We start from the raw sequence: 72,089 nt of genomic DNA, 5'->3' as shown, positions 1-72,089 counted from the left end.
CACTTATCAAAGAGCAATGACAACCATATTCCATGATATGATGCACACATTTATGGAAGACTATGTGGATGATTTACTAGCAAAATCCTTCACCAGAGCTGAACATCTCGACATCTTAACAAAGATCTTTGATCGATTGCAAAAATTTCAAGTCCGACTCAACCCTAAGAAGTGTGTCTTCGGGGTTACATCAGGCAAGTTACTAGGCTACATAGTATCAGCTAAAGGTATTGAAGTTGATCCAGCAAAGGTACAAGCCATCATGGACATGCCACCACCAAAGAATATCAGTCAACTTAGATCTCTACAAGGACGACTTCAATCAATCAGGCGATTCATCGCTCAACTAGCAGATAAAAGTCTGCCATTTAACCACTTGCTATACAAAAATGTACTGTTCAGATGGGAGACTAAGTGTGCAGAATCTTTTTACCAAATTAAATAGTACCTGATGAATCCACCGGTTCTAGTACCACCAGTTGCCGGAAAGCCTCTTATACTATATAGCTCAACAACAGATATTTCACTAGGGGCACTATTGGCACAAGAAGATCAACAGGGAAAGGAACGTGCCATATACTACATCAGTAGAACATTGAATGGCTATGAGCTCAACTATACATTCATTGAAAAAGCTTGCCTAATAGTAGTCTTTGCATCTCAGAAATTCCGACATTACATGCTAGCACACACCATAAAGCTAGTGGCAAAAATTGATCCTCTCAAATATCTACTCAGCAAAGCTGCTCTTATAGGCCGATTGGCTAAATGGGTCATGATTCTCAGTGAATTTGACATCCACTACATAGAAAGACGAGCCATCAAAGGACAAGCAATTGCAGATCAGTTGGCCAAAGCACCGCTACCAGGCAAACAAACCATGGAGGTTGAATTTCCAGATAGGGATGTACTCGCTCTTTCTACTAAACAATGGACCCTATACTTTGACGGATCCTATACTCAACATGGTTCAGGTGCCGGCATTCTGTTCATCACTCCTGAAGGACACACTATCCCAAAATCATACAGACTTATGTTTCCATGCACAAATAATGTGGCTGAATATGAAGCACTGGTCATAGGCATCAAAATGGCCGTAGAATGGAAAATCACAGAGTTAAAAGTCTATGGAGACTCACAACTGGTCATTAATCAAATTAATAACAACTATCAAACAAAGGACGACAAGCTACTGCCTTACAAACGAATGGTGGATGACTTCAAATAGTATTTTGTGCACATCACCTTCGAGCAAATACCAAGGTTGAACAACAAAGCAGCCGATGCAATGGCTACAATCGCTTCGCTACTACAAATTCCTGAGCAACAAAGTTGTTATGAGTTCCTGGTAGAGCAACTGTTCTCCCCCGCCTATGACCACTCTGAATCCCATGTTATCTATGCCTTAACTGGTTCAGATTCTCCGCTATATGGACCAATATACGACTACCTCAAGCATAATATCTTACCCATTGACCAATCCCGTAGCCAAAAACGTAACTTTATCTGACAAGCTGCCCGTTACACCCTTACCGCTGATACTCTATATCGTCGAGGTCTCGATGGTACTCTTCTTCGTTGTCTTGATTGTAATGATTCCGATTTGGCTTTACACGAGCTTCATGAAGGTATTTGTGGCACACATTCAAGTGGCACTACTCTTGCTAAAAAGCTTCTAAGGATGGGATACTACTGGCCTACAATGGAGAAAGATTCATATCACTTTACCAAGAAATGTCCTAAATGCCAAATCCATGGTAATCTGATACATGCACCAACATAGGAACTGCAGCCCTTTACAACATCCTGGCCCTTTTGTCAGTGGGGACTGGACCTAATTGGCAAAATTCATCCGTCCTCTTCAAATAGACACAAGTTCATTATAACAGCAACATAATACTTTACCAAATGGATCAAAGTAGTTCCCATGACCACAGTGACCGGGAAACAAATTGCCTCTTTTATCCTAAATTATCTAATCTGTAGATATGGTATTCCAAGTTCAATCGTCACAGATAATGGACGGCCCTTCAAAAATCAAGATGTCCAAGAACTATGTGAAAAATTCAAAATCCAACATCGGTTTTCTACACCATACTACCCACAGGGAAATGGTCAAGCAGAAGCATCTAACAAGACAATCCTAAAAATCCTCAAGAAAATAGTAAATGATGCAGGCAAAGATTGGCATGTACAACTCAATCCAGCACTTTGGGCATACAGGACCAGCATTCGCACACCTATAGGAGCAACACCATATTCATTGGTATATGGATTAGAGGCTATTTTACCCTTAGAGGTAGAAATTTCATCTCTTAGAGTCTCTTTGAAAGGTTTAATCCCTGATGAAGAGTATTGAGTTAACCGACTGCCAGAATTGGAACTATTAGATGAAAGACGCCAACATGCTTATACTCATCTCAAAGCATATCAACAACGCATGTGCAGGAGCTACAATCACAAGGTCATTCCTCGCAACTTCAAGGTTGGTGATCTAGTCCTCAAAGAAAATCCAAGAAATCAGCAAGATCGAGAAAAGAAAGGGAAATTTGAACCTAACTGGTTGGGTCCCTATGTCATCATATCAATCTATGGATCAGGTGCCTATCAGCTAACAAATTCTGAAGGAGATGTGCTCGATGATCCAATTAACAGCATTCATATGAAGAAGTACTATACTTAAGGTAGCCTAGTGCACGGAAAAAGCCAAAAAAAAAAAAAAAAAAAAATCTAGAAAAAGCAAAAATACAAAGTACAATAAAAACAAACGGTGAAAACCTGGTAAATAGGCACCCTTGTGAAAGACTGGCTTCTCTATCTATATCCATGCCATTTTATCCATCAAAACACTATCGGCCATTGTCCGACACTTAACATATCTCCATTCAGGACATACTTAGCATAGTCACTATCCTGGGTTATCCATCTGTATCTATTCTCTTATCGCATACCACCATGACTTGGAATCACTATATGTATTCACAATCAAGAGGCCCACTCAGCTAGGGGCATGTAAATCATATCAATCTTGCAAACATTCAAAGACATCAAGACTAGATGCAAAACTCGACAGCATGACATCCAACAAGCACAACTACGCTTCATCACAACAACCAAAACACAAACAATACACAAGAATCTCAAGGATGGATGATTTTCTGAAGTACTAAATGTTCCATTATAGCATCAATGTCTTAATTATTTTGCATTTTGAACTTTTTAAATTATTGGAATCTTCTCCTTATCTCATAAAAAGCTTCAAAGCTAGAGATCATGAGGAACTTCCAATATTTTCTTAGTCTTCTGTCTAGGAGGCGATCACTTGTACTGTGTGAATACATGCCTCGCGATGTGATCCATCGAATATCACTGAAGGCTTGATTCCACTTCACGCATACAAATGATCAAATCTTGTCTGTTTACGCAATACGCACTCAGGTCCTCCTGGTTCAATTATACCTTGACGCTTGTGCTATCTTGCAAAATCAAATATCATGTAAATTTTTCTCAGGTCATTATGGTTCAATTATACCATTATGCTTGTATAAATTTTCAATATATCCAAAAATCAATAAAAGCTCCATGATGATATTTACAAAGAAAGCAAATAAATGGTTATATCGGATGGCAAATACAGAATGAGAGATGCTACCAAAAACATAGTTGCATATCATTTTACAATTAGTGGCATATCATTTTACAATTAGTTACATATCATTCTTATCTCATTACATATCATTTTGCGTCATTATTACATTTTTTTTTACATCATATCATATTACAATTAGTCGCATATTAAATCATACATCTCATTTTCAAGATACATCTCCCAGCATATCAAAGCATACATCCTGCATCATACATTACATCATCTATGTAAACATTACATCATCATATGACAAAAAACTAGCACACATAAACATGCATCCATCTACACATCACATGATCAAAAATGGTGCCATCCATATATCTCAAAAATGATCCAAAATGTACAAAATATGTCAAAACTGTGTCCAGTACAAAGAGTACAATGCTCAAAAATACAATAGAGACCATGTCTCTCAAGTATGACTATCTCCTGACGGAGATGGTCTAGCTCTAGATGCACCCGCCCCTGGATCTCCAGGAGGGTCCTGTCTTGCTCCCGATACACTCGCCCCTGGATCTATAGGAGGGTCCTATCTCGCCGGCCCCGTAACTCCTCGGCTCTCAGATCGGGTACCAGTGGTTCGAGATCGACTCGATCTCGACTGTGCAAAGCTCTCCACTCGTCGCTCTCAAGGTACTGCCACCTCATAATGCCGCCTGTAATACTCAACCTCCTGTACTCTCCATGTCAGCTCTCTCAGGGTGTCTCTCAATGGACCACCTGCCGCTGCTCTCTATACACTCGCCAAGGCCTCCTCCGCTCGTCCTCGCCGCTCTATCTCAGTATCTCTCTCAGTAGTCAACTGAGAAATTTGTCGCTGATAGGTCAAAATCTGTGCCTGTAGCTGCTGAACGGTAATCTGCAGGGTCCGGATCTGTGCATCCTTCACATGACCTGGCACTCGAACCCGCAGTGGTCCCTGTGCTGGAGGAACCCCTCCCACTCGCCCTGTCCTTAGTACTGGAGGTGGGAGTATATCTACCCTCCTCCTCTGAGCTGGTCTCACCATCTCCTCCTCACCCCCCACTGCCGCCAAAACCTCCGTCACTCTCCCCTCTCTCCCGGCTCTGATAGCCAATCCTCCTCTCCCCCTCTCAATCCTCCCATGCCGTACCGCTCTCTCCAAACCTCTACCTCGCCACCTCCCTCTAGCTCCTCTAGCTCCTCCATCCTCTCCATCATCTCCATCATCCCCCCCGTCTCCCTCCTCCCCATCTGAATCAAACGCTGGCCTCATCTCCTCTAGATCTGAGATCCTCACCACTGCCCACGCAGTAAACAAACGAGCGAATTCCTCTGTCATCCCGACATCCTGTATCTCTGGGGCATAGTCCCAGACCTGCCCAGCTAACCCTGTAAACTCCTCTATCACCACCACACTGTCAATAGTCGGCCCCCAATCAACCACATCCTACTGCCTCCGTGCATAAAGACACGCTCCTTGATGAATCCCCTGCTGGCACCCGAACTGCCGCAAAACTCGGGTCACCAAAAACCGCTCAATGACGAACGGAGTCCTCCCAATCAGATACCTCGTCATGAATACAAAAGGCATCTCTATCCCATCCTTTTCCCATACCTCACAATTTGTATATGGTCTCCAGGTGACCGTATCAATATCATCAAAAACCCTCCTCCAATGCTCTATTTTGCCTAGCTTACGCTGGACAACTAGACCTCTATATCTGTAGGCGTATGCTGCACCTACAGGCCTATCTCTATCCGCCAATGGCCTCGCTGCTGGAATGTGCTCCCAGCACCATACCTATAATAATGTCATGCCAGCTGATAAACTGCCGTAACCAAGGTATACTACCTCATGAAGGCTCCTGTAAAGAAGCGCCAGCATTGCTGACCCCCATGAAAATCTCCGCCCCTGCATCACCATCTGCTCCAAAACCAGCCCCCATCCCACTGAAAATCCCTTTGACCTGTGATCAGGACAAAAGAATCCCCTAATGAATCTTGCCAATACAGATGGCAGCGGTGCATAATCCAGATCCAAAAACTCCTGCCAGGGGATCTCATATCCACAGACAGTCTCATCATGAAATATGCGGCGCAGTGCCTCTGTGCCGCCCTCCTCTGACTGCTTGTAGGGTAGCAGTGCCCCTACCACAGGAATGCGCAAAATCCGGTAGCAATCCTCCGGTGTCACTGTCATCTCTCCAGTGGCGAAATGAAAGGTGTTCGTGTCGCTATGCCACCTCTCTGCCAACGCTGTCAAAAGTCCCCGGTTCACAGTGAACCAAGGCATATCTAGAAGAGAGGACAATCCACATCTCTCTATAATGTCCAAATCTGCCTAGGATAGACGTGGTATCAACGTCCATGGTCTTAGGAATCTCTCCCTTGACTGCACAATACCCAATCGCTCCTGTCGACAAACAAAAACAAATCCAATATCAGTTTCCACATCAATACAAAGATATCAAAAATCAAACTTACATCAACAACATGAAACAATTTGCTCATCTACAATCAAAGTTCAAAATCATATCATTTCATATCAACTTGTAACACAACTCAAGTTCTTCAAAAACCATATCAAAACTTGTAAAACAACTCAAGTACCAAAATCACATAAACTTGTAAAACAACTCAAGTTTCCCACCCATATCAAAACTTGTAAAACAACTCAAGTTGCCAACCCATATCGGCTTGTAAAACAACTCAGGCTTTCCCACACATTGAACTTGAAACAGACCAACGCAAATACATCATATTCTGATCAAAACAACAGCTTGATATCTATACATAACTTGGAAAATTGCACATCGAAACAAGTTATACAAATACTCATCTTGGGTAAATTCATCAAAAACACGACAGGCACACAAAACACATTTTCAACTAGGCCAAAACTGCAAAATTTTTCTGATGCGCTAAAACAGATCTTCAATGCACTAAAACACCCCCACGCGCTAGGCTATTTTTCCTACGCGCCACTCTTTTCCTCCACTGCGCTACCTAATATGTCATATGTGCTAGACTCTGTCTACGTGCTAATATATCTCTCCTAGGTGCTACCCGTTTAGCCCTATGCGCTAGTTTATCCCTACGCGCTAAATCCCCTTCCCTAAGCACTACCATTTTAGCCCTATGCGCTAGGTTATTCCTACACGCTAAATCCCCTTTCCTATGCGAACCCCAGCGGCTCTTGTGCGCTAGGTTAGTCCTACGCACTAACCTGTGGATGTGACGCGCTACCCGACACTGTACATGCGTTGTCCTACGTGCACGCGCTAACCTAAAAATCCTATGTGCTAACCAACATTTTCGGATGCGACCCCTAAAATTTAAGTTGATGCGCTACTCTACACTGCGTATGCGCTATAACAGACTTTAAACGCACTAAAACGAAATATCCAAACTTTGAAAATTAAAAAATGCCTAAAATGACAAAACAAAAAGTCAAAAAGAGGTAAAAAACGTTGACTTACTGGTGGTTCACGCGCTACAGGCCTCTGGTACCTCCGAATGTGCTCGAAATAGTGTCTGTGATAGGGAATCGACATTTTCTCTCCAAAGCAAATTCTCTTTCTTCACAATCAACAAAGCACAAATGAACCTAAATCAACCCCTAAATCCCTTTTATAGGAAGAAAATGAAATTAGGGTTAGCCAACTAGCCCTGTAATAATGGTCGCGGTCTCCCCTATACCAAAACAGCTATAACTTACTGGGAGATGAATCAATTTACACACTTTTTACATACACGAAATCCTACACATCATACGAATTTCATCAAAATAAATCAAAAATTTTCAAAATTGATTCATCTCCCGATGGGGCATCACACATCAAATATCAAATCTGGGGCATCACACATCGAATGTGGGGCACGACTTACAAATCATAAGAGCGACACAACAAAAATTGCATTTGATCATAAAATCACAAAAACACATCATTTTCTTTGAAATAACATGTGCACACACGTCACTTCAAAGAGGGGCAAAATGTAGACGTATAAAAATGACCATATTCCTAAATGAATATTTTATGTTTATTTCTCTATTTAATTAAATCCAATTTAATTAAATTATCCACATTCTTCTATTTTATTAAGTAAATTACTCAATTTATTTAAATAAAATTCACTATATCCATTTAATGAATAAATCATTTTATTCAATTAAATCCCCCCTATCCACTTTTAATCAAATTCAAATTTAATTAAATAGTTATCCTAAATTGAATAAATCTAATTTATTTAATTTCCCAAACTTCAACCAAATTGAATGAAATTATTTAATTCAATTAAATCCTATTATCCCCCCATCCACTTGCAAAATCCCAAACCCCTTCCTAATCCCTTCTAGAATCTTCTAATCGCTTCTAATTAACCTAACCCTCCTCTAAACTTTGTCACATCCCTAAGCAAAGGGAAGTCATTTCTCAAAAACCTTAAAGTCTTTGATAACCATTGAAGGTTTTCAACCTTCAACCACTAAAACCCTTAAAGTCTTTGAAAACCATTAAAAGCTTCCAACCTTCAACCACTTAATCCCTAAAGTCTCCAATAACCATTAATGGTTAATTCAAACCTTCCCACATGGTTAAAACATTTGTTTTGACTCAACCTCTATCCAACCCAAGGGTCTCATCAGGTCATTAATGCTTTGACCATGATTATCTCTTAATCATTTTGTAGCGTCCTAAAATTGCGACACTTGCAATTTCGACTGCATTTCGGTCTTCACGATGGCGACGCAACACGCAACCTGAATGGAGACCCCAAAACTATCTCACGACACTGAAAACTGCATTTTTCAAGCACCATTGGCCTGAACCTCCTTGCACCCCGCTGTCCTGGAGGTGGGACCAGAGCGCCCAGTGCCCTGGTCCCTCAGGACGAAGGCGCCCAGGGCCCTGGTCCCTGGGTCCTATTTTGGGCCCGGTTTCCTAAGTGATATCGGGTCTTTTTGATTGCAATTTGGAAATGTACTTCCCTAGTCGGCCTAAGGTCGGGAAAATCAGTCTATCAGCCCTAATTGACAAGTATATAAACTACATTTTTCTCTCTCATTTGGCATGAGAAGGACATATGTGAAAAGCGTGGAAACTATACTCAAGCATTCAAGCATTCAAGCAATTGATCATTCCAAGTCTCCATTCAAGGCTAAGTGTTGCATTCAAGTCAAGGATTCTACCATTGAAGAGGAGATCACTTATTACATGCCACATACTACAACATACAACATCTAAACCTTTGCACATAAGGATACAAACATCCTTAGAACAAGGTATTAGTACTTGTTTTACAGTCATTTACATTTACAGCTCTTGCTCATTTCTTGGTTAATTCCAAAACCGGGGTTTGACTTAAAGGCAAACCCCTAATCCCTAACCCCCCAATCGTCTTCGCTTTTCTGTGTGTAGGTTGCAGGTACGTGGCTGAAATTGAAGATCTGGAATCCTTGTGCAGAGACGAACAGATCCCCCTTCGTTTCGCGGATTTTTCGGAGGACCGTGGTGCCGGGCGCCATCGTCCTGACAACTTTTGCTCAAATTTGCAGGACAGCGCCGTATCGACATTTTACTGCTAATTCCAGGTCCGCAGCTTCATCCTATAACCCGAACTCAGTTTATAAGCGAATCTTTATGACTTTCTATGCATCCTTAGCTTAATTTCCTTAATCAACATTCTTTACAAAAGAGGGTAGCTTTGCTTTCCAAACCCTTGAAATTCATTTAGCATCCAATCTTACATTGTGTGGGATTGAATCTTATGAGTTTCAACCCCTCTTTTGAATGTAAAGTCTTCCTCCTAAGTGAAAACCCATCGAATCCTAGCGAACCTCCCTTCTCTCTCCTCGGAGTTAGAAGAGGGGAGACCAACTAGGGTTCGACCGCAATTTTCCGCTTTACATTTTGGTGAACCCGACGTGAACATCCTTTCTGATTATTCATGATTAGATCTGAAAATTGATTCCTTGATTACATTTCCATGTTTGATCTTTTGCAAAATTTTAGAGGTGATTGCATAAAAACCCTAAATTTTCTTTTTTTTTGAACATTGAACTTGCGAAATGTTTAATTATTAATGCTTGCTTCAGATCTGCTTTTCTATTATAAATTATCAATTCATATCTGTACTTTAATTTTGAAAATTAAGTGGTTAAATGTCAAAACCCTAATTTTTGAAACCCTCTTAATTCAACCTTTGTTTGACAATTTGACCGATCAAAACATCTCCAAATCATCTGTAACTTTGGATTCTGTAATAAAATCACAATATCTTTCATCCCTGAAAATTTGGAAAAAAGTTGCGAGGACCGTGTTGCACTTCGAGCGCCATCGTCCCCGACATTTTTTCCAAAATTTCGGGAGCGAGATCTTGCTGTATTTTCCTGCTAAAATCCAGAATTTTGGCTGATTTTGTCAGTTATAACACTTTCAAAATTACAGTCAAAGTTGGTCTTGTGATTGCTTGGTTTAAGGCTCCTAATCATTCAAAAATTGTTGAAATTGAAATTTTGTGTCAAAATTGTGTTCTTACTGTCCTAAATCTGAAAATTGTGTTTGCATTCATTCAAAATTTCAGTGCTTTATTCAAATTCTTGCATTTTTGTGACTTTTGAAATTAAGTGCTTAATTACAACAACCTTGATTTCCGCTTTCAAAATTGAATTTTGCGTGAAATTGAATCAATTTTTAAATTTCAAAACTTGCACTGCTTTTGACATTCCCTCTAAAATCATAAAATTCAAAATTTCAGTTTCCCTCTCTTTTTCAAAATTCAAATTTTGCATTTTTCGACAATCTTGATAGGGTTCAATTTTGAGATTGCAACTTTAATTTGGCCTATCTACAGATCGTAAAATCACTCAATTTTTTCAGATTAGCTCTAAAACCATCATACCTTTCATCCCTGCAAATTTCGAAAAAAGTTGCAAGGACCGTGTTGCACTCCGAGCGCCACGGTCCTGGACATTTTTTCTGAAATTTCGGGAGACTGTCGTGATTGCATTTAACAGCTTAAATCTGGAAGATTGGCTGGTTTTATTGAAAATTGCTACCTCTAAATTCAAAATCTTTTCTCTCTCTCTAGTGCTTGAGTTTTACAACAACAAGCCCTACTTACACTATTCCCGTTAGACGAAGCCGTAGAATTAAGTCCTTCCGAGTTTTAACTACTGAGGAGATGGAACCTAATTTGAGTAGCCTTTTTAACGAGGACATGGGTAATTCCTCTAATCCTCCGAATGATGAAGAAGCTCTCCATGAAGTTTCCGTTGAACAACTTTCCAAATTGGATAACCAATTTGACGATTTTCACCAATGGATGTCTCATGAGTATCCCGATAGTCAAGCTCTTCCTTTAATTGAGGGTCTAAAATGCATGCTTCAAAGTGATAAGAATGGAATTGATATTTTGCGTGGTATTTCACACATTGTGGATTCAAATGTGATGCCTATGAAGAGTTGTGCTGAATCTTTAGGTTATACACAGCCTCCTACACAAGTCAATCATTCTATTCCTTTGACCACTTCTATTGCTAACATACCTACCTTTACATCAAACATAATGGCTACTTCTATACAAGACATTCCTCCTGTGATCACTAGTCATGGGGGCAATCCTCCTTCTTCAATTAACCCTATTCCTTCATTCAATCCGACTTCTTCATTCATTCCTTCAATAAGTGTTCCTATTACATCTTCACAAATGAACATGACATAAGGGGGCAATTAATTTAACCATTCCATTCCTCCTTGTAGTGTTCCTCCTATCCAATCATCCCCTATGGTTGACTATCATAGGGTCCCACCACCTTACTCTTTACCTTCTTTCAATAACATAACACCTCCATCTCAATCTAACACACCTAATATGAACTCTTCGACTGAAGCTACCATTAATAATCTTGCACAAACTGTCTCTTCTTTACAGCAACAAATTGCCTCTATGAATCAATCTAAGTTTAGTGTGCCCACATTTGATGTTGCGAGCCCACTTTCTCTTGATATTGTTCGAGCTATTCCTCCTAAACATGTTGAAATCCCGCATTTGGAGCTTTATAATGGTAAAGGAGATCCTCTAACACATGTTAAGACTTTTCAAACAATATGTACTGATTTTGCTTATGACCAAAGGTTGCTTGCAAAACTATTCACCAGAACATTAAGAGACAAAGCCCTACAATGGTATTGCTCGTTGCCTTCTTATTCTATTACTTCTTTCGAACAACTTGCAAATGCTTTCATTCAACAATTTCAAAACAATATAAGTCCTAAAGTTACTTTGATTGATTTAATGCATTGTAAACAAGGTGTTAAAGAAAAAGTGACTCATTTCATTGGTAGATATAAGCATTTGTATGCTCAAATTTCTTTTCCAGTGCCTGATAATGATATTCAAAGAATCTTTATTTCTAATTTGCAAAAAGATATTCGAGACAAACTTCTGTTTTCTGAGTTTACTTCTTTCCAACAGTTGTGTGCCACTCTTCACAATTATCAACTGACTGTGAGTCAAATGGAACAATCACATCCTATGGCTTCGAGTGATAAGGGTGATAGCAGTCAACAACCATTTGGGAAGTTTAAACCAAACAGAGATTCCATCAAATTCAATGAAAACATCATCAACAACAATGTGAATGCAGCATCAGGTGTGCCTCCTATTTCTAAATTTTTCAGGAAAGAAAGAAAGTATACTCCTTTGAATGAATCATTGCATGATATTATGAATAAGTTATTGGGACAAAATGTGATTACCCTTCCTCCTATACGACAAATTGATCCTGCAAAGATTACTTCACCTTATTTTGATCACAAAGCTTTTTGTCACTTTCATCGTCAGCCTGGTCATGATACTGAAAAATGTTTTTCTTTAAAGGGTAAAATTCAAGATTTGATTGATAATAATACTATTTCTGTTTCTGGAGTGAATGATAAAGGCAACACATCTGTAGCTCCTCCTAACCAAAATCTTCAGATTTTCACTGATCCATTGCCTTCTCATACCTCTAATGCGATTGAGGCCAATGATTCCTCTTTCTCATCTGATGGTCTTGTGTCTATGACTCTGAATGTGATTAACTTTGTAGAGCAGCAAGAAATCCCTAAAGAACCTTCCATCACATTTGATTCTAGTGAAACCATTAGAGCACCTGATGGTCCTTTATACGTAGTTGCAAAAGTCAAAAATACACCTTGCCGTGGAGTGCTTATTGATCCTTCGTGCATGGTTAATGTTATTACTGAAGAATTTCTTTTTACTTTGCAATTGAATCAAGTGATCTATGACAAAATAGATGTGATTGTGAAACTATTTGATGCATTTTCTTCTCCTGCAATTGGTTCTATTACATTGCCTATTGAGGTTCATAATAAATCTCTTGATGTGAACTTTGCTATTATTCCATCTTCCGAACAATTTCGTGTGAAGCTTGGCTATCCTTGGCTATCTTCCATGAAAACTATTGCTTCTCCTATTCATAAGTGTTTGAAATTTCCCCATAATGATGAAGTTGTTACTGTCAATCATAGTCTCTTTAAACCAGCTGAAAGAACCTCTAGTGTTCCTATTGATTACTTTTGGCTCAAACAATTCCAATCTCTTCCTCCGCGAAGTGATCATCTTTTTAAATCTTATCAAAAGTGGAAAACAGATATGATCCTATCTCTAAGTGAACCTAGAACACCTAAACTTGACATTCCTATCATTCTTGAGAAGGAAATTCTTCCTTTGAAAGACAAAACTAATGTCTTTCCTCAAGAAGATTCCCAACCCGTCCCCATGGATGTGACTATGTCTATGCCTAATAAATCTTCTAAAAGTAGACCTATACCTCCTCGTCATGATGGACTTGGTCTTCTTCCTAAACCAAAAATTCTTCCTTTATATGGAGCAGTTCCTCCTCCTGCCTTTTATAGAGAGAAGAGACCGTCTTCTTCTCCTATTATCCAGCCTAAGAGACCACAACCTAAACATCCAAGTGATAAGGATGAGAACATTCCTCCTCCTCTATCTTCTACACTTCCTACTAAGACTAGACGTAATCGTTCTGCATGGGAACGCCGACGAAAGCGTCGTCTTAGGGCTCAAGCAGCTGCTTCTCAAACTTCACAATCTCCAAAAACACCTTCAACAAGCATTATTCCATTTTCTCCTCAGCCGGATATTGAGCCTAAATCTCCTAAACATAAGATGCATGATGGTCTTGATCCTGTGCGAGTTAAAGATCCTATTTTTATAAATCTTGATGATGATATAGATGAAAATGTTATGCATGATGAAAATGTTACTCCTCTTGCTTCTGATAGCGAATATGAACTTGTTGATGTTGATAACCATTTATCTAATGAATTTTCTAAAGCACTTATCCTAGCTCCTAGACAAGAACAATGTGGCTTGGAACATGAACATAGCCCTTATTTGGATCTTGTGATAGCTCCATCTGCTGTGTTGGATGTTCCTCCTCTAGCGTGTTCCCTGCCTTCCCGAAACATTGATCAGCAAGATCGGGGGGTAGATGACGTGCTAGACTAGTTACATTAGCACAGCAGATTCTCTCCCCCTCCCTTTTGTTACTTCTTCTATATGTTATTCTCATTCTTCTATTTGTTGTCCTTAGTGTTGTCTACTTGAGGACGATGCAAAGCATTGAGATCTCTTTGGTCTCTCTCATGTTGACTCAAAAGACACATGTGTTCCCTTCTTCTAGGTGACCTTCCTTGATTGGGGAATGAAGAACAATTATGCATACATACATATGATATATACATGACTTATCATACAGCATACTGACCCCGAGGAAAGCGAAGTCACCTCGTGCTTTGTGTTTTGTGTCTATTATCCTTGGGTTTATCTCACACTTGGGGGCTAAATCTTTGCGATAACGTGCTCCTTTTCCTTTCTCATTTCTTATGTGTATCACTACGTTAAAACAATCACCCCCATTGAGGCGTGTGCGATCGCTTTAACGTAGGGGGGCATACACCCTGTCTATCCTTTCAAAGATAATTGAAAATTTCTTGGCAAACTTAGCTTTGTCTTGAAGATTTTTGGTATTTCTTTTGCATGACTCATAGTGAGGGAACCTTACTACTGACAGTCATGGTTCTCCCTCATGATCTTCCCTTTTACTTTGTCAATCGAAGTCGTAAGATCCTTAGTCCGCTGGGGGCTTGGTGTGTCTTACCTCCTTGACGTGGTGAAAGTCTTTCAATGTTGTTTCCTTGTACTTTACCGGAAGTATGAGCATACATACTCCCGCTAAACTGGGGGCTAAATGTAGCGTCCTAAAATTGCGACACTTGCAATTTCGACTGCATTTCGGTCTTCACGATGGTGACGCAACACGCAACCTGAATGGAGACCCCAAAACTTGCTCACGACACTGAAAACTGCATTTTTCAAGCACCATTGGCCTGAACCTCCTTGCACCCCGCTGTCCCGGAGGTGGGACCAGAGCGCCTAGCGCCCTGGTCCCTCAGGACCAGGGCGCCCAGCGCCCTGGTCCCTGGGTCCTATTTTGGGCCCAGTTTCCTAAGTGATATCGGGTCTTTTTGATTGCAATTTGGAAATATACTTCCCTGGTCGGCCTAAGGTCGGGAAAATCAGTCTATCAGCCCTAATTGACAAGTATATAAACTACATTTTTCTCTCTCATTTGGCATGAGAAGGACATATGTGAAAAGCGTGGAAACTATACTCAAGCATTCAAGCATTCAAGCAATTGATCATTCCAAGTCTCCATTCAAAGCTAAGTGTTGCATTCAAGTCAAGGATTCTACCATTGAAGAGGAGATCACTTATTACATGCCACATACTACAACATACAACATCTAAACCTTTGCACATAAGGATACAAACATCCTTAGAACAAGGTATTAGTACTTGTTTTACAGTCATTTACATTTACAGCTCTTGCTCATTTCTTGGTTAATTCCAAAACCGGGGTTTGACCTAAAGGCAAACCCCTAATCCCTAACCCCCCAATCGTCTTTGCTTTTCTGTGTGTAGGTTGCAGGTACGCGGCTTAAATTGAAGATCTGGAATCCTTGTGCAAAGACGAACAGATCCCCCTTCGTTTCGCGGATTTTTCGGAGGACCGTGGCGCCGGGTGCCATCGTCCTGACAACTTTTGCTCAAATTTGCAGGACAGCGCCGTATCGACATTTTACTGCTAATTCCAGGTCCACAGCTTCATCCTATAACCCGAACTCAGTTTATAAGCGAATCTGTATGACTTTCTATGCATCCTTAGCTTAATTTCCTTAATCAACATTCTTTACAAAAGAGGGTAGCTTTGCTTTCCAAACCCTTGAAATTCATTTAGCATCCAATCTTACATTGTGTGGGATTGAATCTTATGAGTTTCAACCCCTCTTTTGAATGTAAAGTCTTCCTCCTAAGTGAAAACCCATCGAATCCTAGCGAACCTCCCTTCTCTCTCCTCGGAGTTAGAAGAGGGGAGACCAACTAGGGTTCGACCGCGATTTTTCGCTTTACACATTTACACAAAGGTTCATCTTTGGATTAACTCTTAATCCAGTGGGTAAGCCTAACTTAGACTTGACCCTTAGCCTTTAGATAACCATGAGGTCTTCTCAGGCCTTTAATGCCTCCAACCGCTTCTCTCAACCCAATCCTATGTTGACACTTGTCACCATTTCATTGGTACAAATTGTGCACATGGATCCCCAACTTTCAAACCTGGCCCTTGATTAAACCTTTCAATCCTGACCATCCATTGCCCTGTTTGTGCTATAAATAGAGCCCTCATTCCTCCATTCTTAACAATCATCTTTCAAATTTGAAGCATTATACTTATGCTCAAATACTTTCAAGCTTTTTCATCATCTTTATGCTCTTCATTTAGCCTCTTTTAGATCAAATATGCATGCTTAGATTACTTTCTTTATCATTTTAGTTCAATCATAGACTAAATATAGTATGCTAGGATAGTATTCATACTAATCTTGTCATCTTATCATTTAGTTTATTGCATTTTTAGCATCATACATAGCTTCATATCTATTTCATACTAAATCAATCAAAAGCATCTCTCGTTCTCATAATTGCCATCCCTAAACCATTTTGCTCAGTGATCTGAGAGCAAAAACATTGGTTTAAGGGTCATTGTGAGATACAGAACCATGGGACCCTCCTTGGGAAGATGAGTAACACTACGTTACTCCATAGCTTGCATCAAGAAGTCCTGTGTGTGTGTGTGGACTAGTATTTAATAAATTTTCACATATTAAGTTTTATTCGCCCACTTTTCCACCATACACTAATCATTGATGATTATTCTAGAATGTGTTGGGTTACTTTTCTCAGGGAGAAATCAGAAGCTTTTGGGAAATTCAAACTATCCAAGGTAATGGTAGAGAATGAAACAGGTAAGAAAATCAAATGTCTGAGATCAGATCAAGGAGGTGAATTCACATATAAGGAATTTAATACATTTTGTGAAGTGAATGGAATCAGAAGACAATTATCAGCACCTCAAACACCCCAACAAAATGGAGTTGTGGAAAGGAAGAACAAAACTATTTTGGATGCAGCTAGAAGCATGATATCATAAGCAAACCTACCTCATGTGTATTGGAGAGAAGCAATCAATACAACTATTTATACATTCAATAGAGTTCACATCAAAGGTGAAACCGATAAGACCCCTCATGAACTATGGTTTGATAATACTCCTACTCTTAAATATTTTAGAATATTTGGAAGCAAATGTTATATTAGGAGAGATGATTATATTGGAAAATTTGATCTTAGAAGTGATGAAGGAATATTTCTTGGTTAATTATCTAAGAGCAAGGCATATAGATGTTTTAACAAGAAATTGCAGAAAATCATTGAGAGTGCAAATGTGAAGATTGATGAACAATTTAGAAGGTCTATGGACTCTAAAACGACAATTGAGATAATAAAAAATGAACCTACAATGAGTACATCGGTACAGAATGTTGATCCAGTCACATCGATATCATCTGAGAATTCCACAGTGACTGAAGACTAGAAGCAAGTGAATACACCCAGGTATGTAAGATTGAATCACTCTGAAAGTCAGATAGTTGGGAATAAGTATCAAGGTGTTATGACTAGAGGAAGACTAGAAAATGAAGAGGTATGTCTAATTTCTCAAATTGAACCAGCAACTATTAATGAGGCATGAGAAGATAATATTGGATTAAGGCTATGGAAGATGAATTAGAACAAATTGAAAAGAATAACACATGGACATTGGTTCCCTGGCCTAAAAACAAAAATGTAATTGAAATTAAATGGGTATTCAAAAATTAAATTAATGAAGATGGTAAAGTAATTAGAAACAAATCAAGATTAGTGTGTAGGGGATATTCATAGAAAGAAGGAATTGATTACAATGAAACCTTTGCATCGGTAGCTAGAATTGAGGCAATCAGATTATTCTTATCTTTTCCAGCACACAAGAACTATAAAGTATATCATATGGATGTTAAATGTGCATTTCTGAATGGTGATCTTGAAGAGGAAGTTTACATTGAACAACTTGATGGATTTTCTTTGACGGATGACAAAGATACAGTTTGCAGGTTATGGAAAGCTTTATATGGATTGAAGCAAGCTCCTAGAGCTTGGTATGCTAGATTGGACAAATATCTTTTGTGTTAGGTCCCAGAGACAACTGAGAGGGGGGGGTGAATCAATTGTCTAATAAATTCAAACCAAAACTAATTAACCATCTTAATGCTTAATACTGGTAAACCAGTTAAGTATGCCGGTAGACAGTGTTAACAGTAAATTGCTATACCAGTAAGGATTAATGCATGAAACATAAACATAAAGTCATCCACAACACATAACACCAATATTTGTACGTGGAAACCCTGTAAGGGGAAAAACCATGGTGGGAATCCTTACCCACAATCAGATGATACTACTGCAGATAGTAAGTGTACATAATGGGGTCTACACATGCAGAAAGGCCAACAGCCTATAGCTCACTGCTCAATCACAAAATGGGAGTCACACTGACTATAGTTGGATGGTTAAATCCAATAAGAATGTACTGCACAAAATAGCATCTTCATATGTTGGATTCAGTACCGGTGTAATGCTGATATGCTTCTACAAAAACCTAACTTCACCTTCAAATGATGTCTTCGTGTATACCTCTGCTTGATCTCGCATATACCTTCACTCAATTCTTTTTCGCATTCCACACTTGATCTTACAAATAAGATCTTACATATATACCATACCCTAAGACCAATTTTAGTAGGTCGGCTCTACAAGATATTACAATAAAATCATTTTACAAACAATATAATATCCGATGCAATAATCGATTGAACATGTCGGCTTAATGCATTTACATCAATAATAAATCATCTCCATAGCATGCCATGCTGATCTGGAAAAGATAAACCTGACGGTGTAACCCTAGATAACCTGGACCTATTTGCCGGTAAAAGCAAATATGCAAATATGAATATACCAATGATTAATTCTTCAAAACAAAGTGTCCACAAGATGTCTTCAACATTATCAAGTGTCTTCCATATCATTTCAGGTTCCAATGAACATTATATCCTATCGGTGAACCATATACCAGTAACTGTTGCACAGTTTACTTGCTTGCCGGTGAATGTTGCTGGATCTCCAAAGTTCTTGTTTTCAGTAGGTGTTGACATCAATGACAAAACCATACCAAAATACCAACATTTTGAAGCTTGGTTACACTAAAGGTAATGTTGACAACAACTTACTACAAAGTGACCAGGGAGATAAAAACTTTTTTAGGATTGCAGATTTCACAGACTGATAAAGGTATATTCATAAATCAATCAAAGTACTTGAAGGAATTACTTAAGAAATTTGGCATGGAAAACTCTAAACCGGTAAGTACACCTATGACTACAACTGATAAACTATCATTGAAGGATGAATCAACACCTGTTAATCCGACAAGATATAAATCTATGATTGGAGGTTTACTATATTTGACACAAACAAGACCTAATATTATGAATGCAGTATGTATTGTTTCAAGATTTTAGAGTAATCCTAAGGAAAATCATGAATTAGCAGTAAAAAGGATTTTCTGGTACCTACAAGGCACAACAAATCTTGGTTTATAGTATCCTAAAGATGAAAATTTTGATTTATGTGCATACACATATGAAAATTGGGCAGGAGATGTAGATGACAAAAATAGCACCACCGATGGAGCATTTTTTCTTAGGAGCAGACTAATTTCATGGTTGAGCAAGAAACAAGGTTTTACATCACGATCAACAGCAGAATCAGAATATGTTGCAGTAGCAACTAATTGTACACATGTATTATGGATTAAGCAAATATTGAAGGACATAAAGGTAAAATGCAAAGAACCTATAATCATTTACTATGATAATATGGCAGCAATTGATATATCTAAGCATCCAGTATTTCACTCTAAAACCAAACATGTTTCTATCAAATTCAATTTTCTAAAAGAGAATGTTGAAGCAAAAGAAGTGAAATTGGTTTATGTGAATACTAAAGAGCAGATTGCAGATATCTTTACTAAACCTTTGCCTAAGGAAACTTTTGAATATCTAAGAGAGCAGCTTGGAGTTATACCCTCACCGGTAGAAACTTTGACAGTTGGAGCATGGCATCAGACCGACAAAATTAACAGAGAAATCTTTTTTCGGTTTTGATGAAGGAGAGCTACTTCTCAGGAGGAGTAGATTGAATAAATTTGGTTATAACAATTGGCATTTGTAATAAGTTCTATGAACTGATTGTATTTGGTTTTGTATTGCTTTGGCATTTGATGTCAAAGGGGGAGAGATATACATAGAAAAACATATTAACACATTATCTTTTGGGGAGAGTTTATTCATTGGGGGAGAAATTGTTACTCTCTGTATTTGTATTTTGATTTCTGGTTAATGATCTCTTTGGGAGATTGTTGGTTTTTGGTTTTTGGCATTTCTACTTTGGCACTTAGATAGTTTTTCTATCTTGTATTGCCATCAATGCCAAAGGGGGAGATTATTGGTATTATGGATGTGTTGCATTGGTTTTGTCATTGATGTCAACACTTATCCTTGTGGAGATCTTTGGTTGTGTTCACCGGCATATTCAGTGACTTATGCACAGTCACCGGTATCTGGTTCATCGACAGGTTATATTGTTCACCGACACTGAGGATGATCTGTTATCATCTAGAGATTACTTGGTTATGTCAAAGATATTGTTTGGACACTTGGTTTTGGTGATTTGGTTATTGGTCTAATCCAGTTTTCATATTTGTTGTTACTGACAAATAGGTCTAGGTTATGGACCGGCAAGCGTTATCTATTCCAGATCAGCATGACACATTATGGAGATGTTTTATTGATTGGTTATTATTGTAAATGCATTGAGATGACATCATGCATCGCATATTGATTCATTTGTAATTGATTTAATTACAATATTCTTAGTGAGCTGACCTACACATTTGGTCTTAGGTTTTGGTATATATGTAAGATCTCATTTGTGAGATTAAGTAAGGAAGAAGATGTGGTAAAGGATTGTAATAAGGTATATGTGAATATAAGCAGAGCTATACACACAAATATAATTTGAAGATTCAAGGAAAGTATGAAGAAGACAATTAGAGCTTAATCGGTACTTAATCCAGCATATGAAGATGCTATTTTGAGCAGTACATTATCATTGGATTTAACCATCCAATTGTAGTCAGTGTGACTCCCATTTTGTGATTGAGCAATGAGCTCTAGGCAGTTGGCCTTTTTGCATGTGTAGACCCCATTTGTACACACATACTATCTGCAGTAGTATCATCTGATTGTGGGTAAGGTTTCCCACCATGGTTTTTCCCCTTATAGGGTTTCCACGTACAAATATTTGTAATATGTGTTGTCGATGTTATTTGTCTTTCTGTTTCATGCATTAAACTTTACCGGTACTGTTATTAACTATTAAACTGTCTACCAGCATTAAGTTTGGTTTACCGGTATTATGCACTAAGTTTGGTTAAGTTATATTTGGGTTGAAATTAATAGACAACTGATTCACCCCCCATGTCAGTTGCCTCTGGGTCCTAACATGTTGGCATTTTGATGATCTTGTGATTGTCATTGATGGACACACACTTGTTTTGGGATCACTTTCTTTATGTATGAGTTATTCTCAACCGGTAATTATTCCAACCGGTATTATGTATTATAGTCTTTAGACTATTGGTGTTTTGCAAAAGGTGTTTACCAGTCACAAACTGACTGAAGACCTAAAGCGGTATGAAGACCTCAAGTGGTTCAAGGAACTCAAGCAGTACGAAGGAACAAAGCGGTAGTTAACATTTTTCTAGTCTTCATTTTGACAACTGGTAATCGGTAAAATGTATGAACTGGTATTACTCTGTGATGAGTTACCAATTGGTATTTCTATGATGAGTTATCATCCACCGACACTTTGACAGTGATTTTGTGTCGTGTTACCAAATGTGTCTAGATGCACTGAACCTAGGAACTTGTAATGTAATCCTATTGGACCGACATGAAATCAGACTCCTTTATAAGGACATCGTCTCTAGGGTTTTAGTTGATGAGGGTTTTGTATGTGTGATTATAGAAGAAAAGATTAGGTCTGTGTGAAGAAACAGAGTGTGGAGATATTGAAGACTGAAGTAATGCTAAATGTACATTAACAATGAGATATCAAGGATCTAACCAAGCATACTGTGATAGTATCTAGATCATATACTTGTTGATTACCTATATCTTCGACAAGTCTGAAACCCTTAACCGGGTAGGCCCAGCAAAGCCTTTGTAAATCCTCTAACAAGGTGGTTCACAACTGTGAATCTGAAATCCTCTCACAAGGTAGTCTTTAACAAGACTTATCTCCTAACAAAGATCTAGATTCCTAATAGGATCTATTCTAGTAAAGAACATTGTATGACCTTAACCGGTCTGGTTTCTATTATGTAGATAGTTACTTGTGAGTTTCTGCTCACCGTGGTTTTTCCCATTTGGGTTTCCACATAAAAACTTCTTGTGTTATGGTGATTGTGCTCTTGTGGGTGAATGCTTTGTTTTCTATTTGGTTTGCATTTATCCTAACCGGTTTATTTGTAAATCTGTCATACCGGTGATCTGCTAAACTGTTTAAGTGTTTGAGTTTAGTGTTTTTTGGTATACTAATTCACCCCCCCTCTTAGTATTCATTAATTTGTATCAAAGCCAACCTTTCTATAAGTCTAACACTTGGAAGGAGATATGGGGGAATACACTGTGAGGGAACTTACTCATCAGCTCACTCAGACTAAGAAAGCCTATGATGAACTCAAAGTCAAATATAAAGCCTCTCTAGCAAAAAGAAGAGAGCATGCTGAGAAACTGATGGAGCTTACTGAAAATAGTTCTTCTGATGAAGCAGACATGGAGGCCCCAGTTGAAGAAGTTGAAAAAATGAATGAATCGAATGCCAACCTGAGAAGGGAATTGGAAGGACTGACTATCAGAATGTGTCAAGATCTTGAGAACTGAAGGAAAGCTGAAGGTCTGGTAAAAGACAAAGATCATGAGATCTCCAAGATGAAATCTATGCCCTTACCGCTCATCTCCAAGAGAGTAAAGTGGAAAAAGAAGAAATGCAAGGTGAACTAAACATGGCTATTTCTGAGAATGCAACCTTGAAGGAATCCAATATTTCTATTACCAAAGAACTCACTGAGACAAAGGAGATACTTTCCAAATTCAATAAGAGTACTGCCAAGCTAGAGCAAAAGCTTGAATCAACAAAACCGGTAAAGAATACCACTGGACTTGGCTTTCCGGTTATGAGGAAGGTGAGACCTCTAGAACAAAAGATGTAGCATCAAAGAAGCAACCAACATCAAAGGATAAAGGTAAGCAAAAGTTTAAACCTATTTGCTTTAATTGTCTCAAAGAAGGACACACTGCTAATGTGTGTAGAAATAAGGCCTATTATAACTTTCCTTATTTTCTAAACAATAAGCCTAGATCCAATAGATTCAATGGAAACTGTTATGCATGCAACAAGTTTGGGCATAGAGAATTTTAATGCAAGTCTGTTATGCACAACACTGGGAGATACCCTCAAAGGTCTCAAGGAGTTTTTCCTAAATCCTCTGTGAATCGGAATCCAAACTGGTATAGTCCCTATGACCATTAGTCAGGTAGTGGTGGCTATCAAGCAGTAACCAGTTGGAGAGAAACCTATTTGATTTGTCATGGTAGCGGTCACACTGCTACAATATGCAGAAGGAAGAATGGTAGAATGAACAATGGACCATGGAGAACACTCAAATTGCTATGCTATCATTGCAACAAATCGAAACACCCTGCCATAACCTACAAAATGAGAAAGAACCTATCAGATGATATACCGATCACTCCAGAAGGGAAGATTGATGTTGAAACTATTCAAGTGGGAATGAATAAAACATGGAAAATGAAACCTGAAGAAGTGTCACAAGATGAACCGGTTTCTACACCTAGTGTGGAAGTCCCTGAATTGGTAAATTGAGCTTTAGAAAAGCTTAGGGAGAGCATATCAATGAAATATTTGAACCCCCATTTTATATCAGTAAAGACCTAAAACTAATATATGTTAGTTGTCAATCGACAGAAGATTGTGAAGTGGTAAAAGGCAAAATTAGGGTTTATACCCTAGTGGTGGAGCATTTATTATGGTAGGTGAAGAATTCGTTTAAAAGGAATTTTCAAAGTCATTTTCACTTATAAGTTTTCGAGCGAAGAATTTTTCAAGTGCAGAGCGATAAAGTGCGATTCGACTTGCGATTCAAAGAGATTTCAAATCTTGCAAAAGAATCCAGAGATATTGTCAAAAAATCAAGTGAAGAACACCAAACAGTAATCCAGCAAACAAAGTGGTGTGTTGCAAAGCTGCATTTGCAAACTCTAAATTTCAAAATTTTTAAGGTATTTCTCAAAATTCTTGTTTATCAGTTAATCATGGCTTCTGCATCGCACTCTAGTTCTAGTGTACCTGTGGACTCAACTAAATTTATTCAAAGGAAAATGAAATACAATGCCTTGTCCCAAATACCTGTTGGAGTTATTGTTGAAGAAGATATTTTAGGGTACATTGACTATAAATTGGAAGACCTAGGATCCCTAGCGATTCACTCCCAGCTAGGTCTATTCTGTGGGGATGACAAGAAAATCAAACCAGAATACAACATCTTAGAAAGGAAGAAACTACATAATGTTGTTTATTTTCTTGAAGAGTTCATAGAAGATCACATCTGCATCATCTTGAGCAGAGTACATGGTGATAAGATGTATCTCAAGAGGATGCATGACATAACACCAGAAGCAATTCATGTAGTCACCAGTTTCTGCAACATTGGTGAGGTGCCAACCCTTCGGAAAGTCATCAAGACTGAAATGACAAAGCTCACTGGTTCTCTGAGTGACCAAAGGGGAATGACTATCAATCCCATCAAGGATGACTTGGTTAAGTATGAATGTATGGTGATCGACTACAGAGTGTTTTATGCTAGCTGAATAAACTTTGTCCCTGGTGTTGCAGTGAATGCCACCCACAAAATGATCAAGGAGGACGCCTCATTTGATCTATGCACCTGTTTGCACAAGCAACTTCTATTAAACCTAAAGTCCATCAAATAGGACAATGCCTTAAGATTCAGATTTGGACAACTTTTGGTAGGTCTATTTTTCTACTTTCAAGGCTATTTCTCGGGAGTCGGTGATATTCAATGGTTTGCTGACCAACCGGTCACCAAACAAATTAGGGAAAGTCTCCAAGCAGTGGGAACCAGATATCCTGAAGTCTTGAATAAATACTTTGATGAATTCAAGCGAAAGATGCGCCAAAGGATGAGGATATCTGGGGATATTGTTAAGAAATATGAAGAGGACATCTGCTTTACCGTTAAAGTAGATGAGTGCATAATGGAAGCGGTAGAGCCCAGAAAGGAAGAAGTAGAACCTATGGGATATGAGGTGATGTATGACATATTGGATGGGTATGCCTCTACCCTGATTGCCTCTCCTTTACATACAAAGAAAAAGAGAATCGACACCTACTTGGAAAGGGTAACACCGGTTAAAGAACCTTCAGTGAAAAAGGGAAAGACAGTGCCATCGGTATCGACACCGGTTACCTCAACAAGTCCTAAAGTGACCAAGCGATCACCTGCTAAGAAGAAACTGGAAGTTACACCCGCTAAAGTATTTGAAAGGAAGTGGAAAACCAAAAGCAACTCATCAGAGTCTGAGGATACAGAACCATAAGTGCAACCTAAGAAGACCAGGCAAACAAGGAAGAAGGCAAATACTATCGGCAATGCACCTGCATCATCAGCACTGGTAAATATTGATGTCTCTTCTTATAAGCCAATGACACATTGTCAGAGGACTATTAAGAATATTAAAAGAAAATTTCTTAGTGATTTGAAGGAGTATTTTGATGATTTTGCCGATAGTGAGAAAGAAGAAGTAGAGTGGGAAATCATTAATTATTTATGTGTTTATGACTAGTTGCCATCAGAAATTAGATCTGAGACACTTGATTCTTTATACAATTCTTTAGATAATAAATGGCACATTGCCATCAAGAGAAAACAGGAGATCAGAGAAAAGATTTTTGCAGAATACTTCCCTGATGCTTCAAACTCGGAATTGTTTAAAATCATGGACCAGTACAAAGGTCTCTTCTTCATGAGAAGAAGAAGACTCTTGCTACTGGAAGGCAAAGCCTTTGAAGTGGTGAAAGACACACACTACCATACTAATGTTGTTGTGAAAATGCATCAAGTTGCTCAAGCAAATAGAGAAGATGAACAGGAAATGGAAACCGGAAAACCGGATGAGGCATTTGATGGCAAAGGAGAACCAGCTATAGAAAAGGTTGACACTATTGATGTGGACACATTAGATGGTGAAGATGTCACTCTAGACACAGAGAAGGAGAAACAAGATAAAGAAAAAGCAGAGAAGCAGAAGTTGGACAAGGAAAAGGCTGACAAAGAGAAAGCAGAGAAAGAGGAAGAGAAAAAGAAAGAGGAAGAGAAGAGGAAACAAGAGGAAGAGAAGAGGAAACAAGATGAAGAGAAGAGGAAACAAGAAGAAGAGAAGAAGAAAGAAGAGGAGAAGAGGAAAGAAGAGGAGAAGATGAAAGAAGAGGAGGAAAAGAAGGAAGAGGAGAAGCGGAAAGATGAGGAGAAGAAGAAAAAAGAAGAGGAGAAGCGAAAAGAAGAAGAAAGAAAGAAGGAGAAAGAGAAGAAAAAGCATGAAGCAGAGCAAAGGGAGAAAGAAAAGGAAAAGAAAAGAGTGGAAGAGAAGAAGGAAGCAGAAAAGAACAAACAAGCAGAGATTCCAAAGGCAACCGGTGGTCAAGCCAAATCGGCTGACATCACCAGTCCTATTGACCTCCAATCTATAGATGAATCAAAGCTTCTACAAGGCATAAAGCTAGCACAAGAAAGACTGGAAACATTGAGGAGGAAAAAGGAGCAAGATGTCATTCACATTGCAATTGACACCCTTACCAGTTTGATTCTAGGTACCAACCTCCCTAGTACCAATTCCTCTTTGGCCAAAATAAAACTTCTATGTACAGTTGTAGAGGACCAGGTACAATGCTTGGAAGAAGTTATTGAAGCTAATGCACAGAAGAAGCATCAAAAGGCACTAAACATTGCCCTAGTAAAGAAACTGAATGAGCTCCGGTCTCAACTTCAGAAATAGCAGAAGGATATAAGAGATGCTATGGATGAGGCAAAACTACTATTGAGCAAAATAAGACAACCCCATCTATTTTGTGATTATGTGCTTGCACAAAAGGATAAACTACAATCTGATTTGCAGGCATACATAAGAAACTTTAAGATGCCATATGATTCTTTCACTACATATGGGCAAACTATTCACCGGTATCAGCTTCAGTCTACCAGGATAGAATTGGAGATTAGCAATCGGACAAGAGATTTGCAGGAGCTTCAACTGGTTTTATTACCCAAACTGCAAATTCTTCAAAAGTGCTTTCTCAATCTAGAAGCTTTAATGGTAACTCAAGAGATGAGTACAATTGATGCCATGGAAGAATAGATATTGCAGATGTAGACGGAAAGTGAAGTTGCTACGTCATTACTTGAGTCATGGTCATTAGCCATGAAGACTTTTATGCAAGATTTTAAATTTGTTTTTGATAAGTTTCACTCATTATTATCATAAACATTTACTCATTTTAATGTTAATGAGAAACAGGGGTTATTCTGCATTTCTTTGTCATTGTTGGCAAAGGGGGAGTAGTATTTCAAATTTTGGTGAATGTTATGTATACTTTTATGTTACCTTTTTTAAGGAAATAGTATACATTGTCATTTCTGCAAAAGGGATAGTGTATATGGTTAGGGGGAGTAATTTTGATTATGGCATATTTTTGTTGTAAAAACACTTACATGTCAAAATTTTCCTAAGTGTTGCCATCAATGCCAAACGGGGAGATCGTTGGCATTTTGATGATGTTGTGATTGTCATTGATGGACACACACTTGTTTTAAGATCACTTTCTTTATGTATGAGTTATGCTCAACCGGTAATTGTTCCAATCGGTATTATGTATTATAGTCTTTAGACTATCAGTGTTTTGCAGAAGGTGTTTACTGGTCACAAACTGACTGAAGACCCAAAGCGATATGAAGACTTCAAGCAGTTCAAGGATCTCAAGTGGTGTGCAGGAACAAAGTGGTAGTTAACATTTTTCCAGTCTTCATTTTGACAACTGGTAATCGGTAAAATGTATGAACCAGTATTACTCTGTGATGAGTTACCAACCGATATTTCTATGATGAGTTATCATCCACCGACACTTTGGCAATGATTTTGTGTCGTGTTACCAAATGTGTCTAGATGCACTGAACCTAGGATCTTGTAATGTAATCCTATTGGACCGACATGAAATCAGACTCCTTTATAAGGACATCATGTCTAGGGTTTTAGTTGATGATAGTTTTGTATGTGTAATTATAAAAGAAAAGATTAGGTCTGTGTGAAGAAACAGAGTGTGGAGATATTGAAGACTAAAGTAATGCTAAATGTGCATTAATAATGAGCTATCAAGGATCTAACCAAGCATACTGTGCTAGTATCTAGATCATCTACTTGTTGATTACTCATATCTTCGACAAGTCTCAAACCCTTAACTGGGTAGGCCCAGCAAAGCCTTTGTAAATCCTTTAACAAGGTCGTTCACAACTGTGAATCTGAAATCCTCTCATAAGGTAGTTTTTAACAGGTCTTATCTCCTAATAGAGATCTAGATTCCTAACAAGATCTGTTCTAGTCAAGAACATTGTATGACCTTAATCGATCTGACCTTAACTAGTCTGGTTTCTATTCTGCAGATAGTTACTTGTGAGTTTCTTCTGATCGTGGTTTTTCCTATTTGGGTTTCCATGTCAAAACTTCTTGTGTTATGGTGATTGTGCTCTTGTGGGTGAATGCTTTGTTTTCTATTTGGTTTGCATTTATCCTAACTGGTTTATTTGTAAATCTGTCATACCGATTATCTGCTAAACTGTTTAAGTGTTTGAGTTCAATATTTTTTGGTATACTAATTCACCCCCCCCTCTTAGCATTCATCATAACAATCTTAACCTATCTTATTTTCTTCAGAGGATGTGTTGTGATGTGTTTGGGTTTATTTATTCCTTGAGTTGATCTAAAACTCTTTCTATTTTATTTTACATATGTTTTAGAGCTAACCTATGTAATACTACACGTTTCATCTAAAGGTCCTTTTGGAGGCAACCTAATTAATATTTTGAGGTGTTGTGGAGGATAAATAAAGAAGGAGACATCATTTGTAAAGTAAATTAGTTGTGTAAGATGGAGTAATGTGTGGAAAGGGAGACTACCACATCTGCATAAGTGATATGCATTCTTTATAGCAATTCATGTTCATTTTTTCTTGTAATCTTCATGTATCCTACTAGCAGATAGTGTATCTATTGGAAATGTGTGTTGTCATTGATGTCAACCTAATGTCTAACAATACATGTTGTCATATGTGTGATCCCTAACTAGTGATTGTTTGGAGAGAATAAGTGTCATTTATGATGTGGTGATTGTTTGGATAAAGTAATTATGGCAACATGCTTGCTACAGTATTGATGAAGTTGCATAATACCCTTGATCATATGAACATGGTATACGTGATCATGATAGGTCTACAATAGGTTGATAGTTCTCTATGGTGATTGTTTTTTAGTTGCTAGTATTCTTCTCTGTGTTGGCATTGTACACTCGGATGAGAATTGTTGATGTTGTCATTGATGGCAACCAACTGGTAACATGGTTCACAGGTTACATCAGCAACAAACATCATCTACCAGCACGGGCAGGCACTACAAGTTTATTCACACCAGCATCCAATCTACACCGATAGAAGATCATACCAACACTCTAAGCTGAATCAAAATAATATTGTTTTGTATTGTAATTATATTTGTATAGCTGACATGATGTATTGTAAAGACTCGTATATGTATGAGATCTTGTAGGTCATTATGAAATGTAATTAGGTAATGTAAGGAAGTGATATATGAGATGCGATAGGCAATGATAGCAAATGAACTGTATATGAATTTTTTGGCAGTGGGTCAACATCCCTCGAATGGATTCACGACCTGGTTTAACAACCTCCTATGGATTCTATAAGTCTAGTGGTTGTATCGGGCATTGACATGTAGATCTTTTGGTGCAACAACAACCCTAGCTTGTAACAAGTGGTATCAGAGCTTGGTCATAGGTTTGAATCACGCAGGCCATGACAAGTGACATTGGGAGGGGGATTGTTGGTAGTGGGCCAGTGTCCCTCGTGTGGATTCACAACATGGTTTAACAGCCTCCTGTAGATTTTATAAGTCTAGTGGTTGTTTTGGGCATTGACAGGTCGATCTTTTGGTACAACGACAACCCTAGCTTGCAACAAAATTTTGATGTAATTATCTTATGAGCGAATAAGAGTAGAGTAGAGAAAAGCAAGGTTTATGGACGAGGTATTAGACAGAGCCTAAACCGATACTGAATCCAGCATTGCAGATGCTAGTTTGAAGTAGTACATTATTATTGGATCTAACCATCCATTTGTAGTCAATGGGACTCCATTTTGTTGTTGAGCAGTGAGCTCTAGGCTATTGGCCTTCTTGCATGTGCAGGACCCTATTGTACAAGTAATATTTATTCATATTGGCTAGTGAGTAAATATTGTGGGTCACAAATCCCACCGAGGTTTTTCCCTTACCAGGTTTCCTGGCCAAAAATATCTGTATTATGGTGTGTGTTGATGGTTATACTTTTATTTCTCTTTACTGTATTATTATTTGCTTACTGGTATATTAATTTGGGTTATAAAGTTCCAAACAAGTTTAAATCTTTCATCTACTAGTTAGACACTGATTCACCCCCCCTCCTTTTAGTGTCTTTGGGACTGATCAAGTATCTAACAATTGGTATTAGAGCCTAGTCCTCTATTTGTAAAAGCCTAACAACTTGAAGAAGATTATGAAACTGATACTAATGGAAAGTTTGAGACAATAGTTGGAAGGACCTCTTGAAGATTTTGATGTAGAAAAATTGAAGAATATCAAACTGGAAGATGAACTCAGAACTGCTCAGGAATTCATCAAAGAACTTCAAGAAAACTTGGTGTTAGAAAAGAATAAGAGAAAATAATTACATGTGCAATTACAAAACCAAGATGAAGAAAAGAAAACTCTTAGAGATATTGCAGAAAAATTGAGACAAGAGAACAGTAACATGAAGAATGAGATGCAAGATTTAACCATGAGGCTATGCAAGGATATTGAAGATAGAAAAAGGAATGAAGAAGATTTGGCCAGAAGACTCAATGAAAGATCAGATGAATCTCTAAGGCTTAGTTATGAAAATGATATGCTCAAAACAGATTTGATTCACATGCACCATGACAAAGAAGAACTTATGAGACAAGTTAGCACTCTGGAAAGTGAGTTGGTCACTACAAATGAATACAAAGACAAATTCAAGAAGAGTTCAGATAAGCTTGATGATATGCTGAAAAGTTAGAAACTTGATGGAGAAATAGTTGGACTTGGATTTGAACATGGAGAAAGTTTTGGAACTGCAAACAATCATGATCACAACAAACCAATAAGACAACCTAATGCTTATAAATTTAATGGAAAATGTTTTAATTGCAACAAATTTGGTCATAGAGCAAATCAATGTAGATTTAGGAATAATCAGAATACAAACTCATCCACTGGTCAATGTTCCAAATGCAATAAAAATGCTCATAACTCAGACAATTGTAGAATGAATGTGAAATGCTATGTTTGTGGTAGATTTGGACATTTATCTAATCAATGCAGAACTCAAACCGGTCAAGATTATGTAAAAGCTATTCAAAGAAATAATGTAACTTGTTATGCATGTAACAAGATTGGGCATATTGCAAAATTTTGTAGAAGCAAGAGTGTACCGGCAAACAACAAAGGATCTAATGAAAATGGTAAAGAAAAGGTGAATGAAATCAAGCAAGAATTTTCTAAACAATGAATTAGAAAGAGAGATCAGAGAATTGATGAATCTGTCTCTACAACAATAGAACAGGGCAATCCTGCACCAGTAGGAGATTCTTCATCTAACTAAGGAATAATCCTTAGGGGTAAGGCAACTAATTGAAAATCATGCATTTACCCTTAGTTGGTGGTAAGAAGTTATATTTCTTCTTTACCAATAGATATGTGGAGTTTTCACTTCACCGACAAATCATTTATTGCAGTTGTAAGTTAACTTTTTGGTTATAAAGGCACTGCAACTTGTCATTTCAACTCACCAAGCATTCAAGCATTCGAAGAGAGTGAAATTGAGAAAAGGCATCCCAAAGGCAAAGAAACAAAGGTTTTTTAGAGCATTCAAGGATTTCTCAGCTAAAAGGTATTTATCTTACGCAATGGATTCTTCATCCTCTGTTCTTGAATTCATTGCAAACCCTACCATTGTGGAGAACATAAAATGACCTAGACCCATTTTCAAAATAATTCGTAAGATAGCAAAACTAGATGACTCTATTGGTGCATTTTCTAGAATCCCGAAGGGAGTCGCATTTGCTGAAGACCCTAGGGCATACATACATTGTAACATTGAAAGTTTAGGGTCCGGAGATTTGAAGAATATGTTCATAAATGTTATCACTGACAAACATGGGGTAGTTAAACCGGAACACAAGCTTGTTGAGGATTTAGGGTTCATTGACATCCTCCATATGCCAGAATTCTCAGATGAAACCGTCTGCTATTTTCTTAGTAGGGTTCACGGTGAATTTATGTGGTTAGACTCAGTATTTAAGATCACTAAGGAAGCTATAAGAGTTGTTACTGGTTTATCCTCCACCGACACAAGGTCTGACAAGAAAAAGAAAACTCCAAACAAAGAGGTTATGAGCTTAACTGACGCAACATCTGACAACAGGTCACTTAGGGTCAATGATATTAAAATGTTAAATTTGCAAGTATGGTCATTGGTTATAAAGTTGCTCATACTAACAGACTGAATTTTGTATCTAGTTTATGCATTCATAGTGCTCATGAGATGATCTTGAATAATGCAAAAATTGACATCTGTGAATGGTTAAAGGATGAATTTCTAGAGAATTTGGATAAAATAAAAGGAGATAAGAAGGGAACCTTTAAATTTGGAAATCTGATTGTGTGTTTAACGCTTTACTTCTCAAAGGAGATTCTTAGTATTGGACATAAGGATTTTGCCTATGATGTTTATATTGGAAAATAGATAAAGGAGGCAATTACCAGCATGGAATCTGATAATGAAAAACTGGTAAAAGAGTATTTCAAGAAATTTCAAGCTAAAATGAGACAAAGGGAAATGATTCCCCAAATCATTGTTGATAAGTATGATAAACAAATATGCTTTGTTATCCAAAGAGATGAAATTTGGATGGAGGCAGTTAGACCTAGAATTGTCTGGATTACAGAGATGGGATATGAGGTGGATTCAAACATCTTAGATTCATATGCTAGAATACTCCTAGATGCTCCACCAGAACTAATAGAGGAGATATTTGGTAATGCTGAAACTATAGAGAGTGGTGTTGCTATGCAGAAGCAGAGAAAGAAAAGAGAAAAATTAATAAAATATGCTTCTAAATTTGTAAAAGATGTTATAGAGGGGTTAATGAATCTTGGTGGTATTGCTACAAGTGTAAAAGAAAGTAAATCAGAACAAAAATCGGTAGCACATATTTGTCCTGTGGCTACCTCATTTGATTATGATAATGACAAGGCAACTAAATTCAAGAGAGTGGACAGGAAGAAAAGAAAACCCTCATCAGCCCTACTCCATCTTCAAAGAAAGCAAGAACACTCTGAAAGAAGCAACGGGCTATAAGAGAGCCTATTGGTCCTAAGAAGAAAGTTACTCCAAAGAAGAAATTTGAACCAAAGGAACTAGATACTCTTTCACCGGAAGAGTTGGTCAATGAAATCACCCAAGACAGTAACCTCAACAATGTAAATAAATTTAATCATTCTTTTAAAGATTCAAATAAGGAAATTATAGAGGAAAGTATTATTTTGTATCCAGATATCTACAAGAAGGTCCTTATTGAGGTAATAAATGTTATACCAAATAATTTATACTTAAGACTTGAAGCAGAGATAATGTCTGTTATGGAACTTGATAAGAAATTGAAGGTAGAAGCACTATTAGTTGTGCATCCTATTAATTCCAAGTAGGAAATTGCTAACTTTATATCTAAAGCCAATAGAACTGTTTTTGTGAGTGGTCACCAGCAAGTTAGTCTTATGGCCGACAAAGTTCAAGAAATTGTAGATGAAACAACTGATAAGTGGGACATATTTTTTGGTGAGAGAGAGAAGAAAGAAGAGAAAGATAGAAAAAAGGTGGATAAGTCATTTACTAAGGTATATTAGAAGGTAGATAAAGGTAAAGGCAAAATTGGCAGTATACCCGATATCATGGTTAAGGATAATCTACCGCCACCAGCACAAGACACCCCACCAATAATTTCAGAGGCACCAGCACAAATGGATAGTCAGCCTGGAGAAGATAAGTCAGAGGAAATAAAAGTAGATAATGTTAATCTCGAGTCAGACATTCTATTCACAATGAATGTTGGCACTTAGGATTTTGATATTGTAATGGACAAGGAAACAACAAAAATTAAGAAATCTGAATCCATCCCTGATGATACTTAGCTTAACACTGAAATACCAAAAGAAGCAGAAGTAGAAACTGGAACAGAAATAGGGCATGAATAGAATATATCTGAACCGACAGATATAAGACAAAAAGTAAGGTGGGAAGTAAGGTTGAGGAGAAGACAAAAGAAGTGGTCAAGGTAACTGTACAAACATCCGGAGAAGAAAAGAAACCAATTGCAGAACCAAGCACTCTGCCTAGCACTTATACTATGGATTATAGACCAACAAATGTTACAAATTTACTTTTAGATTCAATAAAAAGGATTACAGAATGCAATGCCTTAGCATTTAAGGCCATTGATGATTCTTTATCAATTTTGCAAATGATTGCATCGACATGTAAAGTTGATCATATTGATAGATCTTTAGGTAAATTGGACACATTGTCCAAATTCATTGCTTCTAACATTCAAACTATGGATAAAATAAATGAAGAGACTGTTAAGGAAAGAGTTAATAAGGAGAAAGATGAATTCTTTGACAGGACAATTAAAGACTGTACAAAACAAATTGATTCTTTGTTACCGACACTAAATTGCACCATTCTGGAATACAAAGAGTTTTATAGAGAAGCACGTAAGCCTCACCATCTAACCAAGGATATTGATGAGTAAATAAGGAAAACAAAAAAGGAAATTGATGATATAGCTAATAATATGATTGGTTCTTTGGAACTTACTTTAGTTTTGGATCAGGAAATGGCAATCTATGAAGAAAAGATTGATAAATTGGAAAGGGAGAAAGCAAGGCTAAGAATGAAAACCCAAGAGTTGAAGAACAAGCTTGGTCCTAGATTGGACAACTTATTAACACACTGGAATGAGCTGTCTAAGGCATCTATTCAAGGAGAAAGATTACCGGAGCAACAGATGCATTATCTTACTAGTATGATCTGACAGACAGAGACTATAATTTTTGACAGTACTAAGTTTTTGAAAGGTCTTAACTTAGTTTTGGCAGACGTTTTCCAAATTGTACATAACTGGTTAGAGTTTTCTAGGTAAATTTTAAATTCTTTGATTCTTTTGACATCCTTTGTCATTGATGTCAAAGGGGGAGTAGTGTATGAGAAAAATGTACAGAAGGAGATCATTTTCTTAGGGGGAGCACTATCAGTTTTTGGACTTCAAAATTTTGGATATTAGTTTTTGGATTTTTCTCATGAGTGTTGCCATCAATGCCAAAGAGGGAGATTGTTAGCATTGTACACTCAGATGAGAATTGTTGATGTTGTCATTGATGGCAACCAACTGGTAACATGGTTCATAGGTTACACCGGCAACAAACATCATCTACCGACACCGACAGTACTAAATCCAGCATTGCAAATGCTATTTTGAAGCAGTACATTATTATTGGATCTAACCATCCATTTGTAGTCAGTGGGACTCCATTTTGTTGTTGAGTAGTGAGCTCTAGGCTATTGACCTTCCTTCATGTCTAGGCCCCTATTTTATCGGTAATATTTATTCACATTGGCTAGTGAGTAAATATTGTGGGTCACAAATCCCACCGAGGTTTTTCCCTTACTGGGTTTCCTGGCCAAAAATATCTATGTTATGGTGTGTATTGATGGTTATAATTTTGTTTCTCTTTACCGCATTATTATTTGCTTACTGGTATATTAATTTGGGTTATAAATTTGCAAACAAGTTTAAATCTTTCATCTATCGGTTAGACACTGATTCACACCCCCCCCCTCTTAGTGTCTTTGGGATTGATCAAGTATCTAACAATCTGATACTATCACTTGGTGTAATTTGATAAAATGACTATGAATAGTATAGAATATAATTGATATAATGAATGATGGCGACTGAAAAGGATATAAAGTGTGAATTAATTACATGTTTGATATCCATCCTATTGGTGCACTAGAAGACTATGATGGCATGCTAACTGTCATGTGTGTGAAGTAGGGTACTTGCAGCTGCAACACAAACACTCAATAGATCATTACAAGCATGGTTAGCAAATTGAAATCAAAGGAAAGATAAACCATGACAAAGCGACTTATCACCTCTTAAGAGATGCGAGTGTGGATTTTCTCTCAGATCTGGATAAGAAATCCCAGTGACTTGACTACACCTAGACAGAGGATTTAAAATGATATGATATGGAAGATAGATGAGATTTATTACGCGAGATTGATATAAGAGGATAATTAAGCTAATGATATGCATGATTAAGCTATGATGATGATGCAATTAAGCTATAAAAGAGATTGATTAAGCTACATGATTCAACAATTATGCTAGAATATGATCAAATTAAGCTAGATCTAAGATGCAATTGCCTATGATAACAATGCTTAAATTGATATGCTAGAATGGATATGCCTATAGTAACAATGCATAAGATGAAAATGAGATGGGATCCTTTGTGCTCCAAAATGGGGGATATTTATAGGATTTCCAAGGCCAGGGGTGAGGTGGTAGGAATCAATGGTCAAGATTGAGTCTGAAGATATCAAGGTGAAATTGGAGGAGGTTGGAGAAGACATTGGAGGGAGGGTCACTTGTCATCTCTGTGGTGACAAGTGTCAATGAGCCTTTCTCATAAGATGGTAAGTGTCGAAGGGAGGAGACATGTGGCATGAGTGCCATGTGTCTCAAGGGGAGAATATCCACCCCATAGGAGGTTAGGATGTGCAAGATAGGATAGGGTTAGTTAAACCTAGGGCTAGGTGGAATGAGTTAGGTTAGGGGATGGTTAGGTTAGGTGGTTAGAAGTTAGGAGGCATTTGGGTAATTTGAATTTAAAAATTCAAATAATAGGAAAAGGCTAATTAACTTTCAACAACTCATAAATTGATTTGTTTTAATTAATTAGGGAATTAGAAGGAATGAATTAAATGGGGGTAGGACTAATTAATTTGGATTAATTAATCAAAATGGACTATTAAGATGAACTTATTAAATAAATACCTAGATTTATTAATAAGAAGATGAAAGGGATTTAATCAAATTGCTAATGAATTCAATTAAATTGGGAAGGGGGATTAATTAAATAATTGCTTATTCAATTAATTATCTTCATACCATTTTTAGGTGTATACATTTTGCCCCTCTTTGAAGCGAGGTGTGATGATGCATTGATTCAAAGAATAATCTCATTTTGATGATGATATTGGTTTGATAGGATGCCCCAGATAGTGATTGATAAATTGCGATATGATGATGCCCCCTTGGGAGATCAATTAAGATAATTGACTGTTGGAGTGTTTGGATCTTTGCAAAATTGATTTCTTGATTAGAAATGATTTGATTTCTGCAACGTTGATTGATGAAAGTGCGAGTTCTTTGATCACGATGATGTAGTTTCAGATGGAATGATTGATAAAGCTTGATGGAATTCAATAAGATTGATTAGATTGATAAGATTGAGATCTAGTCTGGTTTCAGGAATGACACCTCCTGTATAAGACAAAGATGATCAAAGCATCCAGTTTCAGGAATGATATATCCTATATAAGACTTGATCAAAATGTTTGGTTTCAGGAAAGATACATCTTGTATAAGACATGATAGAATGGAGCAAATGAGATTGATTGATAGAATTGATAAGATTGATTGGATAAAGAACTGACATTATGTTGATATCCTATTATAGGAATATTTAGATAAGTTGATGTTGGCATATTTGAGGGAGTAGCATAAGATTCGCATTAGGGCGATAACATTTGGAAAGAGATGAGTCATCATTCTGATTCTGTATACACCTATGATGATACATTGATGATTTCGGCTATAGATTTGGCCTTGGATAAGATGAACTGTTATGATCCCTTGCAAGAATGAAATGCAAGATAAATACAAATGCAAAATGGAAATGAAATGCAAAGCTACGATTGGACCAGTCATTGGGTTATTGCGTTTTGTCATCATTGAGCTTTTTAATATGTGGGAAGTGAGTGCAAACATCGATGGTATAATTGAACCATGATGACTTGAGCACTACTTTCTTGGGTTTTGATATTGCAAGTGAGCACAAGCATCAAGGTATAATTAAACCAAGATGACCCGAGTGTTGCTTGCATAAAACGAACAATATTAACCATTTCTTTATGCAAATCAGAAATGTCTTCGATGATATTCTGATGATATGGTCCTGAGAAAAAATTGCACATATTAATGATTAATTTATAGACAACAGACAAGAAAAATATCACGTTTCTTCCTTGCTCCTCTAGTCAAAGACATCCTGGAGTCACTCAGAAATTATGATAGCAAAAATCAAGATATAAAAGTTGAACCAAAGTGTTAAAATAATTATCCAAAAGATATCATCTATTGATATGTGTGTGATGTGCTTATACTGACATGTGATAGCTTGATGATTGATAATTTGATCTTGTGTTGAACGTTGGATGTGTCTCAGTTTTTGCTTGACAAAAGTTGCCTAACTATTAGTCTACCCATTTGATGAAGCTCAAAACGATGGAGAATTTTGCCCATGGCCAAGTGCAGGATTTTCCCCCAAGCCTAGAAACAAGGTCATTATAATATACCCAATGATTCAAACCATGGTGAGAAACCAGTTGTGATGCCTACAAATGTACAAAGGCTTATTATGGATATGGACATCGTTGATGGAAAATGAATGCAAGTGGAAGGATGCATGAACTAATAGATGGAAGAGCTAGTTGACAGATAGCGCCTATTGCCAGGTTTTCACCATTTGTTTTTATTGCACTTTTTCTCATATTTGATTTTTTTTTCTTTCTTTTTTCATTGTTTTTGTATTTTTTGATTTTCCACTATTTTTGGATTTTTCTTCTTTTTCACCGTTTTTTATTTTTTTGCTTTTTCACTATTTGTGATTTTTCTACTTTTTCAAACATAATTTTTTTTCAGATGCATGTTATTGATGGGTTCCTTGAGCTGATCCCCATCCTGTGTTGATAGTTGATATGCTTCTGACCCAAAGGCTATTGTGACCACAAACGGACCTAACCGGTTTGGTTCAAACTTCCCTTTCTTTTCTCGTTCTGCCTGGTTGCATGGATTTTCCTTTAGGATTAGTTTTCAAACTTGAAAGGCTCTTGGTTTGACCTTGTGATTATAACTTTGACACATTCTTTGTTGATATACCTTTAAATGATCAAAGACATTTTGTCTTCATTCATGGATCAATTCTAACTCTTGCAGTCTAGATACTTGTTCTTCATCTAGGATAAGGCCTTTTAATGATACTCCCAGAGAAGGTATCTCTACTTCTATTGACAGTATTGCTTCGGATCCATAGACAAGAGAGAAAGGTGTGGTGCCTGTTGGTGTGTGGATACTAGTACGGTAGGCCCATAGAGAAGGGTTCAATTGAATATGCCAATCCATGCCATCATCATTCACTGTCTTTTTGAGGATTTTCAGAATAGTTTTGTTTGACGCTTCTGTTTGTCCATTCCCTTGTGGATAGTAGGGCGTGGAAAATCTTTATTGGATCTTGAATTTCTCACATAGCTCTTGTACATATCGATTCTTGAACGAATGCCCATTATCAGTGATAATGGTCATGGGTATGTCATAGAAACATATGATGTAGTTCAAGATAAATGCAACAATTTGTTTTCTAGTGATATTTGTGAGAGGTACTGCCTCAATCCATTTTGTAAAATATTCTATAGCTACAAGGATGAATTTGTGGCCATTGTATGAAGGAGGATTTATCTTTCCTGCTAGATCAAGACCCCATTGGCAGAAAGGCCAAGATGTTTCCAAAGCATGAAGTTCTTGTGCTAGTGCATGAATTAAATTTTCATGGATCTGACATTGTTTGCATGTTTTAGCTATCTGAAAAGAATATCATTCCATATTTGGCCAATAATAGCCCAAGCATATGAGTTTTTTTGAAAGGGTAATACCACTTGAATGAGTGCCACAAATGCCATTATGGACTTCATTTAAGGCCTTCTCAGATTCTTCTTGCTTGAGACATCTTAAGAGAGTATCGTTCAGACCTTATTTGTAAAGGGTATCCACGACTAGAGTATAATGGGAAGATTGGCGAATAAAGTTTCTCTTTTGGTTCTTTGACAAATCAGGAGGGAGGGTGTTATCTTTAAGTTATTTATAAGTTTGTCCATAGCAGGAGGAATCATGCCCAACAAGGTAACATATAGTTTGAGAATCAGGACAATTATGTGCAGGGTAAAACAACTCTACCACCAGGAATTCGTAACGCTCTTGATTTTCCTATGTTTGAAGTAGAGAAACAAGTGTTGCCATGACATCTTCTGCTTTGTTGTCATTCATTAGAATCTGCTGAAAAGTTATTTCAAAAATATACTTCTAGAAATCATCTACCATATTTTTATAAGGCATTATGTTTTCATCCTTTGTTTAATAATCATCATTGATTTGACTGATGACGAGCTAAGAGTCTCCAAAGACTTGAAGTTGTGTAATGTTCCATTCTATGGCCATTTTGATACCTGTAACCAAAGATTCATATTCTGTTGTGTTATTGGTACATAGAAAGCTTAATTTGTATGCTTTTGGGATCGTATGACCTTGTGGTGTGATGAATAGAATGCTTGCTCTTGATCCATGTTGTGTTCCATTATTGATGACTACTCTTGGACTGATATTCTGGTGATGTATTATAAGATCTAGATCTAACCCTGGAATGTTTTCATATGACTAGGTAAAATTGATTTGTCATCTTTTGAAGAGTTCCAAATATTTTTGCCATTCTTGTTCTGATAGAGAAGTTGCTGGATATAGAATCTTTGGTTGCTCTATTTTCCCAATGTTAACTTCCTCTATTGGTTCTATTAGGATAGATGACCTATCTTGACAATATTCATGTAAGCTGTCAAATCTCCCATCTTTCGATGCCTCGAGGAGGTTTTCACTATTAGATGTGTCCTTTATTTTTACTTTTTCACAGTCCCAGGTTGCCAATAAATGGTTTTCAGCAGTAGACCTGATACAATTTTTTTTATTTTCACTTTTGTGACTAGGAGATATGGCACCCACTTGACTCAAAGATACGTTAGTGAAATCCCTGGTGAAATTTTATGCGGGTTTGATTGTAGTAAGATATAAGGATATGGAACGGTCATTAGGAAAGGTAGCAATGGTGGTAAGTCTTTCATTTTCCCAATCAATAATTTTAGGATTAATTAGAGGTAAGGGATCCTCGAGTTGAATTGTTTCAAAAATATTAGGGGTCATGATAGAGATCTCAAAGTTTTCAATATGCATGTCAATGTTTAGAATGATACTCTCACTAGAGTGACTACTTTCAAGTAGCTCCTGATTGTCCTCAATTAAGTCCAAGTCAGCAAAATGTGATTCTAATTCAAGTGGGCTAGTTCCTAACGTTTGCCATGCATACGCATGAACTAAATCGGCATCTACATCTTCTTCCTTTTCAATTTCAAATTGTTCTTGTCTGTTATCATGTTCATCTTGTTGTTTCCTAGAAGATGTGTCCTCATGTAGAGTAATTTGTCCATACCCTAAGCTTGATTTGTCTGTAGCCTGCTGAGTATGAGGTTGGATAGGTTTTGAGATACCTTCTTTTCTTTTCTTTGTCTATAGCACATCTTTGTCTTTTGTTTCCACTGATAATGTCCCAGCACTAACAAATGCTCCATCAAATATTAGAAGATGTTTCATAGTTGGTTGTTTTTTAGAGTTTGATGGTTTTCCATAGGATTTAGGAGAAAGTGGTAATTGTGATAGTGAGTATTCTTTGTTCCCTCAATCTCTTAATTGCATTTATTTTTCCATACTTGAAAAAATTGAGGCAAATAATTTTTCTTTGGATTGTGTGTTTGAAGATGATGCCTCCCTATTATGAGGAACAATGACCTCTTGAGTTGGTTTTAGATTACTATAGTATTGGAATGGATTTGAGTATACTGAGATTGTGATTTCATGCCCATTGTTTGGAAATTTCAGGCACTGATGATATGTTGATGGAACAACTTGTATGTCATGTATCCAGGATCTTCCCACGAGTATGTTGTATGATAAGTCTAAGTCTAGAATTTGGCATGTTGTGTCTTTCTGCAAAGGTCCCACTCTGATGGGTAATATCACAATTCCCCTAGAGGAACACTCTTCTACATCATATGCTTTGATGGTGATCTTTTTCCGGGGATCAACTGCATCTTCAGAATAACATAGAGCACAGATAAGACTCAATGAGAAAATGTTTAAGCCAACTCCCCCATCTATTAGGACACGTTTAACGAGCATCCTATGAATGAGGAATTCAATATGCAAGGGAGAATTTTGGGGATGTTGCAATAAATTAATGCTTGGACATGAAGGAGATGGGCTTCGGATATGATCCTCTGAAATAGGTTTAATGGTCATTATGGATATCCCTTGTTTAACTTTATCCATTGGTGTATCGTTTGGTGAGGATGCTATGGAAGGTTCTTGCAAGTTTTCAATAGGTGTAGGAATAGATGCCTTTGGAAATTTAGTTTTCTTATGGGGGGATTAGCCATTGCTAGATATAGGTGCACGATTTTGATCTTCCTTAGAAAAATCCCTTAGGGATCTCTTTAAGAGATGCATAAAAGAACCACCTTTCTTTGGAGATGTATTTGAATCCCTGTGAGGTTTTAACATAGTTGGATTTTGATTTTGGACTTGTTTGATTTCTCTGATATGTTGAAATGTTATGTCTTCTTCTTGTAGCTTACTTTGGTATTCCATGTTTCTATGCTTTTCTGCTATTTTGAATGTTTCTATTTTAGTTTCTGCAATCTTACGCCTCTGTGCTCTAGTTAAAATGAGAATACATGTGTGTTGAATATTGTGCAAGGATTTGATTGTCTAAGAGTTGTTTCAATAAGTGACCACCTGTCAATGTAGATATGATAAAGTGATATGACACGAAAAGACAATTCAAGTATTTGTAGATTTGTAAGTTTTTCGTTCTTCGGTTTGGAGTGCAATGATGATTATTTTGATAAAACCAAGTCTAATTGGAATGTTATATCCTACGATGTGGGACAAGGTTATCCTAACCAAAAATTGTAGTTTCATGATAGAGGATGATAGATCTTGATGAGAAACTATGTTTTGAGTGATCAGTTTATCAAAGAGGGTGATAATGCATTTTAAGATGTTTAGATCTTGAACTTGTTGAAGGTGAATACTTGAAAATCTTGGGGTAGAATCCGATTTGGCTGAAGATAACTTGACCAAGCGAACCAAGAGGACAACCTAAGCACAAAATGACATATATCAGGTGTTTATGCTCATTGTAAATTTACCAAGAAAACATGATAGATCTAAAAAAGACATGCAATAGGATAGCTCTAGATTGACAAAGACATAAATTCATATTGTAAAGTTCTGATGCCAATAGCTAACAAGATGAGAGGGGGGGGGGTGAATCATACAAACTTAATCTTCCATAAAATCAACAGATTCAACCTCGGTAACTTATACTTCAGCAATATAACCAAAAACTAATAAACATGCAAACTCATAAACTCATAATCATCATAACACATATAACACCACATTTAACGTGGAAACCCAAATAGGGAAAAACCACTGTGGGATTTTAGACCCACTAAGAAATATACTCTTCTAGAGTATGCTCGGTTAAAAGAAAATCCTATTAAAGATTACAAACACATTGCTAGATGTGACCCAATTAAGGGTTTTCCCTTAGATCTGTTAGGTTCTTCACTTTGTTAGAAGTGACCTTGATAAAGGATTTCAAACACTCATTTAGAATGTTACCTTGCTAGAGGGTTTATAAATAAGACTGTTAAGTCCACTCGGTTAAGATATTTTCTATCACTTACAAAATAAACAATAGTAATAAATATATCTGCAACTTCACATCTAAAATGCTAAAGCAGATTCTTATTTGCTCAAAACAATCTAGTCATAGGACTTATCTTGTCCCTTTGCTGGGCTCCTTACTCTATTATTCAAATAGGTCTTCAAGCTTCTATGCTCAGTAATTACTATGTAGCATCCCTGTGCCTAAACTTGCTCGCATACATTGTTTATCAACAATTTCTTATTTATTAACAATTGCTAACCGCTTAATCTCCTTGATCACATTTCCCATGATCAATCTTAGCCGTTGGATCTTCAAACTTGACTAGGTTCAATGTATCCTTCGATCTGAAAATGTTTACCTTGCCTAGGGACTTGCATTCCTTTCTTGGAACTTGCAAAAGGTTATTGCAGTTCAATCTGCATTGTAGATCTTCCTCCTGATTTGCCATTGTCGTAGATCCTTAACAAACTTCATGCATGACATACCAATCATTTATACATCTCCAGCTCATTAGCATCCTTCATTAAATAATTCTTTTATCCATCCAATGTGATCTATCATAACTTGGTTGCAACTTGGTAAATACTAAACTTTACTTGGTAGACATTCCGCCTTCATTAACCGATATCGATAACCTTAGGGTTTACTGACTAGGTTCCTTAGGGATTACCGACTAGGTTCTTTGCTCGATGACATAGTATAGTATTAACCTTACAATCAACAACATATGTAGGATATCAAAACAATCTAAACATCATGATCTCATCATTGTCTAACTCGGTAATAGTTGCCCATTGAATAACTTATTTCTCCCCTTACTCATCACATTCTTTCTATGTCACTTACCAACATCTTAATTCTCTTCAAATCAATCTTCTCAAGATATGGCAACATCATACTAAATCAGAAAATAAATTTCTTGACATCAATGACAAAATAATGTTATAAAGATAGTTATCATCCTTTTTTAGTTATATCAAATAATCTTCAACAACCTTCTCAATATCCTTAATGAATATCAACAATCTCCTTCTATTGAAATGCCAACAATCTCTCCCTTTGGCATTGATGGCAAAACCAACAATTAAATGGTAATAGCAACAAGATATTCAAATTGATTCGGATTCGGATTGCTGTTAGACTTTTCCTGTTATCCTTGAGCTGTTAAAATCTTCTGAAGTCTTCTCCCTTTTGTAGTCTTCTCCCCCTGTCATTAGTCTTCTGTTATTTTCATCATTTAGGGTTTCATCATTCAGTCAACCATTTAGTCTTCTCCCCCTTTGACAACAATGCCAAAAAGTAAAAGAACTAAACCATGATCTCTTCCCATGTGAAGTGATTTGCCTTGCTATGTATCATCTCAGTCTTGGTCAGAGCAACTTGTCTCTATTCATTATTTCCTGCACAACTTTAGAAAACCTTCTAAAGTGTGTAAATCAGCATCAATCCACACATAATATTTTGTAGATTCATCGAATTGATGCTTTCACCAAACTATGTCAGTGAGTAGAAGATAGGGGTAGGATCCCTAACTTGCTTATGAGATACTCAAAAGTGTCCCTTGGCAGTGGCTTTGTGAAGATGTCTACAATTTGTTCCTTTGAACTGATATATTCCAACACAACTTTCTTCTCTTGAACTACTTCTCTGAGATAATGATACTTTATAGATATATGCTTTGTCTTAGAGTGCATTACCGGATTCTTTGAAATGTTAATGGCACTAGTATTAACACATAATATAGTTACTAGCTCGGTAACCTTTTCATTTATACCTTCCAACAGTTGTTTGATCCATGCTATATTTGTACAATTCAATGTTGCAACAACATATTTAGCTTCTGCTGTTGACTGTGAAATGCATCCTTGTTTCTTGCTAAGCCAACTCACTAGTCTTTCTCCTAAAAAGAAAGCTCCACCACTTGTGCTTTTCCTGTCATCAATGTTGCCTTCCCAATCAGCATCGGTATAAACTTTTAAGTCAAAATCATTCCTCTTTTCATATACTAAACCATAGTCTTCAGTGCCTTTCAGGTATCTAAAAATTCTCTTGATTGCTATCATATGGGTTTCCTTGGGATCTGTAGAGAATCTTGCAACAATACCTACAACATGTGCTATATCTGGTCTATTGTGCACAACATATTGCAACTTTCCAATCATAGATCGGTAAAGTGTCTCATCAACAGATGCAGATTCATCATTCTTTGATAGTTTACAATTAGTAGTCATAGGAGTGCTTACTAGTTTAGAATCCTCCATTCCAAATTTCTTCAAGATTTCCTTTATGTACTTGGATTGAGTAATGAGAATCTCATCTTTCATTTGCAGTATCTATAAAACTATAAAATATTTTATCTCACCGATTAATGACTTCTCAAATTCCTTGCACATTTCATTTCCAAAGTTCTTGCATAAGGAGTCATTACCACAAAAAATAATATCATCAATAAATATGGCCGAGATTAGTATTCCATTGTCCTCATCATTCTTCATGTACATATTATTGTTTTTACTTGTCCTTATAAAACCAATCTTGATTAAGTAAGAGTGCAGTCTCTCATACCATGCTCTAGGTTCTTGTTTCAGACCATATAAAGCTTTGTTTAATTTACATACCTGATCTTTACTCTTGTCTTCAACAAATTTTTCAGGTTGTTCTATATAAACTTCTTCTTCTAGTATACCATTCAAAAATGCAGATTTAACATCCATTTGATATACTTTGGAAAATTTTGAAAGCAGCATATGCCAACAATGTTCTTACTCCCTCAAGTCTAGCCACAGGTGCAAAAGTCTCACCATAATCTATTCCTTCTTCTTGAGCATAACTTTGCAAACTAGTCTTGCTTTGTTGCGAATGACCTCACCTTTTTCATTTAGCTTGTTTCTAAAAATCCACTTAGTACCGATTACATTTTTGTCCTTCAGTCTTGGGATCAGTGTCCATGTGTCATTCTTCTTGATTTGATCAATCTCTTATGTCATAGCATTTACCCAATCTTCACTGAAAAATGCCTCTTTTACTCTTCTTGGTTCAAATTCAGATATCAGATGTGTTCTGTCTCAGTTTGTTCCTTGTCATCATTTGATCATCCTTATCTCCTATAATCTGACTTGATGCATGATGTCTTTTGACATATTTGGCTAATATAGGCTCAGTAGGTTCTGTATGATCTTCTTCATCACTCGGTAACTGGACATTATCTTCATTTTCTTCATCAGCTTTCTCTGTAGAACTTCTCAGTTCAACATAAACAAATTATTCATAATCTTCTAGTTCTTTGCACTTTCCACTATTTTGTTAGATGATTTTATCAGACATTTAAATGCTTTACTTCTAGAAGAATAACCAAGAAATGTTCCTTCTTCACTTTTCTGATCAAACTTTCCAGTTCTATCATCTTTATGAACATAGCATCTACTTCCAAAGATTTTAAAATAACTTACATTAGGTTTCTTGTCATACCAGATTTCATATGGTGTCTTCATAGTTCCTTTCTTCAGTTGTACTCGGTTCAGGGTGTAAACTACAGTGCTGATTGCTTCTCTCCAAAATGTTTGAGGTACCCTCTTTTCTATCATCAGGGTTCTATCACAATCCACAATTGATCTATTTCTTCTCTCGGCTATCCCATTTTGTTGTGGTGTTCTCGGTGCAGACACTTGCCTTTTTATACCATGATCATTGCAGAATAAGTTAAATTCATCAGAAGTGAATTCTCCTCCTCTATCAAATCTAAGACATTTCAGCTGTCTTCCTATTTCATTTTCAACTCTTGCCTTGTACCATTTAAACATTTGAAAAGCTTCTAATTTTTCTTTTAAAAACATAACTGACATCATCCTTGAGTAATCATCCACAAGTAGTATGAAATACTTATCACCATAATAATTTTGAACTTTCATGGGACCACAAAGACCAGTGTGTACTAGATCTAAAATTCCTTTAGAAGTGTAGGACTTACTTGTAAAGCTTGATCCTGTCATCTTACCCATTTGGCATCCTCGACACATAGCATTCATAGGTTTTTCCAGACTCGGTAGACCTCTTACTCGGTGCTTCTTACTTATTTTGATCAAATTATCAAAATTTACATGACAAAAACTTTTATGCCATAACTAGGTATCATCTATCTTAGCATAAAGACACTTGTTCCGAGTTGAGTCAAGATGAAATGTATTACCTTTTGTTTGTGTCCCGGTAGCAACTAACTTTCCATGCTTGTCATGAACTTTGACAATTCCTTTCTGAAATTCTATTCAGTATCCTGTATTGTTTAGCTGTGCTACACTCAACAAATTGTATTTCAAACCTTCAACCTAGTATACATCATCACATTTAGCATTGTCAAGAAGTATTATAGATCCTTTACCTTTCACTAGACATGGTGCATCATTACCAAATCTTACATAGCCTCCATCATAGTCTTCTAATTTAACAAATTTGTGTTTATCACCTGTCATGTGATGTGAGCATCCACTGTCTATGATCCAAGAATCATTATTATTTATGTGAGATATTAGGGCTTTTTCTTCATACCTTTCTTCATCTGATCCATCTTTAATAGCCACATAAACAACTTCCTCAATATCAGTTTCATCAAATTTATCATCCAGATACTAGACATGTCTTTCTGTCTCTCCTTCTAAAGTCTCGATGTCCTCTGTATTGGTTGTCTTTCTACCTGTTATCTCGGTATTCTCTCTTTTCACTAGATTGTTTGTCAGGGCAGTTAGAAGCCATATGTCCTATTTTATCACAATTGAAACATTTAAAAGGTAGCTTTCCTTTATACTTACCTTTTCCTCTCGGTAACCTTCTGGCTAATAATGCTTCAAACTCTTCTTGCTTTTTGATTTCTTCATACAGTTTGTGCACTTCTTCCATGTTCTTGTCAAATCTTTCACTTGCTCCATTGTGATTCCCTTCAAAGTACTTACTCATTCTATCATTGTAATCATTAGATTCACCAATATGAAAATAACTGAATGCAGATTCTACTTTATTTACCGAAGACCCACTATTATCAAAATTACTTAACTCAAATGCATGTAGCTTACTAATAGTAGCATCCAAAGAAATTGGCATGTTAGGTACAAACCTCAATTCATTGATTGTAGAGACTCGAATGGCATAAGTAGGTAGAAGGGTTCTCCTTTAACCTTGTACTGTATTGGGTTATGTTCTCACCTTCATTCATTCTCATGGATTCAAGTTTTCCTCTTAGACTATCTACTTTTGCTCTTTGAACATGTTCATCATTGCCATACACAGATATGAGCTTAGTCCACATTGCCTTTGCATCATTGTAGCCTTCTAGATCATTAAACTCTGAGTCGTTCAATGCTGACATTATTTCAATCATAGCTTGAATATGTTCTTGCTTTGCCTTTATCTCTTCCAAGGTCATCGGGTTCGTGCTTGGTGGTATGTAATCATTCTCCAAATAATATGTTGCATATTCTCCAATTCTTGATAAATGCAGCTTCATCCTTTTCTGCCATGTGGAGAAACTTGACTTGTTCAGCTTTGGTGTATCCCTTTTATACATCTTCGGATCTTTGCCTCAAGTACCTTTAAACTTTTTCTTCTGGAGTCCAAAGCTCTGATACCAATTGTAAAGTTCTGATGCCAATAGCTAACAAGATGAGAGGGGGGGGGGGGGGGTGAATCATACAAACTTAATCTTCCATAAAATCAACTGATTCAACCTCGGTAACTTATACTTCAACAATATAATGAAAAACTGCTAAACATGCAAACTCATAAACTCATAATCATCATAACACATAATACTAGATTTAACGTGCAAACCCAAATAGGGAAAAACCACTATGGGATTTTGGACCCACTAAGAAATATACTCTTCTAGAGTATGCTCGGTTAAAAGTAAATCTTGTTAAAGATTACAAACACATTGCTAGATGTGACCCGATTAAGGGATTTCCCTCAAATCTGTTAGGATCTTCACTTTGTTAGAAGTGACCTTGTTAAAGGATTTTAAACACTCATTTAGAATGTTACCTTGCTAGAGGGTTTACTAATAAGACTGTTAAGTCTGCTCGATTAAGATATTTTCTGTCACTTACAAATAAACAATAGTAATAAATATATCTGCAACTTCACATCTAAAATGCTAAAGCAGATTCTTATTTGCTCAAAACAATCTAGTCATAGGACTTATCTTGTCCCTCTGCTAGGCTCCTTACTTTGTTATTCAAACAGGTCTTCAAGCTTCTGTGCTCGGTAATCACTATGTAGCATCCCTATGCTTACACTTGCCTGCATACGTTGTTTATCAACAATTCTTTATTTATAGATAATTGCTATCCACTTAATCTCCTTGATCACATTTCCCATGATCAATCTTAGCCGTCAGATCTTCAAACTTGACCAGGTTCAATGTATCTTTTGATCTGAAAACATTTTACCTTGCCTAGGGACTTGCATTCCTTTCTTGGAACTTGCACAAGGTTATTGCGGTTCAATCTGCACTGTAGATCTTCCTCCTGATTTTCCATTACCGTAGATCCTTAACAATCTTCATGCATGACATACCAATCATTTATACATCTCCAGCTCATTAGCATCCTTCATTAAATAATGCTTTTATCCATCCAATGCGATCTATCATAACTCGGTTGCAACTCGATAAATACTAAACTTTACTCGGTAGACATTCCACCTTCATTAACCAATATCGATAACCTTAGGGTTTACGGACTAGGTTCCTTAGGGTTTACCGACTAGGTTCTTTGCTTGGTGACATAGTATAGTATTAACCTTACAATCAACAACATATGTAGGATATCAAAACAATCTAAACATCATGATCTCATCATTGTCTAACTTGGTAATAGTTGCCCATTGAATAACTTATTTCTCCCCTTATTCATCACATTCTTTCTATGTCACTTACCGACATCTTAATTCTCTTCAAATCAATCTTCTCAAGATATGGCAACATCATACTGAATCAAAAAATAAATTTCTTGACATCAATGACAAAATAATGTTATAAAGATAGTTATCATCCTTTTTCAGTTATATCAAATAATCTTCAACAACCTTCTCAATATCCTTAATGAATATCAACAATCTCCTTCTATTAAAATGCCAGCACGTATGACAATTTACACAGTCCTAGATGACAATTTAGACTGACCTATATGACAAATGAATATTCTCATACAAAATTTCCCACAGAACCAAATGACAAAGGCATAACCTCATTTGATGATTCTTACTAAATGATACGACAACTGATAACCCAAAATATTTTGCTAATTTGACTTGTATGACAATTCCCACATAACCAGATGATAAACTATGTTTCTCGTATGACAAACTAGAAAGCTCGTACGACTGAGGACAAAGACAAGACAAAAAAAAATTCTTTGACAAATTTCTAATCAATGATTTTTGATGTTTTGATTCTGTTTTCCAATTTATAGATGTTTGGGTTTCTGTTTTAGGGATAAAAACACAACAAACATGTGATATGATAAGTGACCTCAAGCACAACACTCTAAATCCTAAGGAATTTGGCTGAGAGAGAAAAACTTTGCTTGCAAACTTAGGTACACACCCAATAGCTAATTAAAATATGGCCACTGAGTCTCACACAATGGATTCTCAACATTGTATTATCCGACTCCAAATGCTAATGGGGGCATGATATGGCAAGTGTCTTGGGATAGTTACTATCTCTCTTGCACAAAGATTATCCCATTTCAAAGGTGAATCAGGTAGCTTCTATATTAGGGTTCATAGTAAGGATTTCCATTGAAATTACTCCTTATAGTCGCGCAAGCATGATTGAGGCCTATATCCCAACAAGGTACCAAAACAAGAAGTAGTCACGCAAGCGTGATTGAGACCACGAGGCCCTACTAAATGTATGATATGAGAGATATCAAAAGAGAAAGCTCAAATAATCCCATCCTCTGAGACTTTAATCCCGAGAAGCCTATTTTTTAGAGTGAGTCGGAAAGCTTAGGTCTAGCTATACTCACTTGGGTTGTTCTCATAGAGTTATTACTTTTTCCCACTGTGACAGGCCCACTAAAGGTATTCAAAACTCAAACATATAAGCGCTTCAAGGGTCAGGATTTTTGATTGTCCAAATGGACAAGAGAATACTCTCCTACCTTTTAGACAACTTCTCAAGCATACAAAACAAGATGTTCATTTACTATTAGCAAAATAAGTGTGCCTAGAAAACTTAAGAATACACAAAGTCTTGTTGATTTTCCTTAGGCAACTTGCAAAACAAATATGCTAGTAATCATGTTGTTTTGATGAATTAAAGCTTTGGCAAGCGTAGTCTTCGACAATCATCTTGCAAAAAATGGTTAGGCTGCTAGAAAACTCACAAACAGACCAGGGTTAGCATTAGTAATATCAAATTTCAGCATGAAAACCCTTAAAATGTAATTTGTTTTGAAAACCAGAAGCAAAAAATCATGCGAGTATTCTCACATACCCATACAAGTGCAAAAAGAAACTTGTACGATATTGCAAAGGTACTCGTATGAGATTTTGAAGAAGGCCTAACAAGAAACCTATGAGATAGAAGATTTGATGATGAGAGAGGCCAAGAAATTATATTTTCGGCCCCACAATGGGCGCCACATGTCTTGTGTGTGAAGTAGGGTACCTGCAACTACAACACAAATACTCAATAGATCATTACAAGCATGGTTAGCAAATTGAAATCAAACAAAAGATAAACCACGACAAAGAGACCTTCGCCTCCTAAGAGATGTGAGTGTGGATTTGCTCTCAGATTTGGATAAGCAATCTTAGTGACTTGACTACACCTAGACGAAGGATTTAAAATGATATGATACGTAACCTAGATGAGATTGATTATGCAAGATTGATCCAAGAGGATAATTTAGCTAATGATATGCATGATTAAGCTATGATGATGATGCAATTAAGCTAGCAAAGAATTTGATTAAGCTACATGATTCAACAATTATGCTAGAATATGATCAAATTAAGCTAGATCTAAGATGCAATTGCCTATGATAATAATGCTTAAATTGATATGCTAGAATGGATATGCCTATAATAACAATGCATAAGATGAAAATGAGATGGAATCCTTTGTGCTCCGAAATGGGGGATATTTATAGGATTTCCAAGGCCAGGGGTGAGGTGGTAGGAATCAATGGTCAAGATTGAGTCCGGAGATATCAAGGGTGAAATTGGAGGAGGTTGGAGAAGTGGTTGGAGGGAGGGACACTTATCATCTCTGTGGTGACAAATTCCAATGAGCCTTGCTCATAAGAGGGCAAGTGTCCAAGGGAGGAGACATGTGGCATAAGTGCCATGTGTCTCAAGGGGAGAATATCCACCCCATAGGAGGTTAGGATGTGCAAGATAGGATAGGGTTAGTTAAACCTAGAGTTAGGTGGAATGAGTTAGGTTAGGGGATGGTTAGGTTAGGTGGTTAGAAGTTAGGAGGCATGTGGGTAATTTGAATTAAAAAAATCAAATAATAGGAAAAGACTAATTAACTTTCAACAACTCATAAATTGATTTGTTTTAATTAATTAGGGGATTAGAAGGAATGAATTAAATGGGGGGAGGATTAATTAATTTGGATTAATTAATCAAAGGGGACTATTGAGATGAACTTATTATATAAATCCTTAGATTTATTAATAAGTAGATGAAAGGGATTTAATCAAATTGCTAATGAATTAAATCAAATTAGGAAGGGGGATTAATTAAATAATTGCTTATTCAATTAATTATCTTCAGACAATTTTTAGGTGTATACACTAACTATACTAATATTATAATACTATTCTAATAGTTATGTATGGAAAGAATTGATGAAGATAGTTGTTCCTATGATGATAACATTTTCCTAGTTAGATATGCACTGATATAGAGATGACTGATTAATAATATTCTAGATTATTTATTGGAAAGAATTATTGTTGTAATTGTTGAGAAAGTGATTATTGGCATGATTTGTATGTTGATTATGAAGAGGTTGTTGTAAAGAATATATGATTATTGGTTGCAGATGGTCTATAGGTATCCACCTCCGTGGTGTTCAATGTCTACACTTAAGGATGTTGTACTGATATTATTGATGTTGCTGACAATATGAATATTAGTAGTAATAACATGATGAAGTTCAAATGGCCCAATATATTAAGATGAGGATTAGATGCATTGCAAAAGAAGAAAGATGTTGTACTAAGAGAAAGGTGATATTTCTGGGACGTTTGGTCCCTGGAAGAATGATAAAGCAAGGTGGTACAAAATTATGTATTGATGTGTGTCGAGAAGAATGTAACATTCTACATTCCTCTGCATCTATGGATATGGTCTTTGCAAACTTGGATATAATTTTTGTGTTATGTGGAAATTGTACTCTTATCCTTTAGGTCCTTGGTGTTGCAACTGATATGGTTTGTGATTGCAGCTGGTTGACAATCTGATTCTCTATCAAAATTGATATGGAAAATGCTTTGCATTTCTCCGCATTGATGCTTCATGTGGTGTATCTTGGAGGACATGTTTACAATGTCTATGCCTTGTCTTACTTCAACATTTAGATGCTGATGTTGTTTGCAAGTAGTGATACTATATTCTGTGTTTGATTGAATCTCTACAATGAAGTGTTTAACATTAGTTATGTTGTGCCAATATGATCTTTACATGAAGACATGAAAGAAGGATTTAAAATGTTGTTGGATGTTCATCAAATGTCATGATGTTAGATGGTTTGTGTGATGGTGCATTATGGTTGGAATCTGTATTTCTAGGTAATTGCTCTGTTTTAGTCGATTGTGTTGTTCCTTAGCTTGTGGTGAATCCTTGGATGTCTTTTCTTTTTTGAAAGTTTATGTTGCATTGATTTTGGGTCCTACCTTGGAGTGTGATGATCTACATTAGGCCTTTTCATCTGGAGGACATGTTTTTGGCTAACTTGTGGTGCATTGCTTGGTGTAACTACATGTTACCTTGTTGTCAACCTTTGGGAGATGTATTATAGCATGTGAATTGATCTTAACTACTTAGAAATAAGTGATATGTTGTTTTTAGGTCTTCTCTATCTCATGGATTGGGCTACATTCACCACAATCAAGTGTTGGTAGCCATCTTGAGATTACCTATGCTTGTCCTATGTTTTAGCCAACCTAATTAATGTTTGCAATGAAGAAGATGGTATAAATAGAAGATCAAATTGATTTTCAAGACAACGATGAGTGTGTGGACCATTGTGTGTACTACACCTACGTGATTATATTATTTGTTGATGCAGCCATAACTGGTAAAAACCCTTAAAAGAGTCAACCAACTTATGCAACAAGAGAGACACAATGTAAGCAACAAGAAAACATAATGAGTTTACATAAACAGATCATATTAAGGCCTTAGAATTTTTGGTAATCATCTTTCAATCATCATATTATCATCAAAGAACATTCAGTAACTAACCAATTACATGTAGGCTTCAAGTCAGATACAATCCAACTGGAACACCAAGAATCAACCAGATCACAACATATGAATCTCAATCCTTATTCTCAATTCTACTTCCTCTTCCCCCTACAAATGATTACATAATATCATATTTATACCCACCGGAACATATCTAGGTCGTCCTCATAAAATTACATTTACCAATGCAGGAAAATGAAATGTGTAATTAGGTCGGCCTAAGATTTAAGAAATCTTTTCGGAAAATAACAACCAAGTGATGCAATTTAGTAGGAAGGTCAACCACATGCCAAATAACATCGGAAAAGATCGAAGATGGATCCACATGCCAATAATCATGTCGGTAATGAAGGAAAACCAACCAGTAAGCACCAGAACTGTCCCAAAACCCAAAAACAGTCAATCGGAAGTGATAATTGATTGGAAAAGAACCCAAATGAACTAAAATTCTAGAATCAAGCACATGAAACTGTCTAGAAATTGAAAATAAGAACTTCCATGAGTAACAAGCAACTACCGGTGCCAACCAATAAGAACACAAAAAACTACACAAAGAACTAAATAAGAACAAAACTAAAAGGAAATATTTTTGGTTGATGCAAGATTGCTCATCGACCTGGGATGCTCTTGTATTAGACAACCTAGGTAGAAAAAGATGTTCCATGAGAGGCAACTCATGAACATCTAAAATGATTCAAAATTAAGATCCCATGCTCATTTCTAATCCAAACATCCTCTTTATCTACCAACCTCTTTTTCAACTCTTCCTGTGCTTCACCTAACTTCTCTAATCTATGACTCCCTTTGTTTCTCTTTCTTTGCTTCAGATCTGCATATTGTCTCTTTTTCTGCAATTCTAATTTTGTTCTCCATAAGACTTCATCTGGTTTGTCACCATAAGCTCTATGTCCACCGGTTCCATCTGTCCATCAGGTTCATCCGCCAAATCCTTTTGCAAACTCATCTCACCCTCGGGTTTAACCTCTACAACTAGTTCTATCAGATCTTTCTTCAAAACCTCCGGTATGACCTCTGCAACTGGTTCTATCAAACCTTCTGGTATAACCTCTACCACCAGTTTCTCAATATTGCAACTTTTCTCAAGACTCAGATTCTTCACCTCCTTCTCTTTCTCCTCCAAATAAATCAATGTAAACTTCTACCCATCCTTTTCAATAGTAACTAGTTTCTTTTATAGTCATAAATAACTCCTCTATCATACCGCCAAGGCTTTCCCAACAGGACATGACAAACACTAATAGACACAACATCACATAAAAATTCATCTCTAAAAGGCCCAATATTGAAAGTCACCAAACACTGCTCTATTATCTCTATCTTCTGATCATCTTGTAACCAATTTACCTCATAAGGACAAGGATACTTAAGTCTCTTCAACCCAAGCTTCACAACCCTCCCCTTGGATACTAAATTATCAGTACTTCCACTATCTACAATGACCTTGCAACACTTACCACTTGATTTACACATAGTCCAAAAAAGACTCTTCCTCTAAGTAGATCCGATATCCTTTCTTCTAAACATAAGAGATTCTCCTTGCTCCAGTACACAGTCAGATCCAGTACCATCTGGTTCTTTACTTTCCACACAACTTCTTGCCATCCTTTGCTTACATTCATAGGATCTATGTTCGATTTCTCCACACTTGAAACATTTTTCAAGAAATTCTCTATTAGTGTTGTTGCTACCTTTCCTTGGTGTCTTCTTTTCTGATTATTTACTCTACTTAGGTTTTGACTCCTCTTCTTCAACTATCTTCTTCATAATATCAATCATCTTGAATTTCTCCTTTCCCTTATTTGGTTGTATTCTTCTCACCTTCTCCTCAAATTTCAAAGCATATTGGTAAGCTTATTCAACTATAGAAACCTTCAACACACTCATCTCATCTTGAATGTTAAAAGCAAGTCCACTCTATCTTTCTGCAATTCTTTCCACTATAAGGAAACATGCCCTTTCAACTTGGTCTATGCCAACTAGACTGTCTATGGGTCCTTGACATCCTCAAACTCAAAGTATTCCTCCAACTCTCTGATCCAATCGATCAGATCCTCTAGGTTCAGCGTTCCGGAAAAGTTGGAAACCTCAACTTTATGAACTTTAATCGCCTACGCCACTACTCTTAGGAATCTTTCCTCTCTTTCATCTTACGGTCCTTCAGCCTCCTCAAGCTCTTCACCGACTTCCTCATACTCATCCTTAGAATCAAGTTTTCTCCACAAACCAGCCAAAGCATTTCAGATTTCATTCCTCACTTAATTCTTGAGGTCTTCCATCATCTGCTCTATCCTCTGGGGGTTTGTTCTCCTCGATGACATCTCTTCTTTCACTCTAGTGAACTACCTCAACTCAGCGATCTAACTACTAGTTTCAATTGCCTCCCCTTGATGATCTATTGAACACACGTGCAACCTGCCTCCAATCGGCGATCTATCCACCCAAAGGAATGCCTCAATGTTCACAAATAATTCTTCCACTAGCTAGTCCATAACCAACTCTGATACCACTTGATGCAGCCATAACTGGTAAAAACCCTTAAAAGAGTCAACCAACTTATTTAGCAAGAGAGACACAACAAAAGAAGAAAGAAAACATAAAAAGTTTACATAAACAGATCATATTAAGGCCTTAGAACTTTCGGTAATCATATGACAATCATCATATTATCACCAAAGAACATCCAGTAATTAACTAGTTACATGCAGGCTTCAAGCCAGATACAATAAGAATCAATCGGATCACAACATACAAATCTCAATCCTTATTCTCAATTCTACTTCCTCTGCCCCCTACAAATGATTACATAATCTCATATTTATACCCACTATAACATATCTAGGTCAGCCTCATAAGATTACATTCACCAATGCAGGAAAATGAAATGTGTAATTAGGTGGGCCCTAAGATTTAAGAAATCTTTCTAGAAAATAACAACCAAGTGATTCGGTTTAGTAGGTTGGATACATGCCAAATAACATCAGACAAGACCCAAGATTGATCCACACACCAAGAATCACATCGGTAATGAAAGAAAATCAATCAGTAAGCACCAGAACTATCCCGAAACCCAGAAACAGTCAACTGGAAGCAATAACTAACCGGAAAAGAACCCAAATGAACTAAAAAATTTGGAATCAAACACATGAAACCATCTGGAAACCAAAAATAAGAACTTCCACAAAGAACAAGCAACTACTAGTGCCAACCGGTAAGAACACATAAAACTACACAAAGAATTAAACAAGAACAAAACTAAAAGGAAATATTTTTGGTTGATGCAAGATTGCTCATCGACCGGGGATCCTCTTGCATCATTTGTATAAATTATTTTATGAAGTTGTGATAGAGAAAATTTGTGGTGAGTTTTGTGAATTTGATTTCTTGAAGAAGAGATTCAAGGAAAACCTCATATATGGAGATTTCTAGAGGCAGTATTGATGAAGGCTTATTTGTTCCCGATTCATATATTCATTGCACCTTTCTTTGGAGGAGTGTTATTCAAACTTCAAGCATTGTATCTTTCCTTAAGGGAATGCACTATAGCATGCAAGTCCTTCAAGGAGCAATGTGCTTCCTTGGAAGTGAGCCTGAAACAATATTGTAATCAATTCATATATTGTAAGTTGGTTGTCACCGTGGTTTTTCCCTGTTTGAGTTTTTTGCATAAATCTAGTGTTCTCTTGTGCATGTTGTTTCTTTTTTATATCTTTCATTGTTGCTAATAATATTAAGGTTAAAGATAATGTGAATTGAGCTATAAAGTTTAAGTATCAAGTCTATACTGATTCACCCCCCTCCCAGTCCTAGGATATGCTCAACAATTGGAATTATAGCCAAGTTCCTCTAAAACAATCTTAGCCACTTGAGGTAGGTCTAGGATGGCACAAGATAGATTTACAAGATTCCAAAGTTTTATGGCACAAACAACTTGTTAGAAATATGTGTTGTCATTGATGTCAAAGCAATGGGGAGAATGCCAAAGAAATAAGGTGAATGCCAAAGAAATAGGGAGATTGCTGGAAATGTTGTCATTTGTCATCAACCTGTAGCTTGTATATGAGGAGATACGTTATCACTGGTTGCTTATTAACACTATCTTATGTGAACTTATAGCAAAAATAAACAAAGAACAACATCAACATAAGATAGAAACAAAGAGGCACAAATCGGTAATATAAGAGCATCACATATCAGAAGACTTAAATGGAGAAATCCTTTCGGGAAAAACCTCCACCACTAAGAAAATACTTAGAATAAATATAAGAGTATTCTAAGTATTTGAAAGAAAATTATAATATATCATACACTTTAGTTCTCCTTTTTTCCTTCAACATGGTAGCATTTGTGTGTACCTATGAAGAACCTCTTTATGCATCACAATTATCCTTGTTCCTGTAAAGTAACTCTACATTCAATTGTTCCTCATTTTTTCTACATCCAAATAGCTATTTTTTTTTACAATACTGGGTTACGCTTTTTGACCAAACTTGATGACATTGAAATCAACATTTTGCACCAAATGTTTATATTCTAACACTTATAGCAGCTAAACCATTAAATATTTGAAGATGAAGTAAACTACTAATTTGTGAGATTTTCTATGTAGATTATACATATATATGTGTGTGTGTGTGTGTGTGTGTGTGTGTGTGTGTGTTTACATTAGAAATGAATTGTCAATATTTTTAAATAACTTTTAATAAGTAAATATTTATAGTATTCAACATTTTTTAGAAGTGACATTTACTATGAAGTGCATAACATTTTTTATAACAAGAATATAATTCTAATTTTTAAAATATAGATTTGTCACACCACTATCTAGTGGATGGATATTTTCCATAATTTTTTGTCAAGTATATTTTTTTAGTTAATTTTTGAATTCAAAGTAATTGTAATTTGGATAGAGGTGTATTCCGAAATGTATAACTTTTTTTGTATGTGTTTGAATTAACTTCTTCTTTTTGTGTTGAAATGAGGATATCAATACCTAGGGAAAATATATTTTTTACATTTTTTTTCCTCTATTTTTCAATTTTCCACAAGTGTGAAACACATTCCTTAATGTTTGATGAAAAACCTACATTCATAAGAAATAAAAAAATACATTAATGAAATTAAATATATTAAAAATTATACTTTTTGGAAATATTATAATAAGGACTACATACTTACAAAACAAAACTTCTAAATGAATTCATTTCACCCCCCCAAAATCTAATGTAAAAGTTGTTTTCTGTCAGCATTTTGATAGTTGCAAGGGAGACTTCAATACAAGTATGATTTAAGAGTAGAGAGGTTCTATCCAAGGGAGTTTGATCTAAGAGGATTTGATCTAACTCATTTTAATTAAATTAATTCAAATGGGACCTCTTAAGGCTTAAATAATTATATTTAAAAAAAAAAATGCGAATTCAACAAAAATTAGGATGTATCAAAAAGTGTAACCCTGTATTCCAACAAAAATAAAAAGAGTTCCAAAACCACCAAACAAGGTGTCCAAAAAAAAGACCTTAATTATAAATTTTCCTAACAAAATGTGAAAGGATAACCTCCACAAAATGTGAAAGGATACTAATTTTGGCTTCAATACTTTCCTTGGAACTTGGGTGGCCAAACATGAAAATTAAATAAATGATGGAAAATGAACAAACACTTATTGTCTCTTTCATGAACCCACTTAGATAATCCCAAAGGTCACTAACATGCCCACTTTTCATGTCATTAATTATCCCATTCTAGGTGTCTAATGTGGAGAAAAGAGTATTAAATATTTGTCTTCATAACCCACCTTTACCACTTCTAGTGGAACCCATCACCCATTATAATTGTTTTACAAAAAATACTTCGAATAAATATTACCAAATGTTTTCCCAATACACTCTAAGAACCTTAAGACACTTTCCTAGGTTGTTGGAACCATGTCATAAGATTTGGAAGGTAGATGGAACCTTAATCCTAACATTATCAACAATTTCTGAGTACAAAAACAAATAAGAGTACTTCTTTTGTCACATTAAAATTCATTATAAATCTCTCACAATTCCAAAATTTCTAATTTATTTTTCAATGAAAAACTATATGTTTTTCCAAAAATTCATTGATAAGTTCTTAAAAATTCAAATTTCAAAATTTTGAGAATAGCTCTTGTTTGGAAAAATGCACCACACCCTAATTTTCACATAAAATTAACATTTTCTTAATTTTGGAAATTTTTATCATAATAAGACCACAAAATGGATTTTTTTCAAAATTTCCAAATGATTAAATTACACGAATAATTTTGAGGCAAACTATTAAAAAAAGAATTAAAAATAAGAAAAAATATCTTCATTATGAATTCATTAAACTTACCAATTTTCTTCAATCTGAAGTGCAGATTCAAATGAAATCCAAGGAAACCTTCGTTCCTTCCCATTCAAATCTAATTCCTAGTGCAAATTCATCCATTTTATGTAACTTCCAATTTTGAGAGGGAGAGAGAGTTTACCAAAAAAAAAATTAAAAACGCATTCAAATCTAATTCCTAGCCAAACAAATCCATTTTCATGCAAATTCATCCATTTTTATGTAACTTCCAATTTTGAGAGGGAGAGCTTACAATTTTATTTTTTTTAAATGATTGAATTAAAAGAATGTATTTTTGCTTTATGACCTTTTCTTTTCTAGTTTCAATTTCATTTTTTCTATTTTTGTTGTTTTCTCTTTTATTCTCATTTCCTTTTCAATTTTTCTATTTTTCACAAAATACAATAGTTTAAAATGCTTTAATTATTCATTTTTTAAAAATGACTAAAATAATATGGTTTACTTTTTTTAGGCAATTCAAACATTTTGACTAGTTTTCCAAAGGCAAAGGAGTTAAATTTTGAATAATAATTTAATTAATTGAAATGATTTAAATAATTATTCCTAATGCATATTAAATAGTATTTCTCTCTTTTTTTTTCCTTTTTCAATTTTTTGATTCCTAATGTATTGGCTTTATTTACATATAATATTTAATCTTAAAAAAAATTATTATATGCAAATGGGAAATAAGAAACCACACTAAAAAATATATTTATTGATTTTCCAATACATATAGATACCTGAATCACCACTGGTTCAAATCCATAATAAAAAAGAAAAAACATAAGGCTCATTATCACTCAAAATGGGTCAAATAGTGCCTACCAAACATGTAAGCCCAAAGTGGCATCTATGATATAACCATTATTGGAGAATAACTCAAAATTGTATTTTAGGTGGAAAAATAGCCTTGTACCTGTGTCTAACCACTCAACCCACATGTCTATTGTATCTTCTCAATATATAATAGTCAAAGTACATGATAATTCATCCAATGGGGTTCAACATCACATTAAATATATAATCATGATACATATATAGATAACTATGAATACATGATGCAGGAGCATCCCCAGTTCATAGAAATCTTGCATCAACCAAAAATATTTTCCTTTTTGTTTTCCTTTCTGTTTGCAGTTTCAACATTTCTTTCTGTGTGTCCTGATTTTGGCTCACCATATCCTATGGAGTTGGATTCTAATTGAAGACTTGATCATCTTCCTTATTACCAAACTGCAAAAACATTTGGATCTTTTTTGGGCAAATTATCACTATCGGTTTCCATGACAATTTCCTGTTACCGGTTGCTTGGACCAATTTGCATTGGTGATCTATCAGAACCCCTTTTGTAGCTTGCAGAGCCTTGAGCATTGATTACGATGTTTCTTGGCATGTGGTCGACCTTTTCCCATGATCTATAAATCATCCTTTAGATTTTTCTAGAAGAATCTCTTGGCGGAGGCCAACCTTGTTGGTTTTACATGTTAGGTTATGTTCTTCGGGTTTTGTTCCCTTTTTTGGGCCAATCGGATCCCCTTGGATCGTCTAAATAATTGTATTGAGCATTAGAATGCAACGATCAAACAATCAACAAGTTAGACTGAGCATAGAAGATAGATCTTAAGATTGAAGGTCCTAGTTGTGACCTATCCTATAGTTTGAGCATGTTTTAGCAAGCCTGTGAGCCGGTTTTTTTAACCTGGTTGGTTGTAATCAGTTTTCATGAAATAAATCAATCTGTTATGCATTGCCTCCATCATATCTTTGTGTTTTTCATTGTGTTTACTCTTGCTGACCAGTTTGGATTCATCTCCTTGAGGTCCATCCTAACCAGTGACTGCTTCAAGTGGTATCAGAGTGAGTTTTCATTCTGGAGGTTGCGTGTCCTAAGATTTTGCTGTAGGGTGCTGGATTTTGGATCTAACCTGTAGCTGTAGAGGACTGGAATAAAGGATGATGTGAAGAGGAACTGGGAATGGTGGAGCATGTGGGAATATAGACCTTGTTGTGATGGAAATGTTGTGAGGTATAGAAGCTCAGTTGGAATTCGTGGAGACAGCCCAGAGAAGAGGCCGACACATTGAAGATGTAAGTGAAGATGAAGGAGAAGAAGCCCCAATAGAACAAGTAAACCCACTAGCGGTTGATCCAGATGAGGAAAGATTTTTGAGGGTTTTGAGTAGGGAAAATACTAAACCTCATTTTACCCCACTAGAATATGATGGAAAGTTGGATTCAGATGAATTGATGGATTGGATCTTGGAGATGGAGAAATATTTTGATTTTGAAAAAATTGCAAAAGAAAGGAAGGTAAAATATGTCTGTACCCGATTGAAAGGTCTATTAGGATAACTAGTGAACAACTGAGAGGGGGGGGTGAATCAATTGTTAACAGATTATAAAAATTTAAGCACACAAAACCTTCTACCAGAATGCATAAACCAAATAACAAAATAGTAGATATATCAATTAAGCACAAACATAAACCATAAACCAAATACCATGCATCCACAACACATAACACCAAGATTTGTACATGGAAAACTCAATTAAGGGAAAAACCACGGTGGAAAGCCTACCCAAAGTCAGATAATACTTCTGCAGTAAGTATGTGATTACAATAAAGGGTCTGCACATGTAGGAAGGCCAACAGCCTAGAGCGCACTGCTCATTAGCAAGGAGCCTCACTGACTACAAAATAAATCTAGACTACAATTAGAAAATAAGAATGAACTACAAGAATAACATCTCCTATGCTTGAGTACAGTTTTGGTTAAGCTCAATACTGAAGGTCTTAAACCTCTTACACAAACCCAATTCGATCACCTATGATCGACCAAACCTTCTGCATATAATTACAACTTTATGGGATTATAACATTGACCTAAGATCTACAAAGAGATCTTACATAATATTTATACCAACCTGGGACCTAAACAATTAGGTTGGCCACCTAAAAGATGATACAATAAATCCATTACATAAAACTACAAACCAATGATAAACCAAGTCGGCCTAAGACTGAAACAACATTAACCAAATAATAAATCCAACTAGTAATGCATCAGGAGCATCCGCAACACGTTACATAAACCGGTCCATAACCTAGCAAAATAAGACTGTACCTAAAATAGGTCACCATAAGCCAAATGAAATACCAGCAATCAACTGGAACATGAACACGATAACCATCAGCATCCTGATAAACTTCTAGAAGCTGCACCAACACCACTTATCAAATCCATCAAAATATCTTTAATAAAGCTCTGCCAATAAAACCCTTATTGGTAACAAAAAGGCTTACTAGAACATATGATAGCTTCTAGATCACCATATCCCAAAGCAACTGAATGTGACAAGCATCAGAACCACATGAATGACTGAACCAAACCAATTCCACCAATCAAAATATACCAGAGAAAAATGTCCTGATCATCATCAAAGTCCAACCACTCTATCGAAATCCAGTAGACAACCAAATAAGATATTGTTGACATCAATGACAAACATCAATACAACACATAAACAATTCCTCCAAATTGCCAACAAGGTCATGCATCTCTTTGCTGGGAGCATTTGCAAGTTGATAGACAAAGAAGAGGTAAAGAGAAGATCAAGACATGGGATCAAATAATTGCTAAGTTGAAATCAAAATTTATGCCAGCTAATTATCATGTGAATCTGTTCTGGAAATTGTAGAATACAAGATGAACTCTGTTTGATCAAATTAGAGAGTGTTGAAGAGGCTTACCAGTATGCACTAAAGGTAGAAGAGAAGCTAAACAAAATACATGAGCAAAGGCAGAGAGGCAGAGGTGGAAGGTTTACCGGAGGAAGATTTCAAGGAGGAAGAGGATATACTAGAGGTAGAGGAACCTATATAGATCAGAACAAGGACAAGGAAGTGAACAAAGAAGTTAATTCATACCTGAAGGATAATAGAAATTTCTACGAGAGGAGAGAACTGGATGGCTACTAGAATGAGAATTTTGGAAGACAACACAAGAGAACATTTGAGGAACTTGCTTTAAGTTTAGAGGAGAATGACATCATGCTTTTGAGTGTAAGAAGATAGAGAATAACAGAATAGCAGAAGTGGTCGAAGAAAACCCTACTAGACCAGACAATAAATTGGAAGATGGAGAACTATTGATGATGAGAGCTTTGTGTCATATCAAGAGAGATGAAGAGCCCTTGTAGAGGAATAATTTGTTCAAGACCAGATGTAAAGTATCTAGTAAGTGTTGTAAAGTTGTTATTGATAGTGGTAGTTTAGATAATCTTATTTCAGAAGAGATGGTGAATAAGTTGAATTTGGAGAGATTGAAACACCATAAACCTAATCAGATAACATGGATCCAGGATGAACATAAGTTGTTAGTAAGTGAGCAATGTTTGGTGAAATTGAAAATTGGGAATTACCATGATGAAGTCTTGTGTGATATTATGCCTATGGATATTTGCCATCTTTTGTTGGGCAGACATTGGCAGTTTGATAGACATGTAGTCATGATGGGAGGAAGAATACATACACTATTGTGGCCAATGGGATGAAGCAAACCTTGTTGCCCTTGGAGGAACCTTTGAAGAATGAATTTTGTACGAATGTTAGAATTTGTTTGGTAGATGGAAGGAAATTCCTAGATGGATTGAGACATGAGAATGTGTGTTTTGCCTTAATTCCTAAGAAGACTGAGAATCCTGAGCATGAAGAGGAACAACCAGAAGAGATAAACGATTTGCTGACAGAATATGAAGACATCATTTCAGATAATGTACCTGATGGATTACTAGCTATGAGAAGTATCAGTCATTGTAGGACTTGGTTCCTAGAGCTAGTTTGCCTAACAAAGCTGCACACTAGATGACACCAGTAGAGAATGAAGAACTGAATAGACAAGTGCAGGAGCTATTGAAGAAAGGTTTGATCAGGGAAAGTTTGAGCCATTGTGCAGTACCAGTTGTTAGACAGTTCAAATAACCGAAAGACAACTAAGAGGGGGGGTGAATTAGTTGTCATAGATTACTAGAACCTTAAGCAATTAAAACTTTAATATCAGAACCTAAAACATTAATACCAGAATTATTAAACCAAATACTGGAATAGAAGTTAAACCAATTAAGCATAAAAAATAATCAGAGAATAAATACCATCCACATGACACCAAGATTTTATACGTGGAAAACCCGATAAAGGGAAAAACCATGATGGGAAGCCTACCCACAGTCAGATAATACTTCTGTAGTAAGTATGATAATTGCAATTGAGGAGCCTTCACTTGTGGGAAGGCCAACAACCTAGAGCGCACTTCTCATCACAAAAGGAGTCTCACTAACTACATAGAAATCCAGACTACAATTTGGAGAAGTGATTGAACTGCAAAGATATCATCTCCTATGCCTGAGTATAGTTTCGGTTAAGCTCAATACCAGAGGAATAAATCCTCTTACATAAGCCCAATTTGATCTCCAATGCTTGACCAAATCCTCTTCCTAAATGATATTACATTATTCTCACATTACATATTTATTTCCCATTCCCATATATCTCACACTTGATCTACAATGATATCTTACATCATATATATACAAACCCTCGACCATAAACAATCAGGTCACCCACTAGACAATAAACCAATTACATAATTACAAAACATGTTGGTCTTAGACCAAACAAATAATATCCAACACATAAGACATCCCATAAACACATTGAGAAGTCCAATCCACATGCTTCATTAAACCGATCCATAACCTAGACCAACTGGGACCCAATATAGGTCCACACACTAAAGAAATGATCTCCATCTACCAAGTCTTGAATATGATCATCAACAACATCTTGAAACTCCACCAGAAGCTGCACCATCACCACTTATGCATATCATCAAGGATCTTCATCTAAAGCTCTGGCGGTGAAACCCTTGCCGAAACCACAAACCAAGCTTCCAAGTAAATAGGATAGCATTCGATCACCAGACCAAAACCAATTGACTGAACTTGAGTATCATGAATAAGGCAATTCCATAACCAAATCATACTGAAGCCTACCAGATCATGTCGGATTCAAACCAACCAGAAACTACTCAACCTACCGGGACCAGAAGGGTGTTGGTAAATCATCCAAACAACTAGTGTTGATGTCAATGACAAAACATCAATACATCATATAATAAATTCCTCCAAATGGCCAAGAATCTCCCCCTTTAGCATTGATGGCAACACTAGATGTGAAAAACATCTAAGTACCAAGAAATGCCAAACAAGTCTCCCCCAATGGAAGACAACCAACAATCTCCCAGTCAGATATATCAACGAAGTTCTAAAATAAGGACCAAACTCCCCCTGTGAATGATATCTTTGTGAAGATCTGAATTACACATATAAATCTCTCTCTAATGTATACAAATCCTCAAGTTTTTCTTTTTCACATCAATATCTCTCCCCCTTTGACATCAATGCCAAAACTCTGACAAAAATATCAAAGTAAAAATTTAAACCACTAAATCACAAGGCTGACTACTCCCCCTGAGCAGTAGCATCCCCACATCAGTGCCGAAATGAAAAGTATCTCTGATAATGCATATCAGAATGATGCCAAACCACATCAATCAAGTCTCTACAGGAGGGGCAGAAACTCCCAATCTGTCTCTGAAGTACCCAAATGATTCTTTAGGAAAATATTTAGTGAAAATATCTGCAATCTGCTCTTTAGTGTTCACATAAACTATTCTAACTTTATTTTCTTCCACCTTTTCCTTCAAATAGTTGTACTTGATAGATATGTGCTTTGTCTTAGAATGAAATATCAGATTCTTTGATATGTCAATAGTAGCAGAGTTATCACAGTGAATAACTATAGGTCCAATGCAATGCACTTTGATATCCTTCAACATTTGCTTCATCCATAAAATCTATGTACATTTAGTAGCAACAACAACATACTCAGCTTCAATAGTAGATAAAGAAGTACATGATTGTTTCTTCCTGATCCATGAAACCAGCTTCTTTCCAAGAAAGAAAGCTCCACCAGAAGTACTTTTCCAGTCATCAACATCTGAAGCCCAATCAACATCTGTACATGAACATAAAGTAAATTCATCATCCTTAAGGTACCACAAACCACATTCTGATGTACCTTGTAAGTATCTAAAAATCCTTTTCACCGCAGTCTCATGATTTTCTCTAGGATCACTTTAAAGTCTTGATACAATACAAACAACATTCATTATGTCAGGCCTTGTCTAAGTTAAATAAAGCAGACCTCCAATCATAGATTTGTATCTTGTAGGATTTACGGGTGCAGAAACATCTTTTCTTGTCAATTTCTCACTTGTAACCATAGGAGTACTTACTGGTTTAGAATCTCCCATACCAAATTCCTTCAACAATTCCCTAGCATACTTAGTTTGATAGATGAAAATACCTTTATCAGTCTGAGTAATCTACAAACCTAAGAAAAATTGCATTTCCCCAGTCATAGTCATTTCAAATTCATTCTCCTTATTTTTAGAAAAATCGATGCATAACTTATCTTCACCTCCAAAAATGATGTCATCAATAAATACTTCAATAATTAGTATATCATCATCAGTGACCTTATAATATAAATTACTATCAGCATTACCCTTAGTAAAACCAAGCTTCAAAAGATATTTATCCAACCTTGCATACCAAGCTCTAGGTGCTTGTTTTAATCCATATAAAGATTTCCTTAACCTGCAAACCATATTTGTATCATCTAATAGTGAAAAACCATCAGGCTACTCAATATTAACTTCATCATCAAGATCCCCATTAAAAAATGCACACTTAACATCCATCTAATAAACCTTGTAGTTCTTATGGGAAGCATAGGCAAGAAATAATCTCACAACTTCAATCCTAGCTACAGGTGCAAAAGTCTCTCCATAATAAATTCCTTCCTTTTGAGGATAACTTTTACAACCCAATCTATCCTTATTCCTTATAACTTGACCATCCTCATTCAATTTATTCCTAAAATCCCATTTAGTTCCAATAACATTCTTATTTTCAAGACGAGGAACCAAAGTCCATGTGTTATTTTTCTCAATCTGATCTAATTCTTCTTCCATAGCTTTCAACCAATATTCATCTTTACATGCCTCAATTACTCATACCAGTTCAACTTGTGAAATTAAACATACCTCATTAGTTGCCAGTCTTCTTCTTGTCATGACTCTATTGTTCTTATCTGCAATGATATGATCTTTTGAATGATTCAATCTCACATACCTAGGAGTCTTCTGACTCTCTATTCCTCTTCTTGGTTCTTTAGTTACTGTAGAATTTTTTGATACTGCCGAAGTAACTGGTTCAACACTCTATTCTGGTAAAGGTGGTATTGGGTCAGATATAATCATTTCCACCACCAGTTCCTTCTCATAAACTCTTATTTGACCTCTATTCAGCTCATACACCTTTACATTAGCACTCTCCACAATTCTCTGCAATCTTTTGTTATAAAATCTATATGCCTTGCTTTCATTAGAATAACCAAGAAATGTACCTTCATCACATCTAGGATCAAATTTTCCAATGATACCATCTCTCCTGATATAAAATTTACTACCAAATATTTTGAAATACTTAACTGTAAGTGTATTGCCAAACCATAATTCATAAGGTGTCTTACCATTTTCTCCTTTGATATTTACTTGTTGAATGTATAAACCATTGTGCTCACTTCTTCTCTCCAATAGATATGAGGTAGACTATCTTCCATCATCATTTTTCTAGCAACATCTAAGATAGTTATGTTCTTCCTTTCCACAACTCCATTCTGCTGTGGTGTCCGGGGAGCAGAAAATTATCTTCTTATACCATGCTTCTCACAAAAGTTATTAAACTCATCAGATGTGAATTCTCCACTATGATTTGACCTCAAACATTTAATCTTCAATCCTATCTTAGTTTCCACTTTAGCCTTAAAGATTTTAAACTTTTCAAATGCCTCAAATTTTTCCTTTACAAAAGTAACCCACATCATTCTAGAATACTAATCAATGATTAACATGAAATATCTATCACCATGAAATTTTTTAACTCTAGCAGGGCCACACAAATCGGTATGAATAAGATCAAGAACATCATTAGAATTATCTTGTATACTCCTAAAATAGGTTCTAACCCGTTTTCCCATTTGACATTCTTTACATACTGGATTATAGGGCTTCATAATCTTGGGTACATCTCTATTTGCCTTAGTTGAACCGATCTTCACAATGCAATCAAAATTCACATGATGCAACCTTTTATGCCATAGACAACTCTCATTAATTTGTTCAATCAAACATGTCTTCTCACTGGAATTTAAATGAAATATATTACCTTTTGTCTGTGTACTAGTTGCAATCTCCAAACTAGTTCAACTAATTATTTTTCATTTTCCATCCTTGAACTATAATTGAAATCCCTTATCCACCAATTTCCCTACACTCAAAATATTATGCCTTAAACCTTCAACATATTAAACATTATTAATATTGTTCTTACCATCCAATGACATAGTTCCTTTTCCTTTGATCATACATGCTTTGTCATCTCCAAATC

This window comes from Cryptomeria japonica, chromosome 6 (genome assembly GCF_030272615.1).
Source record: "Cryptomeria japonica chromosome 6, Sugi_1.0, whole genome shotgun sequence".
NCBI lineage: Eukaryota > Viridiplantae > Streptophyta > Pinopsida > Cupressales > Cupressaceae > Cryptomeria > Cryptomeria japonica.
This window is presented reverse-complemented; position numbering follows the sequence as displayed.